This window comes from Trifolium pratense, linkage group LG4 (genome assembly GCF_020283565.1).
Source record: "Trifolium pratense cultivar HEN17-A07 linkage group LG4, ARS_RC_1.1, whole genome shotgun sequence".
NCBI classification, from domain to species: domain Eukaryota; kingdom Viridiplantae; phylum Streptophyta; class Magnoliopsida; order Fabales; family Fabaceae; genus Trifolium; species Trifolium pratense.
Window position 1 is genome coordinate 17855150 of NC_060062.1, and position 71072 is coordinate 17926221.

The following is a 71072-nucleotide window of genomic DNA, read 5'->3' on the forward strand; positions in this document are numbered from 1 at the left end:
TTTTTATTTGTAATTAATTTTGATTCAAATTCAAATTTAATATTAAGTTTACTATTTTAATGGAGTTGTATCGTTTGTGTAAATTAATTCTACACCGCTGTTCTATATACTTCCATCAATACTTAATATTGATGAATAAAAGCATCAAAACTAATAATTAGATTCAAGTGGTGAATTTATTCAATAAAAAAAAGTACAAGCGGTTAGTGAACTTCAGTTCAAGATCATACAAGTGAAGCTGAGTTCTAATCCTATCTTAAATAATTTTTCTTTAAATTTTATTTTAGCTTTAGGCTAAATTTTGGATTACTAAAATTATTTCTCCTTAAATCGGTGGTGGGCAAAGACAAAAAAAAAATACTCATATCCTTTAAGATTATGAGAAATGCATATCCATTGGTTCAAAATAATTGTCGTTTACTTTTTCAATGCATAATTAATTAATTTTTCTGTATTTACTCTCAAATATTTATAAAATTAAAATCATTAGATTTAGATTTAGTCTAGTGGTGAAAAATTTACATAATATATTAGAAATTCTGAATTCGATCATCAACTTCGTTATAAATAAAAAAATATGTATACAACTTCTAAGTCACGATGCTCTCCAAAAAATTCCAAGTCACTATAACCCCATAAAATTGTTACACTAATCAATATATTTTTTATTTTTCTTAATTTAGTGAAAGAAATTTGAAGAATTGATGTAATAAATTCAACATGTACTTATTTATTTATTTTTAAAAAAAAAATATAAATATGTTCATATGATTTATCGTCCATAAGTTTTAATTCAACTGGAAAAAAATGCCAAAATTATTAAACTGAACATTTTTTTTTGAAAAAACTAAATTAGCACATTCTTTAAACCAAACATTATGATTGAAGTTCGAACCCGACTCTTTAACTTGTGTCTATGATTTTATATTATTTTGTCATTTCATCTATTAAAAAAAAAATTCCATTCTCTGCCCAGGGACTAAAGTTTAAATTCATAATTCTTCACTTTTTTTTTTATAACCCTCTAGTTCCTATGGGAAAGGCCCTAGTAGTCCGGAGTTAGACCGCGAGGTAAGTAAAGTCTGACCAAGAAATTGTTCCACTCGGGAATCGAACCCGGGTTCTCCCAAAATCCATTCTTTTTGGGTGAAACTCATTAACCACTTAAGCCGAATCACTTGAATAATTCTTCACTTATTCATCTCATGTGTTACTAGGTTACTTAAAAAATGTATAAATTGTCTTTACCAAAAAAAAAATGTATAAATTGTGTGAGTGTGTGTAGGAGAGGAGATTAGTTGTGTTCTTTGTTCTTGTGTGTGTAGTAACAGTAATAGTAAAGTTGGTAGCAGTGAGTCTTGTGTTGAAGCAATCTGTGTTCTTTCCGTGTGGTGAAGTGAATGAATGAATGAGTAAGAAAAAGCCACAACCAATTTGAACCCCAAACGACACACACATACACCGTTTTCAACGGTCATTTTTTTACCATCAAAGAGTGTGGTCAAAGCAAGGAACACCAAACATGGCCGAAACATCCTCATCAGACAACAACAACAATATTCCAATCGAAATTGTTAGCGACGAAGAAATGGCTTTCATAGAAGCAGCTTATGCTTCTATTTCTTCTTCTTCTTCTGTTTTGTCTCGTTCTCTTTCTTCTTGTTGTTCTTCTTCAACACCTTCTTCTTCTCCTCGTCTTTTTCATCAAAACAATGTTCTCTCCATTAATTCAATCACCCTTTTATCAAAACGAAAGCTTTCATCATCATGTGGTGCTGGTGATATTGAAGATACTCTTAAATTTGTTAATTCACAGAAAAAACCCAATCTTTCTGATTCCTTTCTCCGTCGTTTTAGAAAGAAACGTGCTTTGTCCGTCACTGATCTTACTTCCACGGTACCATTCTTTTTTTCATTCTTTTATTTCTTATATGATGATTGATTGATAGATCTAATGAGTTATTTCATTGAAAAAGATTAAATTGAGTTGAATGGAATATGTAAAATCACATTTTGTTATTTGCTGGTTTGATTCAATTTGGATGAAATTACTTTTTTTTTTTGGATTCAATGCCACTTTTTCTTTCTACCAATTTATTGTTTATTTTACTTACCATGTCATTCATTTGTAAACAATTGGGTGGATAATTTACTCTAATCATTTGTATATTATCCAAAAAAATTGTTACATTGTATTCTATTCCATTTGATTGAACCATGTTCTTGAGCTATGCTAGTCTATGAACATTCAATCTTCTTTTTTACATATAAAGCCCATTTGGATTTGACTTATTTTTTAGCTTATGCAAATAAATAAAATTTTGTGTTAATTCAGAAGTTTTCACCTACAAAATTGTATCTTTATAAGCTATTTTCTCATAAACTACCTTGAAAAACTTATAATAATACATAAAAGCTTATTTATTGCATAATCTCAAAAATAAGTCAATCCAAACGGGCTCATTTGCTCAAGGATTTTTTATTAACCCCTGATAAGTAGAATGAATTATTTGAAGATACAACGTTCTACTAGTGCTATTTTTTCTATTTGGTTGGGGAAAAAACTTCTCTTTCCTCCATTTTTCATTTCCGCATTTCCTTCGGAAATAGAGGAAAGAGAAGGAGCTAAGCCACTATTCACTGCTAGTCAATTTTAGTTCCCCTTATAAGAATGGGGGAATTTTGGGAAACCGGTCGTTTTCTGCCGTCTCCTTCATGTTCCTCATTTTGTAATGATCTCAGCCATTTATTCACCAATTAATATCATTGACTGCATGTGGTAGATCGAGATGAGTGGCTGTGATTGCACAAAACCATTCTGCACTGGAGAGGATTCTGAGAAGAGAAGATTTGCAATATGAAATCTTAGGGCAATACATAGTGTATAATGTTATGTTGAGTATTTTTTTTAATTTATTTTTTTGATAGATAAGTGAAGTCTTACTTGGTGTTAACCTATGTCACAGCCTGTGACATTCATGTAAAATAATTGGATTGTTATTATGCTTCCATTTTGTCGAAATAAGAGATCACAGCCAACTTAACTCTACTGATCAAATGTTATGATAGGAATGGTGCCCTAAACAAATGGAATTTACACTCACTCTTGGAGGGCGAAAGGTCAATCAATTTATGAAAGCTGGCATTGCTCGACATGCAAAACTTGAAGCAGAGGTACTACTCAATTCCCGATCACTTCAATTTCTTACTTTAGGTGTCTAACATGGTCACATGTGTAGCTGCAGTAAATAGTCTGATGAAGTGAAAGTTCTTAAGTGAAAGTTATTGCTTAGATAGTTTCAGTTCATTTTTTTCCGTTGTTCCCTTGATATGAGATTGTAAACTTATAATGATTATTTGAAGGCTTGTCTGTCCTATTTGGTCATGTTTTGTTTCATTTTAAGTTGTTGGACATATGAGTGGTAATAGTGCTGATATGCAGGTTATAAAACGGGTGGAAGTAAAGATCCAATCACAAGAAGATCGCTGGGCCCTGAAGTTTCTTAATTTTATAAGTGGCGTGAATCAATTATTGTTTGAAGGATTAACTCGGGAACTGCCGATGTAAGTTAATGATGTCTCATTAGTCAATCCTTAACTTCTCACAAGTTAAATACATTTGGATAACATAACACTAGAAATCAGGTTGTGGCATGTGTAGTTCTAATGTTGCATGAAAATAGAAAAATCTGTATAAGTTCTTATAGAAAATTTGTAGGTTCTTATTGATTTATCGTAAAAGTCTAATATTGTGTAGCGATTACGTTTTTGATGTTACTGAAGAGAATCGTAGAATTGACTGGCAACTTGCTGGTGGGTTGTGGGGCAGTTTTAGATCATGATGAACTATTCTTCTGATATCAGAATAGGCTTTGCAGAAGATATATGGATGGTGGGGGTGATTGACGAGGTTCGGATGCCATTAACCGAAAATGATCATAATCCAATACTAATTGACACAAAGACTCGTGCTCGAGATACACTTCCGGCTGAACCACAACGAAGAAACGGAAGGTATGCTTATTGTTTTTCCATCTATTCAATTCTGTCGATGTGGAATTGCATGCCAATGTGTTTGATTGAATCCTTACAGTGCTCTTCCTTTTGGCAGGCTTCAATTGATGTGTTACAAGTACATGTGGGACAATTTAGTTTCTGATAACTTTCCTTCTAAAAACTTTTTTACTTATTTTGGCTTAAACCCTCGAAGTATTCTATGTGAAGATCTCAAAGTGTTAAGTGCTGACTCTGGATTTTCTGCTTCGGTAAGTAAACGACTGTGTTTCTTCCTTCCTCTTTGCAGAAGATCTCAACGTTTATGTTTCCAGGAATTACGATAATTTAGTTGGTTGAGTGATGTTACATTACACAAAAATGGCGAACATTCATTGATAAATTAAGTATTTAACAAACTATCGAATTATCCGATTGAAGAAATGTAGAGTGCTGTTTGATTTTGATGTCTTTGGTTTAATATGGTGTTTCCACTTAAATGCATTCACCAAGGATTTAATTTTATCTATGATCAGGGTGGAAATTTTAGACTATCAAAATATTCTTCTGAAAATGTGTCAGTCGATTAATTAATTACTTTAGCATACCTTCTTAATATTTTTCTTTTTCATCATTTGAAAATGCAGACCCTTGATGATGTGGTGAGATATTACAGAAATACTTATATGATGTTGTCCCCGGCTAATGATCAGCTTTTGTTGAGGTAAGCTTGAATTTTCAGTGCAAAATTGAAAATTTTAGGTTTAAATTTGTTTTTTTGCTGCAAATATACCATTTTTTGCTTTTAGTCCCAGTAAAAAAAATGTTATTAGTCCTTGCAAATATATCATTTTTAACAAGTAACAGTTTGATTGCACTACATAGAGTCTTCTTTACAAACACTATTTTTGCATTAACATAAAGTTTGAATTTGTAAGGAAGACATTGTTTTGTTTGCTTCATGACAGATACGAGTATCAGAAAGATCATTCGCTGCTTTGCGAAGATAAATTTACGTATGATTCTGAGTGGCTAAAGAATCAAATTAGTTCTTGTCTTGAGTTTTGGCTTGGAGAGCGAGAAGCCGCCTATGTTCATGAGGAGGAGCGTTGGAAATGTCGATTCTGTCAATATGCCACCGTCTGTCCTGCATATACCGATAGTAAGGGAATGAATGCCGATACAAGCAATGATTCAAAAGCCAAAGAAGTCTAGATATCTAATGCTGAATCTGACGATGCTGTTAGCTTCCTCAATAACGGTTGAAAACAAGAAAAAGAATGATACTTCAACCGGGTTGTCAATAATAAAGGTTTTCCCCTGATGACACCTCGTGAAATTTCTCATTTCTTGTCCCGCCTTTATTCGGATCGGTGCAACCGCAGGCGATCTTGCTGATTATAACTTATAGGCCTATTAGGTTTACTGTAACCATTGTCTCATTCATTTATCCAATGAATTGTTGTTGTAGTAGCATGTCAATTATTTTTGTAACTACAAATAATACATTGTCATCATGTATAAAGTAAGTTTGTTTTGGATGATTAGTGTAAAATTTGTATTGATATTAATATATTATCAAAGGCACCAGCAAAGATGGATGTGGTATTTGAAGTGTGGCACTTTGAAGGAGAATATAATTCAAATACTTGGGTAAGTGTGGAGAAAATATATCACTTGAAAAAGTGCGACATCATAATCATAATTAGAACAATGCCTGCATAAAGACTTGAAGCATAAAGCACAACGCTCAGAGTGTGCGCCGCACAAGAAAGGAAAAAACAAGTAGAAAATCTTATGTTTGTACTCCGACCCTTACATATTACAATGTTCTGATCTCGATTACAATCAACTTTTAACTATTTTTATTATAAAAAAATTTTTGCCCAATTGTTAGTTCACAGACACAATTTTATTAAATTTATGGAGGTTGTTTTCATTCATATTTTTAGGCAAGATAATTCTCATTTATTTTTTTGTCAAATAGCCTAGTTGAACCTTTTTTAAGGTGAAGAACTGAATGTACTAGTATTCGAGCATCAGTTCATATGTATTACATGTTAATGTTCCTATGACCTGAGTTATACTTATATAACAAATATTATTTTTTTTGTTTTAAATAAACTTATAGAACATGATTAGCGTATAAATACTATCTACGAAAAAGCATTCTAAGATTTTCTTTATTAGTCATTTATTATAAAACATCCACTGAATGAGTAATGTAGCAACTTGAAAATAATAATCACATGAAGAAATAATAAAAAAAAAACCGCATCGTATCCATTATATACGGATAATTGAAATATCCATTTATTTTATCCGTGGATATCCATTAAACTATCTGTCTTATGCCCGTGGCGGATTTTATCCGCCGGTATGAATTTTTTTGCCATCCCTAATCCTAATTGAGATATCCCACATTTTTCTAAATTTCATTAAATATATTTCACCTATTCAATAGGTTGAATATATATTTTGTGTAAATTAGTTTTGTTCAACTTTAAACTGAAATAAATTGATGATTTCCAAAACAATCCTAACCAATTTAATTTATTTAATTACATGGTTAGTCTTTCTGCTACAAAATTAAAAGTGAAAGTGCTGTAGAGAAAGTATAGAAGGATTGCTTAAATTTTCTTAAATTATTTCGTATCACCTGTTAGCCAATAACAGTAAAGAATTTGAATATTGAATTGAAAACTATATCTAATGATTTTATTTAATCGTTTGCTAACATATAGACCTCATGCTTGTTCAAAAACATATAGACCTCATGATAAATACCAGGTTATGATACACCATAAATCATACTTGGCTTTCTAAACAGCTTAACATTATATACAATGTTTCCTCAGAAGAAAATGCTGGCTCCTACAAAAACTTTCGCCATTATCTTCTCTTGTTACTCCACTAACCTTTATGAATAAAACATGTGATCTTGTAGATATTTTAGAATGATGAGCAGCAAAATTAACTCAATAAAACTCAACTGTGCCAGACACATTGATGGGAGGATTTAAGTCTATCCGATTTGCTTTCCCCTCTGCAAACAACTGTGGTAACATGTTGGCATCCTTGGCTGAAACCCCTTGACTAGTCCACAAGGTAATATGGGGCCACGTATTTTTCGGAACTATCTTCTCTCCTTCCACTGAGCCAGGAAAAGCTTCGAACGCAGCCATTTTATCTGAGTAGAGCAGTGCCGTCAACTCCACTGGTGCCTTTTTATGTAGCCACAGACCATAATCAGCGACAGCTTTGATGCCATGACTTCTTTTATGGGCAAGAGTCAAGTGAGCTCGATTAAGATTCTCTAGATGCTTATCTTTAAGGAATTCGTCAATCTTCGGATTATTCTTGGCTAACTGAAAACATATTATTGCATTAGATACTGTTTCATAAATCCTAGGTATACATGGATACGAAAACCCATTTTGATAAACAAGTAGGGAAAAAAGGATGATTGAGGGAGCTGCAGACATGGAAAATCAAGGGTGAATGGACATGAACTGCCTATAGAGTTCTCTGTGTGGGTCAGTGGGTGTGCGTCATGTATAATTTCATGGCATCTTTCAAACAGAAGTACTGAACAGAGTAACAAAGCCCTATTGCCAAAAAATAGTAAAAAACAATACATATATGCTGAAAGGTAAGGCTAATTAATAACATCTTCCTAAACATAGAAGTGAAATAAATGTCTAATTAATATCTTCCTAAACAATACACTGCAGAACTCAACCAACTTTTACATAGCAAAACTGCTCACAGATGGTCAAGTCTCTCAAATAAAACGCTATTCTATGTCTTTTAGCGGCTTCACAAGCCTACAGACACAGAATAACGTTTTATTTGAGAACTTCTCTAGAACATATTACAAAAAAAATATTCTATATCCTTGTCTATGGGTAAAACGCGACCACTTCAACGGGTCATTAATAAAAGTGCATGTTTTGTAAAAAAAAAAAACGGAAAACGCAGGGAGAGGGATTCGAGCTTGTGACCAAGCGCTGAAAAAGACACATCTACTGTTGTTGAATAATAGTTGTAAACCTTTAAATATATACAGTACAAACATAATATTTCATTAATGTCCTTTCATTTATGTATGTATAATGTTTACCAAAGGAAATTTGCAATATGTTATCAATATTAACTTTCAAATTTAAGGAAAATCAAATGTAATATCTTATTCTCTAAATTTAAGGAAAATCAAATGTAATAGTCATGCGGCCCAACCAGTGGATCGGTGCCTTAACCGGGTCAATCACCGATCCGGGTTTTAAAACACCGCTTTTAACAACTTCTCAAATGTCTCCGTCACAAAAAACTAATCAATTTTAGCTAGGCAATAATAAGTTTTGCAACAACTATAATGAGTAAAGAGAACATAATGCAACTACAAGAGTAGAATTTTCCCTTACATTATTTAGGACACCTTGAATTTCTATTACTGGCAGACTGAGAGCAGCAAAAACAATGGTACCAAACGTCCTCTTTTCAGTATCTGGAGGCTTGTAATCTCCCTTAGCAATGTTTCTCAATTGTTCCGACACTTCCTTGACAGCTAACTCGAATGGAACCTGAAGATGTTTTGAGAGCAAAGAAAAGAAGTCAACAAAATTATTGAGGATTTTAAAAATAATCATTAGCATTACCCAGTCAAAACCAAACCTATGTCATCAAATTGTTAAATGAACATAATAATTGATAAAAGATGGAAAATAAAAACTATGGTGAAAACACAATGCTAGCTATATTAACCTGGACTGTATTAAGATAATCAGCATTTCCAAAAAGAATATCCCGTAATTGTTTCTCCCATTTCATCCATTCCTTTGCGTACGTACCCTTGGTAGATTCTAACCTATAACAATAATGGTCAATTTAAGATTGTCAACTTCTTAGTTTTCACCAAGACAAAGAGGCTAAATTAGACAAGCCAGTTTACATGTGATTGTCATCCATACAGCAGATATTATATGTCACTCATACAACAATTATGGATATTGTGACCACCACCGGATGGAAATATTCGACTGGATTGTAGCACAGTGCTTTGGGGGAATTGTGGGTAAGCTATACTTTAGAGCCTTGGAGATTTGGAGTTTGGATGTTCTCATAATCGACAGAGGAAATCTCAACACTTCACAATTCAAAACAAGACTTGACCAATAATCGACAGAGGATATAACTAACTGAAATTTGAAACAGTTGTCAGAACTCGTTTGAAATTTCTTAAGTACTGGTGGGTGATCTGCAGCTAGGTTCCAGCAAATTGACTATCAGTTTTATTTGGTGACATTTTGCTGTCTTCAAGTTCTAACTGTATGTTCAAGACTCTCTTTCGTTATCAGTAAAGCGTGGAGTAAATGGTGTGACATCATATGCCTTATATGTACATATTACTATTAGAGATAGGGATAGAGATGAAAAATTCACAAATCCTATTGCTGCAGTTGTAGTTATATTATAACAGTCAAAAGTTCACTGCACACTGAACAGTATATAAAATACGAAAGCAAAAATTATAGCTAAACAATGTTCACCTTACGCAAATGAAATTTCATAAACTGACCTTCCATGTCTTTTAGTGTGAAGCTTATATAGATTGATTCCTTCCTCCAAAATGCACTGCACTGCCTCGGGAAGGGGATTCCTGCATAGTGGAAAAAGTGCAATGGAATAAGTAATCTTATCCCAGAAGTTAACTCAAGAGATGAGGATTGTCCAAACTTTATAAGGATTGTCCAAATTTTATAAGGATAAAATTTGGAAATTTTGGAGCTGGGAGTGATAAATTCCATTGGATACTTTTGGTCAATGTAAACAATACTACTAAATACTAAATATACATAGATACAATGTGAATACTACCAAGATGCTTCATTAAATATTAAACGATATTAGAAAGAAAAAAAGAAAAGAAATCACTGACGCTGGCGATGACATGAAATGATGAAAGTACCTATCGGATTTCAATAATGGGATCTTCACAAGTGACCCAAAACGGTCAATTAATTCACCCTCAAAATCTTTGCGGCTCTGAAAATCATCGGAAAAGCTAGTTTAGAAAATAATAAAATATAAACAAAAACGAAGCAGCAAAAAACGAAGCATAATACCTTGCCATCATAAAGGTGATAGAACATTAGCAGCACATAGCCTGCATTTGGAGATGCCTTGTCAAGATTTCCCTTCAAAATTTTGAAGTTCAAATGAATTTAGTGAAATGCAATAAGTGTGTAAATATTGGGGATCATAATTCACGAAAACAAAGCATATATACTGGATGATTGACTCGTTGAAGCACACGAAACATGAAGACAGCTAAAGCATCAAGGGAAAATGGATTTGAATCAGTTCCTGCACAGTAAAACACAGAGGAATACTCTTAGATGATAATAAATGAAGCTATAATTAAGATATGTTCTCGTTGAAAAAAATTAGCATGCCACAGCTGTCACTTCTTATTGTAAACCAAGCCAATTCTTTCTTCACGTTTCTATGCAAAATAAATAGAGTAAATTACAATCCCCTCCCTTGAAAGAAACTTGAATTACACCATCCTCCCCTCATATGTTAAAATATACACTTTAGCATAATAAATATTTTTGTGATAACAATTAACTTTAGCTCACTATTTTATGTCAATTATGTCAATATAAAATTCAATTTAAAATATTATTTTTAATCGGCTTTGGTAATTTATCCAAGATTTTTATTTTGTATAGCTTCATAATTTATGACAAATTGACAGCGTTTAAAACTATATGTTAACAACACGAATGAAAAATAATGAAGAGATATGAATTACAAGTTTGATTATATTAAAATGGAGTATTTAATAAAGGAAAAATATAGGTTTTAATATAAGACGGGAGGGGGATGAAATTCAAGCTTCTCTCAAAGAAGGCAAGTGTAATTTTCTCTAATAAGTTTTGCATAAGAGGGGAGGTGAGTGTATATTTTAACATAAGAGGGGAGAGTAGTGTGATTTAAGCATCTCTAAAAGCAGGAGAGTGTAATTTCTAAAGCATATCAAGCAAAAAGTGAAAAGAATCTCAGATTCTTGAAAATTGGTTTTTATGTTGTGAAGAGAAAAAATCCTTAGACTGTAAGACAATAACATCAACCGTAGATATAACACAAACAATCTCAGGATTGGTAACAAGGATATAACCTTCAGATTCAGGCACAACTGGGACAGCAGATGCCCTGGTTCTGTGACACATGTCTTCTATCTGCATATGTAACAAGTGTTTTTTAATGTATAACAATTTTATTAAGTAGAAGAAACAAAGATAACAAAGACAAGAGTGATTCTACAGTAGATTAATAAACCAAATAGAAAAAAGCAAGTGATTCCTCCTTAAATTAAAGTATAATTTAAGTTTCATAAATACTAGCTGTTAGTCAGGCAGAGCCACATGCTGGATATAGAATATTTTGAGGGAATATTGTAGAAAAAAGAGGAATGCAGAATGCTGCTGGGGTTGAAAACAGGCCCTAGTGAGTTTTTCTGTTAATAGTTAGTTTGCAGCTTATAAATAGAGAGCCTCTTTCATACAGTGAGTGGAGAAATCCTTGTATTGACTAGAGATTTAACTAGTATAGAAACTAGAAAGGAGTGTTTCTTTGGCATATCCCTTGCTTACTGGGTTACCATTGTTCTATCCTACTGTTTTTTCCTTTGACAATAAAATAAATATTTCGAAATAACTCTTCTTTTCTCTCTCTCTTTTTCCTGTTTTATCAGTCAGTATCTTTGTTAGCATCTAATTATTTCTAAACAAACATTCCTAATAACACCATAAGCCCTAACAGTATCTTTGGATGGTACAATACAATCTCCCTTTCACCAATTATATTTTTTCCACTCTACTATGCACCAGGTGCGCACTCACAGTAAAACTAATCTATTCATACTTGACACTTAAAATGAATTGGCAATTCCTTCTACAGCCAGTGCATCACATACTTAGTTGCTGATGAGGTTACGCGGCTTGAAACCACAGTTGTACTCTTATGTATAGTACAAAACCCAACTTTTCCCCAGTGGTGTGTTCTACCACCTTTTTTGGGGGATAATCTTGTGATTCCCTATTATTTTGGCCTCAAAAGCCCATTACGGTTTAGTAACCATCTCAGTTGGCAAATTTCAGTGGAAGGCCCTTTTGTTTTGAGCTTCACAGAAAATGCTCCAGATTTTACCGTGTTCAGGACAAAACCTGATGTTTTTGGGCAAGGGTATTCCAGCAAACCCCATTAGTTAACCTTCTGTTGTTTGATCAGCTGTGTACTACTCTGTGAGCATATCATAGGTTTGTGTCATGTTCTCCTGCTGTTGTTGACATCTTATTTGATTTTTAATTACATAACTGTAATTTCTTTCCTTTTTTCTGCTGCAGTACATCATTCTCCCCCCCCTCATCTGTGAGTTTTGACTACAAAATATGATTATTAAGGACAGACGTGTATAATTTTAAAATTCTTTAGTGTAAAGTTTTATCTTTGGCATAGCGGTTTCTTCCTTTTTTGGGAGAGACCCTCCACACTACAATATCAGGTTGACTACTATACTTCCTATTGTTTTTGTTCCTAGTTTTACAGAAAAGCTTTCCATCTCAATCTACTATCCTAGATATGAGAGGAATGCATAATATTATCTAGTATAAGATTTTGATTATTTGAAAGAAAACAAATCCAAATCAGTGAAATACTTTTTAGGACAAAAATTACCTACTGTGTGCTATATAAACTGTTCGATCATTTCAACTCATAAAAAAACAGTTACTTTTCTCAATAGATTTAATAAAGCAATTAAATAATACTCCCTCTAGCTCTAGCCTTGTATGTAAGCAAAAAAAAAAAAAAAAAAAAAAAAGCACACCCTTTAAGAAAGTGTATTGAATGATGAGAAAAAACTACTTCATTTCCACTTTTACCCTTATCTTTTGTTTTTAATTAAAAATTGGGTAATTAATTTACTGCACACACTTCAGCTTATTATTTGAGACTTGGAATATTGATAATAAATGTGGTAGACTTTTGCTTATATTTGAGACTTTCAATTTTTCTATTTTGTTGCTTATATTTAAGACTTGAGGGAGTATATCTTTTTCTATTTTTTGTTGTTTTTCTATTAACCCTAATTCAAGTTTTACAGTGTTCTACTATTTTTATCAACAAGGGAACGGATGAAAATAGTAAACCAGACGCTAGAAATAAATTACCCCCCCTCCTTTATTGATCTTTTTTTTTTGTGTTAAAACAGTTTTATTCATCTAAAATATAATAACTTCTAATAAAAGTTATTATAGATTATATTATTTTATTTTTTTGATAGTATTTAATATATAATCTTATTTAACAGTGAAAAATTTATAATTTAAAATGAATAAGGAAATATATATATATATATATATATATATATATATATATATATATATATATATATATATATATATATATATATATATATATAATTGAAAACTAAGAGGGGAAAATAAAGACGAAAACGGATAGGGATCGAAGAAATAAGTTCCACAGGCCATAAAAAAATTATATAGAGCACTGACCTGTCTCCAAACTTCTTCATTTGGGGCATTCTTGTCAGCAAGCATTATAGACTTCGGTTTCTTTTTGCGCTCTTCAGCGACTTTCTGCCAATATTTTCCTTTCGATATTCCACATAACGCATTAGTTATTCATAAACATATATATATATTCATTCAAGAATATCGGAATTATGAAACCCAATTTAAGGTTTCCCTGCTTAATAAACACCACCATATAATTCCAGCAATCTATACAACTTCCATAAATAAGAATGGAGAATGGGATGCATAATATTTGTGTTCCTCATTTTAGGGAACCTTTTCAATTGAAGATATTCCGTTTTTCATTATGTTGGGAGAAATTTTACCTTTAATTAGATCACCCATGAGACTATGACCGGGTCGATCATCTCCTAGTAGTCCTCCCTGTGCATTTAGCAATTCTTTGCAAATGGCAGACTTTGCACAACCTGGTATTCCTGGAAGCAGGAAAAAACCCTTGAACGTGAGTTTTAGATACAAAAAAAAAAAGCTAAACAAAATATCAAAAGAGGAAAATGCTCAGTCTCATAACAACAACACCAGATGGTGACCAATTGAAGTATAATTACACAATTGAAGTCTCTTGGTTATCAAGAAAATTTGAAGATGGTGACCAAGCAACTATAAATGTTGAGAATGTCAACAAGAATAGTAAAAGAATTACCGGGAAAGAATACAATCATCCCTTCATCTTTTGGAACTGTGTCTCTGACTGAGATATTAGGCCCTGATGGTGTTATATCCCGCTCTGATACAAGATCACCTTCTTCATCCTGGCCGCCCTCAACAATGGCCAAGAAATCTTCGGTCCTAACTAAATTACCAGCAGAACCTACTAGAGATTGGTTCTGTGGACTACGTTTTGCAAACTGTTCAAGGAAAGGTTCAGCTTCACCAAGATATATTGATGATGAAAGTTGCCTTTTTCCACACTTTCTTGTTATATACAGAGCCCTGAAAGCAGAGTAAAGAACTTAACCAGCTGCATCAACCACAGTAGGAAAAAGATAAAAAGGACGGTGCTAGAGAGAAAGAACAACGACTCTAAGCAGAACCAAATTATAGTTGGTGGCATCCAGAACAATGATTCAATAACTATACCATTCATCAAGCATTTTGGTAAGTTCTCTTTGCTTTCCAGGAGAGGTTCCCCATTTTTTCATTTGTCTGTGATATTGAAATAAAAACAAGAAAAAAGAAAATTAGTTTGCATACAACCTTGGCTGACGCCATGTGTGCGTGCGCAAGAAATGCAGCTTACCTCAAGTAATATGCCTTGTAAGCACCTGTACCTTCTTTAAACAGAATTGGCAATCCATTTCGAATGAGAAAGGTTCGCAGCTGCGAAAACCAACCAAAATAAGATGACATAGTTAATAAATGGCCTATATCAAATATTTGACATAGTTAATAAATGAAGAGTCATTCTTAGTAACAACAGAGAAATAAGATGACATATTAAAACTTAATTTAAAGCAATATAAAACTTCACATTTGGTCCTCGAAACTGTAAAGATCAGGAAATTTAGTTCTCTAAATTTTTTAAATGTCAAAATCATCCCTTAAATTGAAAATCATTATTCAATCTAGTCTCTCCGTCATGAAAACCATCACTCTCTGAACTATCATCTGTGTTGGAATCTATACCAAAGGATGATGACGTCTCTTTAACTCTTGTTTGCAATCTAACCCCACTGCAAATCCTACTGACGAAGTTCAAGCTTTGTGACTAAACTTGACCAACTGAATGACGATATAAGGGGTTATTTGCCATTTCGTATATTTAGGAAACTAAATTGTCAGATCAAAATTGTGATTTACTAGAAACAAAAGGCTTGGAAAAAGTGATTCAAAATCAGGGCAGGCAGATACGTGTTAAAAAACAAGGAAGATGCCTCTAGAAAGATCAGAGACACTTGATATTAATGCAGTTGAAACCATAGTGCAAAATCCTACTTTATTATAACATAATACATAATATAAAGTGTAATAAATATTTTTGAATGGGTAGTATGAAAACTTTTCTTATGCGGATGGATAATCTCATTATCAAAAAAAGTCACCTCGTGTGAAGTTGTCAACCCTAAAAACTTCGCCAATACATAAACTTACGAGAAACATATTATAAAATAGACATAGAGCAACTCTCAAGATATGACTCTGATCCAGCCCACTGAACAATTTTCTTTATTAGGGACTACAGCCAAATCGTAAAGTATCCTGAAAATGCCAACTCCCAGTGCCAAGTATAATACCTAGATATGTCTTTATGCTACAAATGTTTTATAGCAAATCTATCATCACTTGTAACTCAACAAATTCTTTAAGACCCTTCTTGTGAAACATTTTTCAGGCAGATAATTTGAGCATTAACACATGGTTTCACCAACAGTTCCTACATAACACTACACACGTATTAGCACTGCTTTAGTTTCTCTCTGAGTCGCCCACCGAAGTCATCATATTTTAACAACGCATTTTCTTAGGGTGTTGAGAGTCTCACATTGGATGAGAGATGGCCTGAAGATATGTCTATAAGTGGCAGCAATCCTCACATTAAAGCTAAATTTGTAGGGTTGAGTGAGTCTCAACCCAAATTCTAAGATGGTATCAAAGCCTCCTCCAAGATTTGTCTGGTCACTTGCTATCAGGTTTCTGCTATCGGGCCACACAACATTATATTCACACACCAAGCCCAATAGTCTTGGGCGTGAAGGAGCGTGTTAAGAGTCTCGCATTGGATGAGAAATGGCCTGAAGATGTGTTTATGAGTGAGGGAAATCCTCACCTTACAAGTCAGTTTTGTAGGGTTGAGTTAGGCCCAACCCAATTTCTGATATGGGACTCTTAACATAGAGATTTCAAACATGGATGTATACCTTATACGTAAGAAACTTCAATTTGACCATTAAATTTGCATCTTCGTCAGCAAAATCATCTTTTTCAGTACCGGTGCTACCACTTTCATTTATACTGTTCTTAGAAATTCCAGCGACTTTCTCTTTGTCTGCCTTGAATAAATTGATATCAACAAAAAATCCTGGAAACACATTAATGTACCAGAAATTGTATAAATCAATAAAATTAATGAGCAGCATTTATATGTTTTCATACATATATAAACATTTACATTGTATTTTATTTCACAAGATTCCACTACAGTAATAGTTGAGTGACATAAAATACTCCATGTCCCCAAAATTCCTCAGAATTTAAGTTTGAACCAAAAATGTTAAGTGTTCTTGCAAATCAAGCATTCAAAGATACTGAATGCTATTAATTTATGAAAATTATCGATAGGATTAATAACTCAAATTCCCACTTTTCTATTGGAGCTTCGAAGAGCAAATTATTTGGGCTTTGTTTGTGAGTTTGCAGGGGAAGGGAGGGTTTTGGATAAAAGGAAGGAACAAGTGGAAAAAAATGGAGGACTGTGGGAGGGGAGAGCTTTGGGGGATTTGTTTTTTTCATAATACAAAATCCTCCTAATTTGGAGGAATTCAAAAATTGCATTGGAGGAGGTTTTTGGAGGGTTATATGAATTCTTCAAATGGTTTTTAGAGGGTTTATATGAATTCTTCAAATTTAATCTAAGTTATAACATTTTCAAAATTAAAAAAATATTAATATATTAATCAAAAGCATTTGTTTATCATCTATTACTAATATATTAAAATCGATTACCACAAAAGTTACTAATTTATCCTTATTACTTTTAACCACGTTGCAAGTTTTATATCCTTCATTGTAATTTCACCAAAAAAACATATAAAAATAAATAAATATAGAAAGATGGTATGCTTAAAAATAGGAAAGAGAAAAAACAATAAAAAAATTATAGAAAGTTTAATCAATAGAAAAAATTATAGAAAAAATAATAAGAAACCGCATTAAAATAGGAATATAGAAATAAAATAAAAACAATACTCTATATAAAAAAAGAAACATAAACAATATTTTTCATGCAAAAAAGAAAAGAAACAAACATTTTTTATTTTATTTTTTATAAATGAAACATAAACAATATTACTACAAAGTTTACTTATAACCAATAATAATAATATAATAGAGTTAATTAGTATCAAACTTACTAAATTACCCTAAATATTTCTAATAAAATTTCTAATTTTTGATTAAAAATATGCACGGGACCATTATTTGTCACCGAAACATAAAAAATTGAATAAATAAGTTTAGAAGAAATATGAACTTGTCCCCTCCCCTCCCCTCCAATCACTCCAGTATCAAGCTATATGGACTCGTCCCACTAAATTTTACACATGTTCAAAGTCATCCTTCCTTTATCCCTTCTCCACAAAAGGGGGAAATTACAAAAGATAAAACAATGCCGCCAGCTTAGCATCAATTAACAAAACAAGTGTCTATCAAGAAAATGAACTACTACATACTCATGAAAGACTACATGTAGATAACAATATATCTAAGCATCTAGAAAAAAACCAGCAACACTAGCTCACAGTTTTCAGACAAAGGAACTGGATATTATATAAAAGCAAGCAAAATATAATATTTACCTCGATAAAGTGGCCATAATCCTGGTTGTTTCCTGAAAGAGACAAACACTTGGTAACTTAGAATGGTATCAAAGAAATGTATGATGCAAAATAATGAAAAGGTTCTAAAATATTTATTTAGAAAATTAACCGAGAAAATGAGATTGAAAGTAAACCTCATCTCATTTTGGTATCTCCGAAAAGCAGAATCACTGTGCACATGAATGACCATTTTATAGAAAAGGTTGTTTTTTGATATGGCATCAACTTTGTGGAAGTTATGATAACATTTGAATGCAGCAGGGAGGCGTTTTTCCCTCATCAACCGAATTATTTCCTGATTCAAAACCAAATCAAAGCTATGACTATGAACTGGACAGAAGACAGTAAAGCATTTAGTCGAAAGAAATGCAATCTAAATTGCAAGGAAAATTTAATTTAAATGTTAGTGTTTCTTGAGAATTGGGAGACCTTTTGAATCATTTGTTGAGGAAAACAATAATAACTGGAAGCTATCAATTAAAATCAAGAAAAGACTATCAGTATAATATTTCATATTATAGAGAAATAATTCATCAGAAAGGAAGACATGAAATGTGTAATTTGGCAATATAATAAAATTCAGGACATATTACAAACTTATACATGAACAGAATTTAGTACAGAAAATATGGTCAAATTAAAAAATTTCCATTTGTAAGGTTAACAATATGATAGTCTAGACTGACCTGCAACTTTTTAGTTGAATGGTCTGTCGGATGAGCTTGTAAAAACTTTGGAAGAACAGATTTGTCCGCATTTCTTGAATGAACATCAGAAGCATCGGTACCAGACCAATCTGAGTAATCAGGACAAAATGAGCTACCAACACTCTCAAGAAGCGCTTTCACTTGCTGCAGAAAGCATACCAAATCACAATATTAAATTACTTTAAATTCATCTGGATTCAGATCCACCCAATTTTGTTCCCTAAATGATCAATCCATTGTTGTGGAGAAACAGAACAGACACAACACCCTGGAACAAAGAAGCGGGCAACCCAAACTTCCTGCTAGATAGGATTCTACTGTTGTCTCTGTCACAGTCTCTCCTAGATTGGCATGATGGCAATATAAGCTTAAATTGAGAGGGTCCATATCCACATCAAGAATTGCAATATCACAACTCTGAATCATAGTAATACAGTTTACCCAGTACCTGTTTTTCATCAGATCTATTGGCAGCACAAATTTCCCTAAGACTTGGACCGAAATCGAGGGTAGCTGAAATAGAAAAGAAAAATTGAAATTATTTAAAATCGCAATATGTACAGTGGGGGGGACTATTTTGGCGTGTCAGGAGGAGGCTATTTTGTTTGCAATTATAATTATAATCTGATTTTCAGGAACCTTGGACTAAACAATGGTTTAAAGATCCCAAGGATGGGCATACGTAAGAAAACACATAAACTAAGAAAATGAATAAGTTGATAAATAAATAATCAAAAATAAATAGTAACAAACATCATGGCATCAACTAAGAAAATCAGAGTAGCTAGCAGCCTACTACCACATAATATTTTGAGAATCAATAAGCATACCTCCATCAGCAGGTGGAGGGGGAAATTCCTTCAAAATTTTCTCCATATGGTTTGAACTCTCATGGCTCACAAGACGAGCTACAAGACCCTCTAAAATTTCACCTTGGGCTTTCACATGGTCTTTTGAAGCTGCAGTTATAAAAATTTATGTAAAAATGCAGTGAATTTCACAAAAAGCACATGCAAAGATAATTGAGTGGATAAATGAAACGAGCGATAGACGAAAATGAAACGTTGAAATATGAAACTAACATTAAGTGTGGGATAAAACTGAAACTAGAAGAAATCAACAACTACAAACTACTTAATTTTGAAACATCCATTTGGACCGGCTTAGGCTTAGGTTGGAAGTTTTTTATTTTAGGGGAGGGGGCTTGGCTTGATCATGTTTGAGTTCGTTCTAATCATATATCGGGTTAAAATTTAAAATTCTCTATTCTACAATTGTCTACCTGATGACCGATTCAACCTGTTCAGAAACTTTTAACACTAATTTTTAATTATTGGAATATCAAACTTTGTCTTACTATTTTTCCTTTTTCTTTTCCTGTTGGAGAACAAGTGTCTTCTTTTTTTCCCAAACTCAGTCCAGGAAATTCACAAACTCCATTGTCCCAACATACAGAACCTTTCCAATAGCTACAGTATCAAGAGGCTCAAATTAATTACACAACATAGATCGATTGATGGTGATAGTAAGCCATTGTTTGTTCATGTTTTGAATTTTTCCTCAAATGAAAGGACACAATAAATTTGTAACAAATACTTCATAAGTTTCTTGTTTATTATGCAGCAACAGGAAACCCATAAACCAATGCATCGAGTGGAATTGATATAGTCCATAAAGATTCTTCTTTATAACATAGTATAAACTACCAAATATTAAATAGAATACCTGAGCTTGTAATCTATGAATTCATACTCTTAAACAGTCACAAGACACAAATCAGGACATTAGTACCGATGTTGATGGGGAAGCATTGAAGATGAAGTTGGTGAATATCTCGTCAAAGTTGGTGAGAAAAGCTTCGATTTTTTTTTTAAAGAGGCATTGAGAACTGAGAAATTACTTCGTGAGTAGAGGAGAGAAAGGCTTCGCCGGCTACCAGTTCGCGGGTTTAAAGCAGAGTGACGTGGACCAATGAATGGACAAGTGTATAAAAGAGTGTGTTTGAGAGGTTGTCCATAGCATTCCTCTTAAAGAGATATATAAATAAAATATAAAACAAAATATTTGATAGAAAATAAAGCTACATTGGGTCAAGTTGATCACATTTCAATTTTCCCAAGCTAATACCAGACCCAACCTAGATCCATTTCTTTTCCTATCCATCAGAATCAACTACTCAAACCAAGTCCATTTCACTTCGGTTAAAGTTATGTTGATCAGGTTCATGAGAAGGCTTACTAAACGATTTGAAGGTAGGCGTAAAATTACAAACAATAACATAAACTCATCATATCCCTTCATTTATTTTAAAGGTTTTCATAACATATTCTTATATTCATCATTTTTTATCATCCTATGGGTGCTCAAGCAGATTTTTATCAATACTCACTGAAGACATACATGGTCAAGTGCATGTGCCGCCTAATAGAGACTTAAATCATGGATTGGGCCTTGACTTTGGCCCAAGCCTAAAATGTGGAAAGGAATGAAAGAATGATGAGGTGGCAAAGAATGCATGAGGAGTGCATGTGCTGCATCAGGAATTGGTTATATATATAGTGCTTAATAGAAAGAGAATATTCATTCACGTATTTGGTTAGTTTTTTGTGGATCGCTTTCATAGTGATTTGGGGAGCACTATGTGCTTTTGGGATTGGTAGTTCCACTACCAATTTGTTACTTGTTTTCATTACTCATTCTACTGTAATTTGAACCCTTTTCAATACAATTGCAAGTTTGCTTTATAATCCTGTTATCATTATCACTGTTTCATTCTTAAATTCATACACATACCTATCACCTCCTCACTCCCCCTAGATAAATAAATAAATAATAATAATAATAACAATAATAATAATAATAAAATTTTTCCTCCTCTATTTTCACTTAAAAAAAAACATTTTCTATCAAATACCACTTCTTCATATATGTGGAGCATGAGACACAATGTCAAGTTAAATAAATAGTGCTAACTTAACATTCATACCTGGTACAGATACGTCCGCAATTTCATCAAGAGCCCTGCATACAGAAGTTGCAGTACCTTCCTCACATAAGGCATCATACGCAGCAAAGAAGGAAGAGGCTGATTTCCTACATTTACATAAAGGTTCTCAATGAAAAAGTTTTACTATTATATTATATATATTACTATATACAAAGAAAAGCTGATCTCGCAGACCAGAAATCTCTAAGAACTCAATAAATAGAATACCACCCATCAGATTTCAATCACATAATTACACATTTCATAAACAAAAGGTATTCAGTGCTTCTAAATCTAATACAACACTAATTAATTTCAGTATATCAAATTCTTTGAATAAAGCTGATTTAAAAGAAATAATATCATACTTGAGTCATTTATAAAAGTTGAATATTAAAGAACGTCTATTTAAATACTAAATGTTCACCTTGTTGAGAACAACCACACGTGATTTGTTGGTAATCGCCATTTTCTGCAAAAAGAGATTATCTCAGGGGTTGAATAGAACTTTGGCTTTCCATTGCCCAATTCAGTAACTGCTGTAACCACCACTGCATCACACAATTCCAAAAACATATTTAAGTCTATTTTATACATAAAATTTGGGCTAATTTTGTTGACACAGTAAAATTCATCCTTTTGTAGATAACAATATGAATTCCACTTTCCAATTTGTGAATTTGGAATGTGTTTTTCAAATGAATCTAAAAACACTACTATTCAAAATAACATGAATTTACCATAGTCTTCATGAGGACGCTGTCCATGGTCTCCAAGAACAGCAGTTACTAATTCCATTGATATGCACATATGGTTTCTCTGAAAGAGAAGATAATAGTAAAGTTCATTTCTTCAGCTTGAACACAACTAATAATAAATTAAATGAAGGTAGTAATAGAATACTACAATATATCAATTTATAGTTATACAGTGAATTCAATTTAACAGCCACATGAACTGGAAAGTGTGTTGGGAACTGGGAAGGGGAGAAAGACTTCTGTCAAAATGATCATAAACCATGTATTGAAAAGCTATCATATTATTCATAAGCTAATCATTTACACACTTTAATCATCAACCCTGCAGGTGGTCGGAGAACACAACCCAAAGAAATAAATGTCGGAGAAATTTCAGCAGATAGACATTAGTAATTAATAGCAAAAATTCAAAACAAATAATTCATATTGTAATTTTAAATGATTCTCCTCAATCCAACCTCTACAACTGAACCAGGAAATGTATCCTGAATTCTTCCGATAGGTGTCTTATTAGTATTTTTGGTTTACAATGGAGCTGAGGATCGAACCGACGACCTCTAGCATACTACCCAAATCCCTCACCACTGGACCAAACCTAGTGGCTTAGGTGTCTTATTAGTAATAGTAATAGTAATAGTAATAGTATAGTTGAAATTGCCAGACATTTATACGCCTGCATTTAATTTCTAATTTCCAACATTTATTTCATGCTCTCAGTAATAGTATAGTTGAAATTGCCAAACATGTTTGCAGCTAAAACGGATCCTATATTTTGAGATGCATTTGCTAACACTACTACAGAATCCTATGGTGCTATTAAATTTCATCCATTCTTGATTCCTTCTTTATAAATTCACCTCAAGAAAATTATTAAATTCAGCCTGCTTTTTTAAAGCTTCAGTTCCCCAAGCCTCGCAAAACATTCGCCCAAGAACAAATACACCAACAGCAGTATATCTGCATAGAGAGAAAAACAAGCATAATCAACAAAAAAAGAAGTTACATAAAGTGGAATAATGAAGTAAATGCATTCAGAAATGGATCACTACAACAATCATATTCCTAGGAAAAAAAAAATCATTCTGATAATTTCATCCTATTTGCCATTTGCTCATGACCATCAATCACAACAAAGGAGAGAAAACATTAAGTGCAAGGTAAATAGAAAGAGTGGACGTAAAAAAAGACGTAATGTCTAGTGAGCATACATATTTCCAAAACTGTTTTTTGCATAAGCTCCACCCTCATGACCGGCATACATAAAAAGAGAGCCAGAGTGTTTAAGTGAAACCTGCACACACAAGTCAATAAAATCAAGTCCACCACTGAAACAATCCAATCAAAGTTCGTCCAACTAGTATGCAGTTAACCGCAACAACAACAAAAAAAACTAAAGTTACAAAATTGTATGCAAGTACAACACTACAACTACCATACCTCTAATGTAGCCAAACCTTTTGATACCAACTCAATCATCCTTGACCTTGTCTGCAGCAACATAAAATACTGATAAGTAAAAGCTTCAAAACTAAAAACACATAGGTAAATGCAGGAAGTAGAAAATGATCTTATTATCAAGAAGAATGCAATCCTCAGTGAAAAATCTTACAAAGCAAATTCAGACACAAACAAGTAAAAACATTTTACTCCAATATGGTTTCTAAGAAGTTAGGATCCTGAATAACAATAGACCATGCGGTTGTTGGGATCGTTCTCTTAGAGTCTACACTTGAAAACTCTGATTCCTTCATTCATGAGAGAACTTCCGGTGCTAGCAAATGTGCAAAGGATTTGGAGGGATAATTTAGCTAACATCCTTGATAACAAAAAGAAATCCTTTCAACATGTAGCAACAACAATTCGGATTAAAGGTGTGTCCAGTGTCTGACACATATAGTTGTATTCGATTACTTTCATTTTCAAAAATTATCAATGTTTATGTGTGAGTGTCAGTGTCATGTCTAGTGTTTGTGCTTCATAGCTTTCATGAGATAATAATGCTCCACTCTATAATTGTTAATTCCGTCCTACTATCACTGTGCCGTAGTTAGTTAGTCATAACTGTTATGGTAGATAGTTAAACTTCAGTTAGTTGACTGTACCTGAAACTGGGTTAATTAACCGATGTCGAACTCTATAAATACTTGTAGTACTATGTTAAATATGGACCCTTAATTAGGATAACAATAATAATGGGCCTCGTTAGTTAGTATTAGTAGGCAGTTGTTATAGAAAATAATTGTCATATGAAGCTACAGTTAGATTAGAATAGGCAGTTTATATAGAAAATAATTGTAATATAGATGTGTTTTGCCTATAAATAGGAGTGATTGAGAAAAAAGGGTATTTGGGATTTGACTGGAAAGGGACCATTTTGGCATTGGGAGGTACAGACCCTCGAAGCTCTGTGATATCAAAGTGATTTTCCTTATTTTGTTCTATATCAGTTGGTTTCTATCATAATAGAAACTTTGAATGCCAGAGCAAATCATAATCGTTTGTCTCCATTTTCCCTCAAACTCTCTCCAATATCAACTTCATACACCTCCCATTATCCTAAACTCCTACAGTACATAAGCTTCCATAAAAATTGTCTCTGATTGTCTAATCTAATATAATATAATTGTCAAAAGTGTTGTCAATCGCTGATTGTTAAAATGCGCTACCATAGCCTCTATTTAACAACATTTAGTACTAAATAGCATATCGCATAACCATAAAAGTTTGTCTAAATTAACAACCATGGTTCACATATTTACATGACGAATTTCAACAATATAACATCCAATCACAAAATCAAAACATAAAAAACTAAGACATGAATCATATACCTCTTGATCAGACTTTTCATTTTCAAATTTGGGGTAAAAAGACGCCCTGATTCGCGCATGAGCATAAGTGGAATTATCCACAGTAAAATTCTCCAACAGATTACTGCGAAATGAGTTACTCAAACTAGCACTACCATTACCCTTCTGAGTTGAACTTGAAGCCACCTCAACACCACCAACACCTGGCGTGCTTTCAAGTTCAGTTACAGTTGCTCCTCCACTAACAGTTCCATAAGATTTCGGTTTCCAAATTGCCGTTGAAGTAACCTTATTACCATGGTGAACCACGGTAGATTCACCAATATGAATTCCAGAAAGTTTGTTAGTAACGGTTTCCGCATCTCCAATAGCCGATACTTGCGGTTCAGTTTTAGGTTTCTCTTTCCATCTCTGTTCTCCGCGGTAACCTCCACTTCGCTGCAAAACAAAGAAACAAATTCCAAATTCACAAAATTGAACATTATCACCGATCATCGGAAAAACGGTTATCGTAAACGGAATATCAAATTTCAACTCCAACAATAATCATTCAAAATCGAATAATGAACGATAATAGAATTGACGAATAAAAAACGGAATAGAAATTGAAAGGAAGGGGGAAGAGTGTACCTGATTGCGAGGCATTGATAGTGAGAGTGAGGAAGATTGAGAGAATGGAAGGAAAAAGAAGGTTCTAGATTTGAAGGAAGAAGAAGAAGAAGAAGAAGAAGAAGGTGGGAGAATGTGGGAGAGATTGGAGAGTAGTAGAAGTCTTTGCGGTGCCGACATTCAAGGGGTGACTGACGATTATTATAAATAGAACAGAACACGGCGCTTTTGCACTCGACTGATATCAGGGACGAGGTAGGATCCATTTCCATTTCCTATTCCAACTCATCAGGGACTACTAAGGTGTGTTCATTTATGAGATTAAAATTATAATTTTAACAATATTATTTTAAGGAATATTAAAATAAATTCTATTAGATATATTAAATTAAAAAGATGAGTTAAAAATAATGTGAGAGTGATGTGCCAAAAAATAAATAAATAAATAATGTGAGAGTGAAGAGTGATGAATGGTTACTTCTTGTTTTACGGGTAAGATTTTCATCCTTTAATATGGAATAAAAAATGAAAAAATTACGCGTAAATTGTATTTTCAAAAATAAAAAGTTTCTAGCCATAAGTTATGAAAATTTGTAACAAACAGGCAATGAAAGATTCTCAAAGTCACGCATTCCTTGAAATAAATTATACAACAAACACCCTCTTTGGGTCACAATACCAAATATAATTATTTTTATTCCATATTTGCCTTAATTATGTGTTAAAAATTATCAAAAGATTATTGAAAGGACAAAATTCTAGATTTCTCATTTCTTTCACACTTTTATTGTGTAAATCTATTAGGCTACTATATATAACCAAAAATAAAATGTACTTTTTTGTTAGGTAGCCTAGTAGTTATAAATTTCACCCTTTAACATGAATTAGTGGAATGTGTCTAAAAATTGAGTTTATAGTATTGTAATTATGGAAGGCTTGTTCGAATATGAGAATGTTGTATATGGGTGGGATGTTTTCACCAAAATCATAAATCGAAAGTAGAGAATTTTGATTTGGACATTGGGTCACCCAGATACGGATCCAGAAAGTTATAAGATGGGGGCCGGATTTTTTTAATAATAAATTATTGTATTTAAACAAATGACAAATCGTAACATTAAACTGTCAAAACGACAGTTAAATAGGAACACTTTTTTCTTCTAAAATGACACTTAAAATGTAATAGATAAAGTTTTTTAAATTATAATGATAAGAGTTTAAAATAGGTAATTTCCTTATCTACAATATTTGAACTACATACACATACATAAAAGAGCAAAATACACTAATTAAACATAAATTATTAATATAAAGTAATACATGCCCGTTGTGATCCCATTAAGTGACTTTTACAAGTCCACAAATCATATATAATTATGTATATATAATAGGACTTATGAGAGGAGGGAGGGGTTGGAGCCACCCCTTGCCCCCCTAATATCCATCCCTGGGGTCACCCACATTCTTTTTTCTAGTATTTTTTTCAAAAATCTAATTGTAATTTTATAAATGATAACATATTATATTCTTTAAATAAAATGATTCAATCTTCCTTTTTTATCTCCAATGCGCCATTTGTTTTAGTAGAAAAAAGACAGGAAAGAATGCGAGGAAAGAGAAAGTGGATGGAAAGAATGACTTTCCATCATTTGGAACCGTTAAAAAAGAGAAAGGAAAAAAGTATTTGTTAGGACCCACCTCAAAATATTTTCACAGCAATATATTTTGACATAAAGAAGTTTAGAGCTCATATATTTGAAAAGAAAAATAAACTCATTGCTCTATATTTTAATTATCTTCGTTGAAAGGACAATCCTCTTTATTTGTTGTAGTTTTTTATTCTTTATTTTATTTTCTATAATGGCTCATTATTATGTTGTAAATGTAATCCTCTAATGGTATTTTTAACCTTCCTCAAATTAGGACTACCGGATCCGCACTGGACAACATGTAGAGGTGATTCAAAGACAAGGGAAGTCGGAACGACACACATTTGTTATCTTTTGAGATGATTGAGTTTTTTTTTAAAATTCTTTTTTTTATATATTAGCCTTGGTTTATGTAAATATAAATATGAATGTGATATCTAAATATTTGATATCATTTATCGTCATGTGTATCATTGTATGTATGAATTTTGTGATTTGAGAAATTTTATTCAAATGGAAAATTTTATAGTTCATTATCTTTTCAGATACTGACATGATATGTTTGTCAACAAGTTTTTCAAAGAGGCTTTTGATAGTTCAAGTCGTAAAAATGCCTTTTAGCTTATGTAAAAAACTACTATTATTTAGAAAATTGGTAGTTATTATAATATCATAGTAAGATTTTATTTTAAAGTTATTAGGTTTGGTCTAGTGATGAAGGATTTGGGTAATACTACTATAGGGAGGAATGCTAAGGACACACACTCTAACACACTTCATTAGACACACTCCAATCAATTAATGACACATCACTTATTTTTTAAACTTTTACCTTTTAACCGGTTCTCCAAGTTGGAGAGAGATTTTTGCTTTTTTTATTTATTTTATTTTATATTATTATTTGGAATCAACTGTTCATCTTCCATCTTCCACATTATGACTCTGCTTTTCAAAGACCAAAACGCATCAAGTCATCATCTTCCACACTTATAATATCATGAATGAATCCACATCAGAATCGATTAATTAGTAGATTTGGGGTTGTTCACATTGAGAACTTCTGCTTTGTTGCAGTAGGAAACAAAATAGATGTTGACGGTGGGAATAGAGTTATTAGAGTATCCAGAATGGAGATACTCATTTTTTGAGTACTTAACTGGGTCATACACATCACTTATTTATAATTTTTTAATAATAGTATCTAATAAGTACCAAATTCATCCAACCCAACATCTCTAAAAAAGTTCTAAATAAGCTCTACCAATAAAACATCTCACCAATAACTATATATCATTATAAATGAAACCCACAAAAACAAAAATAGGTACTAATACTTATTGTAAAACTAGTACCTATTAGATACTCAAATAAGTATTGTTCCAATGGTAGTACCTAATAAGTACCGTGAGTACCCAGTTACTACACATTTGGAGATGTTCTTATTTAGAAGAAGCAAAGACATGGTGTGCTTCAAAAGGAAACATACATACCTCTGGAAAAGAATTTAATGTTGAAACGGTTTCCGTTGAATTATTAACTATGAAGGCAACAAAGATACCTACAGATATGGACGAAATCATGATCTGAAACAGTTTTCCATTGTATTATTGTCATTAATTGATCGGAGTGTGTCTAATGAAGTGTGTTAGAGGGTGTGTCCTTAGCACTCCTCCTACTATAGGTTTTGGGTTCGATTCCCAACTCATTATAAAAAAGAAGACTTTCTTTAAAGAAGAGTTCTTGTTGAAATCGAATTAAAATTACTTAAATGAGCCATATATTGCACAATTTATTTCTTCTTTTTTCTATGTTTCTTTTACTTTTTTTCGTGTGATAAAAACTGAATTTCAAATAAAGTATTCATAAGAACTCGAAAAAGTATCCAATCACTTTGTTAAAAAATTTATGCCTAGAAAAATTATACTTGAAAATTTTTTTTCTAGAGATTAATTTTTTTTATTTTAATATATAACTATACTTTTTAAGGTAAACGTGGGTAAATTGAAATTTTGTGTTTTGAGCGGAAAATATTTTAGTGAGAAAAATTACTCAGCGCTCAATATTTTGTTACAGATCTGAAAATCCAGCCATTTTCACTTTCCCTTTTAAAACCCAACAGTCTCATCATATCATATCATAACGACAGAGTGAGAAGAAGAAGAAGAAAAAGAATGGGAAATCAAAGAAATTGTCCTAGAATGAGAAGCAAAGAAGAAGATACTGAAGATGGCGGCGGCGCTGTCGTCGTGGTTTCAGCTTCACCGCAGCATTACGAACAGATTAGGGAACAAAACCCCTCGCCCTCAGATCAAGAAAATTCCAATACCATCAATTCAACCTGAAAGACGTTCTTCCAGGTATTACTATTCTTGCTTCCTCAATTTAATAACACTATTGATTATGGTTTCTATTAGTATCTCAATTGTGTTGATATCAAAATTCATGTATTAATTAGGTTACAACATTTTATAAATTTGCAAGAGAAATGTTAACATAGTGTGTTTGGGAAACCCTAAAATTACGATGGAAACTCGCTCTGGCGATTGCCCACCGACTATTACAAAACACACATTTTATTATTTCGAATTCAAATTGAGTCTAACCAAATCACATTGGTGGCTCATAAATATGGTGAGACTGATATGAATATCGATATAAAGAATAATGTATGAAAATAGAAGGTATTGCTAAGCACCGACACTTTACATTGATATCTGGTAGACTTTACATTGAAAATAGAATAATGTATTTGGTTTCTGACTTGACACCGGTTACTTCATTTTGTCCAATTATCACTGGTGTCGATGTGTAGTACTGCTGATGTGTTTGGTGTTTGACATTGATATCTGCCACATGTAGTTACTCACTAATGTTTCCAAAGCCAAGGACTTCTCTTCTGCAGCTTCATACTTTCCACATTTACTCACTAATGTTTCCTGCGCCATTTTTCTATTCGGTAATGAACTTTCAGCTTCATACTTTCATTGTGGCTCGGTTGTAAATATCTTCCTAGCTTGACAAAATATGCTGCATTCTAGAGTCCAGAAACAATAACCAGCTAATAAATAATCTAAGCACACACCGATAAGTACTGCAGCAGAGAACCAAGCTTCTTAAGTATCGCGAGTAAAACTGAAATTTGTAACTGGAACATCATTGTTAACCCATGCTTCCCCCGACATATCACGCTTTCTATCAAAATTCAAGTTGTTGGTCTCGTCAGTATGGTCTTTTACCAGTGACAGGTAACCCTTCGAGATCAATGCATTGTCAGATTGCCATTCGTTATCTTGTACTTCTTCTCTATCAATATTATCATGGCCTAAATTACTGCTCCTATCACCTTCCTCGGTATCAGTGCTTAACACACTTGCTGTAGCACTTTGCTGTGGGGTGCTTCTATCCAATTCATCTGCATTCCATGGCAAGTACAACGTGGTAGATGCAGAAGGTCCTTCGTTGAGGAGGGATGGTGATCCACTATCCTTTCGCCTTAAACCATCTGAAAACCCCTTGAACTGTCGTACAATATCATCCATTGCATCATCTACATTTACTGTTGACATAATACATTCAAACATTGTGTTTGGAATTATTACACAAAAAAACAAAAAACAAAAACTCTAGATTTAGATAACCTTTTACGTATTAGGATTAAGTTAAAAAAATAAATACTTGATATCATTGATAAACAAAGAAAAGTGATATAGAATAAGGAAATGCCATGTTTTGTTTAACAACTTGATCCTCTTATATAGCAATCCAATTCATTTTTTAAAGAAAAATAAAGTAAAAGCTCTATGTGCAAAACAGGTTCTATCAACTAGGGATAAGTAAATTCATTGAAAGGGAGAACTTCATATTAATAGACATAGAGAGCCACACCTAATTTCAACAAAAAAAGTTATATAATACAATACATCATAGTAGCTGCATAGTCCCTATTATATCCTGCTAAACCTACGTCTATTGGGCTTGAATCCTCAAGACACAGAGAAAAGGCATACTAGAACGACATATCATGAAGCTTTTTCTTCCACTTCTATCTGATCTTTCCTTTTATCATATTTTAAAGGTAACTAGGCTTTTAAAGATTTCATAAGTTTACAAAATAGAATTATCAATCAAAGTCAAGACATAATACATAGAATAGTCACATCCTGAGTTCTTAATTTTCCTTACATAAAACAAAATGCTACAACTAAGATCTGGATACCTGCCAAGGTCTTCATCACCGAAGAAGATTTCCCAAAAGAGTAGTTCTTCAGGAATAAAATGAAACAATAGTCTGTAAGATTGTCATATTTCACGCCCAAAAATTACCAAGAGAGATTATACAAATGTAACTCATCAGAACTACTGATAAGAAACATCAAGCAGATACACACCTTTGACGAAACACTAAAAAAGTCCCATACTTCATGTTGTTTAGCAACATTAGCTATTGTCAGGAGATCCTGAAGTAAGACGACATATTGTTACTAAAGACATAGTTAAGAAGTACAAAAAGGAAACTATCTATTTAAAGGCTTTTTTTTTGCAACAGGCATAAAATACCTGGAGATATTTATCGAGCTGAATGCAACGTTGATGTACAAAGGCATCATCGGTGCTTGAGGAAAATATTCTTTTAGGAGGCAAATGTAATGTGTAATTTGGAATATCTTTAAGCTGTCGATGTAATCGCTCAAAGTTCCTGTATCTGTATCCACCAAAAGATAGGGGAAAGATAAATATTAGATAAGAAAATACAATTAAATTATCCTGCCATTTTTACAGATAGAAAAACTATAATTTGTGAACTCTCATTACTATACAAATGTAAGAAATAAGTAAACCTTCTTTTTACAAACCAAGTTCTATTTTGCACATCAGTCACTGCAATTGAATAGACAGCAAAAGACGTGGAACCAATTTTCTCAAAATATGCTCCCATAACCTGCAATGTTTAAGTAGACAAAAACAACAGTGAAGAGTGAAATATTTTATCAGAAATCGCATTCATTATGATCTAGAAAAGGGTATACGAATAAAGAAAATACTAAAATAGATTGTAAGATATGCTTTCTATAATTTTATATCTCAGAACTATTAAAGCCAAAGAGTGCATACCCGGCACGGAGCTTTGGAGCTAGCTAACTGCCCCTCTTTCCTAACTATCATGTTAGAAGAACTCTTTCCCCAAAATCCTTCACTGCTCCTCTCAAATTCTGGGTTAAAAAACTCTGAAATAATGGAGCTGCCTTCTTGATTAGGTTGGACTCCCAAGGCAGAAGCACTGCTAGACCTCTTAAGTGAACTTTTATACCCATCAGAAGCAACATCCTTTGTACCCTTCACTTTATCAACTCTAAGCTCTCCATCAAAAAATAACTTCTTGTCAGGTTTTTGAGGAGATTCAGAACTATTTGTCCCTGCAACACTTTGTACGAGATACAAAGCCATGGACTTCTCTTCTGCAGCTTCATACTTTCCACGTTTACTCGCTAATGCTTCCTGCACCATTTTTTCCAATTATCACTTGTGTCGATGTGTCAATGTGTAGCGCTGCTGATGTGTTTGGTGTCTGACATTGATATCTGACACTTGTAGTTACATTCAATTATTTCATTTTTTTTTCAAATTATTATCACTGGTGTTGATGTGTTAGTGATGGTTTGGTCTCCTTGTCTAATGTCTTTGTCATTATTTCGTAGATTGCTAGCATTTTTCAATTCTGCTTGTTGATTTTGCATTCTCAGTACCATTGTTGAGTTTTTGTATTGTTTGAGTTTTTGTATTGTTTGAGTTTTGGAAGACATGCGGTGTGTAGAACTAACTTTAGTTTATTATTTCTGTTTTATGTTTGATGGGTTTACAGAATAATGACCCTGCCTCCGGTTGACTATGGTTCAAAGTGACCTCGTGCACCGCATCAACAACATTCGTCATCAAGTAAGAAAAAGAAGGAATTGGAGATTTATATAGCAGAAGGTACAAACCCTGAAGTTTACACTGAAGAGCATGAGAAGCTTCTGGGAGATTGTGAGACTAATTGGGAATTGTATGTGGATGGATATGATGAGGATGGGGATCGCATATATTGATTAATTCACTGTGCTCTCTGATATATATATGATCTCTCCATTACATGGTTTGTTAGTTTCTATGTATGCACGACTATTTATTTTGAAACAAGGAATCTGATAAATGTATTCTTACAAACAAAGAAGTGAAAGGCATAAAGTTGGCACATAAATTCTTCTATGTTACTTGTTTCTCTCTGACCATAGAGAATTTTTACTAAAATCATTTGTTTTCTTGTAGGCGTATAACTATTAGTCGGCTGACGAATTGCAACAAATGCGAATTACCCCAAGGGCAGCTCTGTGGAGATTTCTTGTACACAAGGTAACATTGTTTCAGTTTGATATTTGGATTATGAAAAGGATTTATTGTTTCAGTTTGTCATTATATTTCCTCAGGGTGTTTGCTCCATCTGAAACTTAACAAGCATAGCCTTGTGTTAGCAACTGTCACTACCAATTTTAATAACAATAATTTTGTACTACTATATTATAGATATGGAGAAAATGTGAGAGAAGCCGATTTCAATCCCATGTGAACTTGCCCTTGTTGTCGAGAAATTTGCTTTGCAACTGGAATAGTTGCTGTAGGAAAAATGGTTGGATGCCTACTGGTAATATATACAATAAGGTTAGTTACACGGTTTGACGTCTGCATTTTCTTCCCCCGTCTTCAGTTCTATCTTCTTCAGTGTGCTTGCAAAAGTAATTGCAGGTCTTCATAAATGAGTACATTTTTTGCTTCACATTCTTTAAATGAATCTTTCCCCTAAATTTTTCTTTTTATCGCTGTGTTTTGGTATGGAGGGCTGATTGTTTCCTTTTCATTATGTTTGTAAGGTGGTGAAATTGGGTTTCAAATCTGTTACTCATTATCTGATTAAGACCCGTCGCTCTGAGGAAAGCATTGAAGGCTCGGGTGCTGAAAATGTTGTTCAAGAAATACCAGAGACCACTCTAGATACGACACAGAAGGGACAAATTCGGACGAGAAGGGCTCTGAGAAGTTAAAGGCTTAAAGGTGATCAAATGAATGCAAAGGATATCAATGAATAGAAACATAGTTTAATGACTTTTACATCTACATGAAAATGGTGATACTTTGTTTTGGATATTTAGACAAGTTCTTAGTTTTCTTATTTTTGTTAGATATGCATACAAGCTCAGGCCATTTAACGTAAACAGTTTGCAGCCATGCACTGAGTTTTGAGAACATTCTTGTGTCATGGCTCTCAACTCTTGAGCAGTTTTACCGAGCATTATGGGCTGTGTAAATAAAAATAAATATTATTGTATTAGATTTCTTGATCTTATTTCTTATTTTTGTTAAGAAATGTGATTTATGTTGGATTTATTTCAAGGGCTGCTTATATAAAGCAACTTGTTTAATCCAAACAAAGTGAAAAAGCGGAGAGAATCAGACAACAAGAAAGACCAAGCCCTGTTCGAAATTAAATTGAGAGGATTTTGAAGGACTCTTTAAGGGCTGCTTATATAAATCAATTTTTTTTTTTGGTAAAACAATAAATCAAATTTTTATGCAACCTAAAAGTAACGAATCTCCTAAATAGATACACACACCAGATAATATAGGAAATTATTATTAGCCTTTTATTAAAAAAAATAGACAGTTAAGATTTGGTGTCAAATTAAAGTTTGACACCTGGTGTCAACGGATCCTAACTCTTGTTTGTTCTTTATATATGGAGAAACTCTCACTTTTTTTATGACGCGGAGAAACTCTCACTTAGTAACAGAAAGTCCTAAATAAAATATGGAAATCTATCAAGATTCCAAATATCTAAGGGTGACCCATACCTCTTTCATATTTTATTTTATTTGCAAATGATGTTCTTCTATTTTGCGAAAGTAGTGTTGAACATGTCGAAGTTGTTATGAATAATACCTTGGAGGAATTTTGTAATGTTTCAAGTTTAAGGATGATGAATACCTTGAAGTCAAAAGCTATTTCAACTGATGGAGTGTGCTTCTCAATGTTTCAAGCTCAATTCTTTATAGTGCCAATTTCTGTGGACTAGTACATACAAAGCAAAAAAAAACCCGGCGTTAAATGAGCTCTGCAGGTAGACTGTGAGATTGATCTCCTCGAATTAGTTGGTTCTAAGATCGAATACGGAGTTTTTTTTTAAAAAAAAATTGTGGTGTAAAATAATAAGCTTATTTTTTTTATGTGTAGAAAAATGAATTTTAGGTATGTTCATAATATTTAATTTAACTTGTTAAAAAAGAAAATTTAATTTAAGTAAAAAAAAAAATGGGAAAGGGAGAGAGACAACACAGAATGGGTTGAGATTTGAGAAAAACAACACGACAACAATAGCAGAAGAAGAAGTGTTAGTGTTACTCTCTGAGCGAATGGGTGGAAGATGGATTAAAACCCTTTTACATAAAAATCACCACCACATACCAACAACAACAGTAACACGTTCTTCTCTTTTACTATCCAAACCCCCCCTTTTTCTTCAACCGTTTTCTCAGTGTTGCTGCAATGCAATCCCTTGTTATATTGATTCCGATCCGATTCATTTCGATCATACCCAAAGATTTGGTGCACCGGATGATGATCCATCTGTCAAAGCTTTCTTCCTTTCCACCAGGTTTTTATTTCCACTTCTTCAACTTCCTTCATTTTTGTTAATTCTGCGCGCAATAGGTTGTTCTTAGAATTTGTTTTTTGATATTTTTTTTTTAATCGTTAATTTTGTTACTGTTAGTAAGATAAAATAAAATAAAAAGAATAAATGCAGAAAAATAAATAATAAAATGAGCTGGCAAAACGTGTTGAGAAATTATTACCGTTATTACTAAACTAAACCCCTATATATATTACACAGTACTCTACTCACTGTTTCTGTTCTCACTAAATTCTTCACTCTCACTCATTCTTTCTAAATTCTTCATCGCTCTTACGATACAATTCTTGATTTCTTGCAAGTTCTGTTCGTGCCCTAATTCTCCTCAGAATTATCTCTTGTTTCTCTGTTCCCTTCCTCAGAATTTATCTCCTATTCTTCATCGCCAAGGTTGTCGCGCGCCGTTCCGCCGTCATCCTTTACAAACGGTTCTGTTTCGGATAATTCACTTACGGTACAATAATTCCTCCCTCCCTCATTCATTCTTGATTTCTTGCGAGTTCTCCACTAATTCCCCTCAGAATCAAGGTTGCAAAAAGGGTTACTCTGTTTGACGAACGAAGGGATACTCTCACTGTTTGTTCTCTCGCCTTAAATCAAGGTTGCCCAGAATTCTAATTCCCCTCAAAATTATCTCTTGTTTCTGTGTTCCCTCCCTCAGAATTTATCTCCTATTCTTCATCGCCAAGGTTGCCGCCGAGTTCCGCCGTCATCCTTCGCCAACGGCTCTGTTTTGGATAATTCACTTACGGTACAATAATTCCTCCCTCCCTCATTCATTCTTGATTTATTGCAAGTTCTCCACTAATTCCCCACAGAAAGAAGGGATTCTCTGTTTGCGATGGATCTTTCCACTGAGTTTGATGACCTAATTCCCTACCACTTACTAGAGAGTTTAAGAGTCTTTGTCATTGATCATGACACCACTCAACTTCATGCCATTGCAAATATGTGTATTCAATGCAACTATCAAGTTATCACATCCACTTTGGCTTCTTTTGCCCTAAATCTTTTGAGACAAACAAAGGGTCCTTTTTTTGATTTGATATTAATTGATGATCAAATGCCGGATATGGATTCCTACGACTTTTTGCAACATGTTACACAAGAAATCAAAATTCCGGTCATTATGATGGGTGTTGATGACACAGCAAGTGAAAGGATGAATGGGGCTTGTGATTATTGGCTAAAACCTTTGAATCCGAATTATATAAAAAACATGTGGCAACATGTTGCAACAATTCAACATGATCAAACTGAAACAGTCTCGGAGGTGGTCAAAACAGGACAAAAACGAAAGAAAAGAGATGAAGAAAGTGAAACAAAGAAGAATCGTGTATCATGGGTGTCATCATCGGAACTTGAAGAAAAATTTGTAAGAGCTGTGAATCAACTTGGCATTGAAAAGGCAACGCCAAAAAAAATTACCGAAATGATGGATGTTCGGGGTTTGGAAACGTCGCATGTTGCTAGCCACTTGCAAAAATTTCGACTTCGTCGTTTCAATTGTTCAAGTAAAAAGACAAAGCCAAAAAGTGGAAGGGAAAATTCAAATGTTCCTCATGAAAGCATTCAAGTTGTTGAGTCAATGCCAAAACAAGATAAAACATGTGATGGCAATTTTCTAAATGCACAGCAACAACATCCGATTCCGATGTTGTTTGATGATTTTGAAGTTTCCAATATTTTGACTAACAAAACCAACATGATGCTAGATGATTCATCATCATTATATGAACAAGCATGGTATCCATTCGAAGAATTTGGTACATTTGGTCACTATTTTGACTAGGATTCTAGTTTACTGTCAGCTGTAAGTACATTTGGTACATTGGTCACTTTAGTGATATTTTTCATTTATCCTCGTTGACTACTATTAGTCAACTCTTAACTCTTAGTTGATGTAATCTCTCTTTCAATGTTTTTAATAAAATCATTTCTTTTTATTATCTCTGGGTTTTATTTTTGTGTCTCCTTTTTTATTTTCTGCTATTAGTATATATATGTATGTATGTATATAAGGCATTTAAAACAAATGTTAATGCAAATTCCATGTTGCTTTGCCACCGCATCAAATTTTCTTATTGAAGCCAAATTGATTTGCATATGTCATCACATTACATTGTGAAAGAAAGAAACTACTATTACACTTCTTGAGTAACAGACCATACTGACGAGTCCAGCAACTTCCATTGCTCTATTTTCTTCCTTTATGAAAAATATAGCGCCGAATAATAAGAAGAAATGAATCTGTACTTGGCTAAATATATTCATTAGCAAGTTAAAAGCTTGATTCATTTTCTCGCATGGTCTGTTGACTGTTGTGTTGTCCATCGGATGTATCCACCAAATATTTGAAGAAGTTGAACTATTATCCTAATTTTCATAGACTGTTCTTGTGTGTCTTTAAAACTGTAACCCCAAAAATTAGTGATTTGAGAACTTGTAGAAAGCAGGAATGAAGTTAACTTAAGCTACACTTTGCAGTGTAGTATCCTCAAAGTTACTAATTTGCTTCTTGGTTGTTGATTTCAGTTGCTTAAATTCAAAATGCTTATTTGCAAGTCTTTCTTGTTTGGGTTAAAGATTACTTATGAAGGGACTGTTGCCATAAATTTCCAGTTACCTCTTCTTGAACTTGGATGAAATCGTCACCGGACAAAAATGTAAAAAATAAATAAAAATGTTATGATGTTGGCTTGTTCATATGTTCCATGTCTTGTGGCCATGTTTTCAGATCCTATGGCCTGGTGGTACATTTTTTTTTAGAGTAGGGATACCTCAGATGAGAAATAGTAGCAGTGATCAACATTTTTTGATATTTTGAACTCTTCTTTCAATCTGATCTTAGAAAATAATCTGATGCCATATTTTGTTACTTTTTAGGCTAAGTGGATTCTACTACACAAAATAAGTGTCATAACACTGTTGATTTGTTTAATTTCCTGGACTTATAAGTAGCGAGTATTGTCATTTCTGTTAATGCTGAAGACGGGTTTTTTGGATGTCAAAACAGATATTACAGTTGATGATGGAAGATGCTATTGATGATTGGCATTTGGCTCCTGAGGCAGATTCTTTGGCTCCTGAAAGAGGACACTGTTGCACAAGGGATTCGGTGGCTCCAAGATGCAAGCATTTTCAAACGCCTTTTACTGGAACATTATATGCCGACTCAGATGAATGAAGCTTTTTATGCAAATTAACAGAGTAAGACTTACTTGGATGTGGGCATTTGGTGAATTATTGGCCTTCTTCTTCCATCGACAACACTGAGAGCACTACATTCTTGACCTAACTGCTGTTTGCTAATAGATACTCTAATTGGACAACATATTGCATATATCTGTCTCACCATTACACCAAAAATATCCCATATACGTAATCTTGTATTGTAACAAGATTAGTTTAAAAGTTAACCGTTAAAAATACGATCATTCAACTCCTCCTAAAGACACCACAGAACTAAGTAGTAGGTTGTGCACAGGCACAACCAAAAAGGTGTACTCTCTTTGTCTTGCTAAAGCTCACAAAATAGTCAAAACAAACCGCTCCAAGTTATGAGAATGAACGAAGTGTTCATCAAAGGCCATAAGGCATTCTCACTCTGAATGATGTTTATTTCTGGTCAACAGTTTTCTACACATGCAAAATCTGGATTTATTTTTTGTTTGTTTTCTAGTAGACATTACATTGTGAAAGAAAGAAACTACTATTACACTTCTTTGGTAGAATATAACTACTTTTTTTGCAGGATTTATTCTTGCATTTCTGCAAATGATGTGATGGATTTATATAAAATAAAATGTCAAAAACTGAAGAGCATGAGACGCTTCTGGGAGATTGTGAGACTGTTTGGGAATTGTATGTGGTTGGATATGACGAGGATGGGAATCAATGCAGGTATTATGACTTTATATTTGATTGATCAATTCACTGTGCTCTCTGATTGATATGTGCCCTTACCTTTGAAGGGTTTGTTAGTTTCTGTGTGTAAATGATAATCTGCTGTGAAACATGTAATGTGTTATATTGTGTGCGTGAGAGATAGAACTCGGGACTAGGGACGGAAAGAGATTGAGATATTAGTATTTTTTTCTGGTTACTTTTATTCTTATAATGTTTCTCTTGTATAGCCTTTTATTAGCAACTGTCACTGCCAATTTAAATAACAGACATTGTGTACAACTGTATAATAGATATGGAGAAAATGTGAGAGAAGTCGATTACAATCCCAAGTGGACTTGCCCTTGTTGCCGAGAAATTTGCAGCTGCAATAGTTGCCCTTGTTATTATGCAGTATATAACTCCAGAAGAAAGCATTATCTTCTCTTGAATGTTCTTTCTGCTGCAGTTGATTTTCCTACTTGTGACTTTATTAGGATGTCACTTTCTGTTGGTAAAACTGGTTTGAGGACTTTAGCTGTTGTTACAAAGGCTGATAAATCTTCTGAAGGATTGTTGGAGAAGATTCTTCCCGATGATGTAAACATAGAAACTTTTTTGCACATAGAGCTTTTACTTTCTTTTTCTATGAAAAATGAATTGGATTGCTATATACTATTTATAAAAGGATTAAGTTGTTAAACAAAACATGTCATTTCCTTATTTTATATCACTTTTCTTTGTTTATCAATGATATCAAGTATTTATTTTTTGAATTTAATCCTAATTCGTAAAAGGTTAACAAAATCTAGAGGTTTTTTTTTGGTTTTTCTGTGTACTGATTCCAAACACAATGTTTGAATGTATTATATCAACAGTCAATGTTAATGATGTTGTGGATGATATTGTACGGCAGTTCAAGGGGGTGGCGGATCACTATCCCTCCTCAACGATGGACCTTCTGCATCTACCACGTTGTACTTGCCATGGAATGCAGATGAATTTGATAGAAGTAACCCACCGCAAAGGGCTACAGCAAGTGTGTTAAGATCTGATACCAAGGAATGTGATAAGAAGGCCCAAATCCTGCACATCTTTTCACACATTTTCCTTAAGTTACTTTGTGGATTCTAATGAAGTTAACTTAAGCCACATTTTGCAGTTTCAGTAGCTTAAATTGCACTTGATTTAGTATTTTGTTAACCTTTTTCTTATTAATCTTTTTATTAACATGAAACAGTTTCTTCTAATCTCCTCCTTTTTAACCTGCCCTTATTTGCACTTGATAATATGTTCCAAAACTTTAATGAAATGTTATGATGTTGGCTTGTGCATATGTTTCATGTCTTGTGGCCATGTTTTCAGATCCTTTGGCCTGGTGGTACATTTTTTTATGAGAGTAACGATACCTCAGATGAGAAATAGTAGCAGTGATCAAAAGCCTTCTCAAACACTGCACATATAATGCGATGTTATTAGGAAGGTTGACAAAGAACTCATCTCTATTTTACCAATGGTTTTGCTTTGTGATTCATGACCTATGGAAGGATAAAGGGGAGCACATTCAAAGTTATATTGGAAGCTAGAAAAGACAAGTAATTAAGAACTAACCATAGTGGAGAAATCATACCCGGTACCTCCATTATAGTTAAAGAATTTCAATATTCCATAGTGAAACATTGGAAAAAAGAGCACATGAAATAACTTATATTATCAAGACCAAACATCATTTTCTGTGTTGGACATACATAAAGTTGTCAAATCTGCAATCCTATAAGCTTTTTAATTAGCCTCATACCTTCATTATGACACTGTACATGTTGTCACTTAACTATATATATAGTACTTACAATAGAAATTCACAACAGTTGTTGTTTTACAGTAATTTCATCAAAAGCATGGGATTAAAAATGGTACTTGAAACTGTTGTGGCAAGTGTGAGTGGTTAAGTCTCACATTGCTTAGAAAAGTGGAGGTTGAACACTTTATAAGTGAGAGACCCATGAACCTAACACCTTAAGGTTTTGGGTAAGAGTGTGGTGTCCAACTCACTTGTAGAGTTGTTCTTAAGCCCAATGTGGATGATCCCCCGGCTGCCCCCTCGTGATGACCCAACAGTGGTATCAGAGCCGATGGTTTGACGAAGGGTTGAATTGGCTCCTTGTATCGAAAGTCTTCCTAACAAAGGTGGTCAGGCGGCGAGTCCCGTGGAGCAGTGTGGCTTACGGCGGTACAAGTGTAGGATGAAGAAAGATTCCGCTTGAGGGGGAGTGGATGAACTCACACTTGAGAGGGAGATTGTTGTGGCAAGTGTGAGTGGTTAAGTCCCACATTGCTTAGAAAATTGGAGGTTGAATACTTTATAAGTGAGAGGACCCATAAACCTAACACCTTAAGATTTTGGGTAAGAGTGTGGTGTCCAACTCACTTGTATAATTGTTCAAGGCCCGATGTGATGATCCCCCGGACCCCCTCAAGACCCAACAGTGGTATCAGACTGTTTGGTTGGGCTTAAGAACAACTCTACAAGTGAGTTGGACACCACACTTTAACCCAAAACCTTAAGGTGTTAGGTTTATGGGTCCTCTCACTTATAAGTCATTCAACATTCATTGTTTCATCCGACGTGGGACTCAACTCACACTTGAAATACTAACATCTCCCCCTTTATTCTTTCTTTTCTCTTTTTTTTTCTTTCTATTTTCTTTTAATTGGCGTGGGTCCCACTTGGGGAGTGAACCCACCCAACAGAAACATATTATAGTTATTTTTTTATATCGAAACATACTATAGTTATTATTTATAAGAATTTCTTACCTAGCCAAAACTGCATAAGCAACTTGAATCTGAATTTATTGGTACATTTACACATGTAACAAATATCCCTGCAAACATCAATCGAACGTTTATGCAAAAATTTCATGTCCATTCACTTATTCAAAGTCAAAATAGCATTTAAAAAATCCTTGAAAAGAATTAACTCTAATCAATCATAAGATGTCAAAAATAGTATAGTTAGCAGAGCCTAAATTGTTAGTTCTTTAAAATCTAGTGTATTACTTGCATTGCATCTCTAATAGAAATGTCATGTTAAACCAAAAATAGAGGTATCATTTGCAATAAAATAAACAGATAGAATCGTTTCATAGATGAAAGTCTCATTGATATGTTTTGACAGTCTACTATTTTATGCACTCAATTTGAGTTAATTGCTAATAGTTGATAGAATTAAGTTAAGTATTGCAGTTTGGTTTGGTTCGGTTTTCTGAAATAAAAATCGCAAACCAACCAAACCATGCGGTTTAGAAGAAAAATGATCAGTTAAAATTAAATGTGGATTTTTGCGGTTTTGATTTGGATTGATTCGATTTACATTTTTACTTTTATATTAGTTCGAATACGATCACCCCTAAATAAATGTAATGATGGAAATTTGAACCTCAAACCTACCTATGAACGTAAAATTTAGACTTTAAAATGTTGACGGTACAAATTCCAAAATAATTTTATAGGAAAATGGGGTAACCAAAGATAGCCACACTCCTCTCTCATCGATTTGTACGGAAACGTTACAGCCAATGGACTCAACCGAAGACTTACACTTCTTGTTAACGGCGCAACGCCACGAACTCACGGCGGCGGAATCCATGGAATCCGATCTCGACTTTGCTTACCGTCTCCAATTACAGGAAGCCTTAGCCGCTTCTCTCACCAACCATCCTTCTTCCTCCTCCACAGACGTTATTTTCGAAGAACCGATCATCGACGACGACGACGCCGTTTTCAACGCAACGTCTCTCCAATTGGAAGAGCTTGAAAAGATGGAAACGGAAATGCACGACAGGGAGCAGAGCGAGAGAGTAATGCGTGAGGCGAAGGATGATCTCCGCCGTCGAATTCATGATCAGAAAATGGCGTCGGAGATTCTCAATTTTCCTGAGGAGGATTGGGAGGAATGGGGGGATAAATTCGAGAAACCTTTCGGGGAAGGTTGTTCGGGGGAAGGTTGTTCGAAAAGTTCGAAAAGTGGTAGAAGTGATGAAGGTGCGGTTGTTAGGGTTTATTTTAAGGGTTTAGTGAGTGAAGAAAGTGTGAGAGATGAGAATTTTTCTGTGGCTGGGATTGGTGTTGCTGTTTGTGATTTGAATGATAATTTGATATTTGAAGTTTCTAAAGCTGTTGTTGGGAATGGAACAAATAAAGTTGCTGTGGAACTTAAGGCTTTGATTGAAGCTTTCAATGCTGTTCTTGCTTTGGATTTGAAAAATGTTATTTGTTTTGGTGATCATTATCCACTTTTTCAATTTGTGAGTTTTTCTTACTCTCTTTGTTTTTAACTTTTTGTTGATAATGATTGTATTCACTATGCATGCACCCTAGTTTAAATGTAGAATAGTTTAATGCAATGGTATGTGCTATTGTGTTTTGAAGAAGAGTGGTATGTGAGTATGTTGATAATTCGAAATGCATGTTTAATGGTTAGTTGAGATTCAAATTGTGAAGCAGAAGACATCTTTTTTAATTAGTGAATTGAATCTTATTATGAATAATAATATGCATGGTGGATAGGGTGGATGGGGTAGATGGAGTGATAAGGAGGTCAGTTCGATTCCCACCCTCCGCAAAACTAACAAAGACAAACAATATTGATTACTTACATTGGCCGTTTCAAAAAAGTATTAATATGCATGCATTGTCAATAAAACATTGATATTTTTAAGTAAAAGCGAGTGGCATACTGTACGCAAATGCATAAGGTATATGGGTATATGTGTTATATGAGAATAAGAACTCAAATAATGACAAGAAAAGTGGCTGGTTGTACAAACTTGACAAAAAGAAAGTGGATGGCTAGACAAGTTTAGGTTTAAGTTGCGATTCATCAGAATGGATCAAGCTTCATTCTTGGATTCATGTACAACATAGATATCATAGTGACTTGTGTGTATTGTAAGATAATGATAGCCATGTGCATAATTCAGACAGGTAATTGTTATAAAATAGAAGATTCGACTTTTAACGTTTGTTTATGCTAGGTTATCGAATTGAGATTCAAATTGTGAATCGGAAAACATAATTTTCTGAACGGTGAATTGAATCTTATTAGGAATCGTATGATACCTTACCAAAAAAAATGTGACATTTAAGTACAAACTAGCGACACAGTAAAACTATGAGCTGATACATCATATTCAAACCTCAAAATAATTCAAGATTCAAGTCATAAATCAAATGAAAAAGAAAAGTGGCGGTTACACATAGTTGACAAAATAAACTTAGATGGCTACATTAAGTTTAGATAGTGGTTTATTCTTTATTCATTAGAAGGAATTGATATTCATTATAGTGATTCGGGATTCATGATAGTGAGTCGAGATTCATCATGAGATTCATGTCCAAAATAGATACGCACTAGGGATTTGTATTGATTGGGTTCACTTTTGCATCGAATTGTGATTTGACTCGCATGTATTATAAGAGACTAATTAATAATAATGGTATTATGTGCAATTTATTGCTTTAGTGCCGTTTTTATTTTAATGTGGCTTGCTTGATTTCCATTTGAAATTTTAGCATGCTTGGAGAATATGTTGTAATAGAAACTGTCGTTTATGGTGGGAGAACGGGCTGGGGTTTTTAATAAGTCAGTCAGGGAGGTTGTGTCCTTGGACTGCTGTGTGGCTTGAATTGTACTTTGTTTGACGCGTGAGTTTAAGATGATGGGAATGAGTGACTATGTGATAATGTTTTCTTTTTTGTGGAGGTTTTAAATATCTTGTTTTTCTTGTCAGTTAAGTGGAAAATGGCCTGCAAAACAGAGGAAGATTGCTATGTTACTTAATCAGGTGAATCTGCTTCAAAGAAAATTTGCATACTGCAGTCCAAGGCTAGTGGCGAGACAGGATCTGAAATTTGCATTGAAGCTTGCAAAAGATGCAATTGTTTCTCAGTCCACGAGGCCTGCTGAGTCTAGCAGCGCAAAGAGTCTGAAAGAAACTTGTGTCATTTGTTTGGAGGATACCGATCATAGTCAATTTTTTTCAGTTGATGGTTGTCAACACAGGTATTGCTTTTCTTGCATGAAGCAACATGTGGAGGTGAAGTTGCTCCATGGAATGGTGCCAATATGCCCTCATGAGGGATGCAAGAATGAGCTTCTAGTTGACAGTTGCCGGAAATTCTTGACTTCTAAATTAGTTGAAACTATGCAGCAACGAAAAGTGGAAGCTTCAATTCCGCATACTGAGAAAATTTACTGTCCTTATCCAAGATGCTCTGCATTAATGTCAAAAAGTGAAGTTTTAAACTACTCCAAAAGTCTTATGGGCTCCGAACATTCGTTACCCAAGAAATGCGTAAAATGTCATGGTCTTTTCTGTTTCGGCTGCAAGGTTCCTTGGCACAGTGGTATGACATGTTATACTTACAAAAGGTTGAATCCTAACCCTCCAGCAGATGATGTGAAGTTGAAATTTCTGGCATCAAGGAGTCTTTGGAAGCAGTGCGTGAAGTGTAACCATATGATTGAACTTGCTGAAGGTTGCTACCACATGACTTGCAGGTACTCTAATATTTGCTTCTTTTATTTTCTACAAATATTTGCTTTGTTTTAACCTGTGTTATAATCATTCTTCTTCTAGAATCTCCTCTCTTTTTTCCTAACGAATAAAACAAAGTCATGGAACATGCATAATTCTCTCTAGACTTATTTTTATCAAGTTATCTGGCACCGAGTCATATAATGTGATGAGCAAGTACTGTTTGGGATTAATTCGCTTACTGGAGTTGGGAAAAATGTATACCAGTTTGTGCAGCCTTACATTTTCTATTAATGGTTATCATATATACATATTATTATAGGATCCTATTATCATATTTCATTTTATTTTTGTTTTTTTAATGGCAATTGTATTTCATATTAATTGTTTCATATATATTGCCAAGAACTCCTGGCGACACTTTTATGCAAGTGCCAGATCAAACAGTCGGACCCTGAATGATCTTTCTTTTCTTTTTTTATCATTTCCATTGCACGCATAAGGCATTACTATATGTAAAATTGCTCCCAAAATAATAAAATATCTTTTTTCGGAATGGAATACTACTGGATGCCCTGTTTTCGATAAGATTTTTACCACTGTGCCCAGTATTCAATGTTAACAATATGATGCATACTTTATGTATTTATATACATTAGCTACTGCAATTGGCGGATTCTACAGTTGATAGACACTTAAAAATACTTGACATTCTAATGACAACCAATGTCACTGTCACTTGTTAGAATGTCACCCTTGTTTTATGAGTGAGGCAGTCATTTGATCGGTATCAGTTCTACAAAAACAAAGAAAACAAATGAGTTGAGTTTTGAGGCACTTGGTTCACTTTCCCATATTATTTCGAATTGTTACCAAACAGGTAATTATCTCACTTATTAGGATGAGGACTAGGAGTATCTCGTGAGCTTTTACTTTCAGCTGGATGCCGTGAATTGTCGTTGGAGTTTCAAGTGATTTTAAAGTGCTGGTCCACCTTTCAAAGTGGTCCATAGTAGAATTTGCCACTGAAATTATGTATAATTTTAAACTTGGAATATTATTTAATTATACTGTATATAGCTAACATTTATGACAATGTTTAGAAGAATGTTGTTTTGAAATTTTATGTGCATTGTGAGACGAAGAGGTTGGCTATAGTTCCGTTGGCTATAGTTCCATGATTGGAGTTAAGGTAAGACTATTTAACAAGGAAAATATGTCTAGTTCTAGTCTTAGTTCATAAACAGATTTCCATGAATGGAAATACAAGTCATTGTTAATGGGAAGCATTATATTTTGGCTTGTTGCTAATTTGATTTGTGGTCCTTATTATCATTATATAGTATGTTTTACCTTGTTCTTCTATTGATTACAGATGTGGTTACGAATTTTGCTATAAATGTGGAGCTGAGTGGAAGGACAAAAAAGCAACATGTTCTTGTCCACTTTGGGAAGAGAACAATATTTGGTTAGAAGATCGCCATGCTGAGTCAGAGGAAGATGAGGAAGAAGATGATGATGATTTTTATTATTAAGTGCTCACAACTTCACTGTCTTGACTTAGTTTTGGACTGTTGCTGGTAAATATGATATATAGTCATATTTTAAGGCAACCCAAATTTGAAAGTTAGTTGTAAATAATGAAGACTTTCTTTCCAGTAATCTCTAATTCTATCAAAGAATTGTGAAACGACTTTAGGGTTCAAAGAACACTTGTGACACTTTCTCTCAAATTCACATGTCTTTTTTTACCCAACCAAACTTTTGGAGTTTAAAATCTTCTTATTCAGTTTGGCCATTTTCTTGGCAAATGTTATAGAACTAGAATATGATAAACAAAAATTTATTTTATTTTTTATTATTCTCTCACACAAGAACCCGGATTTGGCCTGTCATTTTGGTTAGTTTTTAGGGTCGAAGTGGCGGAGTTAATTATCGATGTCATTATTGCCCACCGTAATCCTAAAATACGAGTGGAGTATTCCTCATTTTGCATGGCACGCGAGAAGAAATTAGAGGTGTGAAAAGAAATTCTCTTCCTTTAATTCATTCAGGTTTGGATTAGCTTATTTTTGAGCTTATGCAAACAGTTTATGCAATTTTTATGTATTATTATAAGTTTGGCAAGGTAGTTTATGATATAATAGCTTATAAAAATACAATTTTCACTAGTGTGAACTTATAAAATAACATAAAACCTAATTTATATTGCATAAAAATAAGCTAATTCAAACGGGCCCAAGGATGCTTTGATGATAAAGCTTATGAGTCCTAATCAAGGTGTAATATACCTTGAAAGCAATAAATGATCATTATATACATATCATGTTTGTGTACTATGGGACTTGTGTTAGACAATTATATACATACCAGTTTATTTTTTTATTAAATTTTTTAAAATGTTATGTGTTATTCCAAAACTAACATTGGGAATGTGTCTATGTAATTAATGCATAACATTTGAATAGATTACATTTTATACAATTTAATAAAGGTATAAAAGAGATTATCTATTTAATAAAGAATAAATTTAAAGAGTGTTTCTTATAAAAGGATCAATTTTTTTTCCAAAATATTCCTTATATATGGGACTGGAGGGAGTACATGAAAATGCTAACTAGTGTACTTGGGTACTATTTAAAGAGCCTAATATAGTAAAATGTTTTTGAAACTTGTGTGTTCAATCTTTTTAAAAATATAGAAAATGTATTTTTGAGCCCTAATTAGCATTTTCCAATATATAATTGATTTATGTCTCCGTAACTCGTTCTCAATTAGGTCTCTCACTCGTTTAATATTTCAAATTAGTTTCTATGTCAAATATTTTTCAACTCGGTCCTTCCATGAACATTTGTTTTTATTATTGTCAAATAAGTTTATGTCTTCATCTACTTTCTATGAAAATAGTCATTGATATTTTCAACTTACCGTCAAATTAATCTTTGTCTTTACCAATTTTTTAATCAAATAGTCACCGTTTTAAAATTGACCATTGATTAGATGTTCTTCAAATTGTGTGATGTTATTGTCAGGTGATAATTAGCACTTCTCAACAACGTATTTAATGGTGTTAGAAAACAAATGTCAACACAAAAATTAATTGATAAACATTTAATCGTGACTAATTCAAGATAGAATTTAATTGTGGTACACTATCAATGTAAAATTATTTTATACATGTATCCAATTGTGTGTTGTCATATCATTTAATAAATGTGACATGTCATGTGTATTAAAACATAGGAAAATGCTAAACAGTGTCCCCGGGGGGTGTGGTTATGGTGCATAAGCCCAAACTTATGCACCATGCATAAACTTGCTTCCTACACCTACCATATTTGCTTCCTACACCAAAAGTCAACCAAAGGTCAGCCCAAGCCCAAAATTAGGCAATCCATTACTCGCGCGCCCCCCATATACTACCCCATTACTTGCGCCCCCCCCCCTTTTGCTTAGCGCACCCCTCATTTTTTTTCTTCTTTTTCTCCTAGATTTCTTGTGAGCCCCCCAATTTTTTTTCCTCTCCTAGATTTCTAGCGCGTCCCCAATTTTTTTCCCTCCTCCAAACTTCTAGCGCACCCCTCCCCAAATTTCTAGCGCGCCCCCCGTTTCCAATTAAATAATAACTTTTGTTCCTTTGAAGTATATATTATAAAAATCCATTTTTAATTAATTTTCGTCATACACACCCTCGAAGCCCAACATAATAACGAATGGTTCATGTATATATAAAGCATACTTGTCAAACATACAATTTAATTTTAAGTTTTATCAATCATAATCACAATATAAATAAAATTTCATACATTAATTATATATATATATATATATATATATATATATATATATATATATATATATATCGATTTTTCTTTACAATAAAGAAATGATCGAATCCAATATCTCATGCATACTATCCAATTTTTTTTCAACTAAACTAACCCTAATTGCTTTATATGATTTTTTGCTTTATGTAGCATGGTTTTGTAAAATGGTTATGTGATGTTTTATTTAATAACAATGGTTTCAATGTATAACATCTTGGCACTAATGCCCATATGAAACCATTTAACTAAAATAATGGTTTCAGTGTATAACGCTATGAAACCATTTAACTAGACTAATGGTTTCAGTGTATAACATCTTGAAACCAAATAACAAAACTAATAGTTTCAGTGTATAACAGTATGAAACCATTTAACTAGACAAATGGTTTCAGTGAATAACATCTTGAAACCAATTAAAAGGACTAATGGTTTCAATGTATAATATATTGGCACTAATGCTCATATAAAACCATTTAACTATAATAATGGTTTCAGTGTATAACAGTATCAAACCATTTAACTAGACAAATGGTTTCAATGAATAACATCTTGAAACCAATTAACAAGATTAATGGTTTCAGTGTATAACATTTTGACACTAATGCTCATATAAAACCATTTAACTATAATAATGGTTTCGGTGTATAACGCCATGAAACCATTTAACTAGACTAATGATTTCAGTATATAACAGTATGAAACCATTTTTGCTGTGGAATGGTTTCAAAGAGTTGTTCTCCAAAAACATATTTAACCCTTAATAAAAATTGTGAAATAAATTTAAATTTTTAAGACGATATAAAACCGAAGAGAGTGAGGTATCCCCAACCGTTCCAAATAATTCAAAATACCCTAAATAAAATTTTGGGAAAATTTTATTAATATCTTATATTTATAAAAGCATATTTAGCTCATTTAATTAACTAAAAATAGTTTCAGGTCTCAGAAAAATATCAAACTGGTCCCAAAATTCTCAGAAAATTATTTACTATTTTTATGTAAAAATAATAAAAAAATTTGGAGTCTCCTTGGCACCGCACGCGCCGCAGTGAGAGTGGGCGTGGACGCGCGTCACTGTTCATCATCTTCCTCACCCATTTTCTGCAGAAACGGGTCACGACGACCCGGTTCGTCGACCCGGTTCGTTCTCTCTCAATAATTAACGAAACTCGACGTTCTTTATACCGTTTTGATCGTCGTTCGATTTTATGAATGTTTCCGGTATTAATTTTTGAAATCGGTGATCGAATCGCATGTAAAATGTGGCCGAAATTGAGCAAACAAAAATATAAAGTTCTTTAGTTATGATTATTACATGTGTAAAATCATCTGATGGCTGTGAATGACTTATGCACCATACATAAGAAAAGGCTTATGCATATTAACTATTGCCCCCCCGGGGCACTAGTTAAGGATACAAATATAGAAGTTTTATCTCGTAAATTGTGCATTCAATGTTTTAATGATGTGAAAAGTTATTCTCTCTCATCATTAACTTTATCATTTGTTTCCTTTTTTAGTATGTTTAACTAGTGCCCTAGGGGCACTGTTTAGCATGACCCTAAAACATATTACATACATGTAAAATAATTTCATACCAATCCCAAAAAAAATTAATTTCATACCATATTGCAAAAAAAAAAAAAAAAATTCATACCAACAATGTACTCCTATATAAATTAAATTTCTTCAAAATATTAAATTTAAGAAAGTCAAAAATCTTTTTCTTAAGCATTAAATTCGAGTTATATTATATATCGAGAATCAATTTGGTGGTTAGATATAGATGATAAATTTAAAAAAAAGGTTAAGAAAAAAGGTAGACCATTGCTGAGTGTGAGTGGTCCATCATCTCCATTAAATCCCAAAACTCATTCTTAGGCTAAAATAACGGATAAGTTGCTTTATAACGGATAAGTTTATACCGAATAAACTAATTGATTGAGTTTATAGAATTTGATAAAATTAGTAGTTGAACTATCTCATAAGTATAAAGTGATATAAAAAATATATATTTAATTAATATTATTTTTTTCAAATAAGATGACATATTTATAAAAGTGGAAGAAAAAATGATAAACCCTAAATTATAAACTCAAAAACTACTTGAAATAGTGTTTAAAAAATCAACTATAAACTAGTAAAATAATCTATAAGTTTTTTTTTTTTTTACCAAATAGATATTTTTGGATCATCTGAGCTTATAAACTAGTATAAGCTATAAGCTCAAAAATATGATATTACCAAACTGATTCTTCACTCACTCACTCTCACTCACCAGTCACCACCATCTTTGTCATTTCTTTTGGGTCCATTTCTTTGTCAATATATTCACAATAAATTCTCCTTAATTTCCACCACATCACACACCACCACTCAAATTTCAAATAAAACAATAAATATTCTACCAGTATTTACATTTCCATATTTTTCTCTTTCATTAAAAAATGTGGGTATCTCTGTGATCCCAACTTCCAAAATCATCATCATGAATCAAAGAGAGTGGGTAAGATTCAAAATCTGTGTAAGGGAATTCATGATTGGGGTTTCAGAGTTATCAGTTGAGTTTGCCAAAGGTTGCAGAGACATAGTGAAACAAAGCTTAGTCAATGAAGATTCCTTAATTGTAAGAAAATTTGGAAAAAGTTCTTACATTGGGAAGAGAGTAAGAGATTCATGTAACAAGATTTTCGAAAAATTGAGTTTTTTTAATCAGTATTTGCCTGAAGATAAAGACCCACTTCATGCTTGGTCTGTTATATTGTTGGTTTCTTTACTTGCTTTCTCAGGTTAATTTCAATGCCCCATTTGTTTCCTTTTTTGAGGGTTTGTAATTAAATATCATAAAGTTTGAATCTTTTTGTTAATTATGAAGTTGTGGATTCTTAATTAAAGCTATAATTGAATTCAATTTACATATTTTGATGTTGGTGGATTGTATTAGGAATAGGTCAATGTAGGCATGGTTCTAAATTGGGATCGTAGTTGCGGTTATGCTGTGAATCGTGATATTGTGATGAAATGTGGGTGTTTGTGACCGTAATTTGGTTGCGATGTTGTTGTGAAGACTTCTAAAACTTTTATATTGTGGTCGCAATTGTAGTTGTAGACTGCAATTTAGAACTATGAATGTAGGTTTTAAATCGAGGTTGTGTTGTTCCCGTGTTTGATTTTAATGGTTGGTCTAGCTTCGTGTTGTGGAGACATTAAAATTAGGGTCAGTTTGGGTTATTGCCGTCCAATTTCTGAAACCCTGACTCTCAATGTTTTATGCTGGAATCCTAGAAGGATTTATTGTGTTGTAGTTTTTAGGTTGTTTGATTTTTCGTAGAAGTTAATATTATATGTGTGATGTTTGGTCTCCTCGAGACGAGATTATCTGATTGACATTATTTGGTTGATTTATTTGCAGCTTTGTATGTAAATTTTGAGCATGATCCATCTGCCCCACTTGTGAAACAAGTATTTTTGCATCCTGCTAATGCTACCCGCATTGTACTTCCCGATGGAAGATACATCGCATATAAGGAGCAAGGTGTTTCGGCTGACAGAGCTAGATTTTCAATTATTGCTCCTCATACTTTTCTTTCCTCAAGGCTTGCAGGTTGTTTGAACTTTAAAGCTTTGGTTGTTTCTTTTGAGGTTTTTGTGTTGACCCTTAGTTTGAAGCTTTGTTGAAGGTTTCTATTTTTAAAATTGTGTTCGAAATTAGGAATTCCTGGAGTTAAAGATTCACTGCTGGAAGAGTTCGGCATTCACTTGCTCACTTATGATCTGCCTGGTTTTGGTGAGAGTGATCCTCATCCCAAGCGAAATCTGGAATCCTCAGCAATAGATATATCGGTTTTAGCCGATGCTCTTGGTGTTGACAAGTTTTGGGTTATTGGTTACTCTAGTGGAAGCAAGCATGCTTGGGCTGCACTTAGATACATACCTGATAGACTTGCAGGTATTAATGTCATTTTTGTCTTATACTATTTATTTACATACAACTTTTACCTCGACGAAATTTGGAGCTTTCATAGTCACTCTCTAGTTCATTCACCTTCTGACTAACAACTACCATGTTCTTATGATTTAGTAGTGTTCTTCATTTCATTTTGTTGAAGACTTCAGTTTTTCCCCCTTACATTTGGATGCAAATACTACCATTCTAAAAAATATTATTGAACAGTATATGTGTGTCGCATCAACAAAACAGGGTTTTCAGAGAGAATAAACATGTGCCAGCTATGTAGCACCACACTGTAAATGGCATGTCTGGTGTCTGACACTGTCACAACACCGGCACATATGGTTACATTTAATCATTTCCATTTTCTCAAATTATTACCAGTCTCTATGTGTCCGTGTCATGTTCAATGTCCGTGTTTGTTTCGGTGCTTCATACTAGTGTTCCAAGCATTATGAAATTGATCAGTCAGATGCCGTGTATTAACTCTCAGGTGCTGCCATGTTTGCCCCCATGGTGAATCCATATGATCCTTTGATGACAAACGAAGAGAGACGAAGAACATGGAACAAATGGACGCGAAAAAGAAAATTGATGTACTTCTTAGCTCGAAGGTTTCCTAGACTTCTTTCTTTCTTCTACCAGCGAAGTTTCTTGTCAGGGAAGCATGGTCAGATTGATCGGTGGCTGTCTTTATCTCTTGGAAGTAGGGTAAGGGAAGCTTTGCTTATCTCTTTTTTGTCTTACTCAACGTGTACATATATGGCTTTTAGTGTTCTGCATTTCTATTGATGTACACTTTGGCCTATTCGGATAAATTGCTTAATTAAGTGCTTATAGCTTAAATGCTATAAGCAAATATTATATAAGTACTTGTGTATAAGCTATTTTTGTAACAAAAAGATAAAGTTAAGTCAAGTTGTTTTCATAAACTATCCTGGAGAGCTTATAAATATAAGTTGAGTACAACTCACGGACATGTCATAAGCTGTTTCTAAGCTGTCCAAAACAGTCTCACAAGTGCTTTTGCTTGTAGATAAGCTCAAATAATTCAACCCAAACAGACCCTTAATATTTGTCATCTATAGTTAGATGGATTGAGTATTAGAGGTACAATTGATTCTGATAAGAATATATGGTAGAGGGCTTATGCTCAAAAAAGTTGTTGGCACTTGGCATGATTCATTTCTGTTCTGCCTTTGCTTAAATGTCAAAGTAAGCATAAGTTATTATTACTATTGGACTTTTGTTGAAATCGATAGCAGTAAAACACTTTAAACATGCATTGAAATTACAGAGCCCAAGCTCGTTAATCTAGTTAATTACGTGTAATGTAAAATCTGTGTTTCCAAAAGTTGGTTCCGATGGCTCAGGCTATCCCAAGAGTTTTAAATATATAACTTGTACATTTTCTCATGGAAGATCTAATGCCCTTTTCAGGATAAAGCACTACTGGAAGATCCAATCTATGAGGAATTCTGGCAAAGGGATGTGGAAGAATCGATCAGGCAAGGAAATGTGAAACCCTTTGTGGAGGAAGCTGCTTTGCAGGTATCAAATTGGGGTTTCAGCCTTTTAGACCTCAAGTTGCAGAAACGAAAGCTCAATAGGAGTGTGCTTAATTGGCTTAAGGCAATGTTCACTGAAACTCAGGAGTATACGGGCTTTCTCGGTCCAATACATATATGGCATGTGAGTGCATCTATGTTTTGATCCTTTGACTCCCCTATATGAAGGTTCATTTACAATTTTACATAAATCGTTCGGTAATGCTTAATCAGAATTTTCTGCATGCATTTTTCTAATCTAACAGTTTTTAACATAACCTTTACATAAATCATTCGGTAATACTTAATCTGTATTTCCTGCATGCATTTTTCTAATCTAACAGTTTATAATGCAACCTTGCAACCTTTATCAGCAATGATAATGTGCAAATATGAACATATTAGCTTCTATAGGATATACGATCAAGTATGCTGCATAAAAACATTATCGATACCTTTTTTTTTTTTTTGCAACTCCAATTTTTAAACTCCTTTTACACCTTTCACTATTTCTTTCCTCTTTTTCCTTAAGATCACTTGTGACATCTTCTATCCATTGCCTCTCAAGGTTTATCCACTACCGGGGGTGTGTTATATTTTAGATTCCAATAATTAAGCATACTACATTGAGGATCCGAATCTCTTCTGTCAGGGAATCTATGTGGTCACACCGATAGCAAGTCTAGATAGTCCTATCAAGATTGAACGGTTCAAATTTTGACCTTAATCCTTATTAAATCTCTTTAAATCCTATTTACCAAGCTTAAATTAGTCAGTCCAGATTTGCTGTATATGTGACTATAGATTTCTTTTTTTTTTTTTTTTTTTTTTGAAAACTTGGTATCCGGCTCTAGAACCGACTAATCCAAGGGGACCAATCCCACCGCCCACTTGCGGGGGCCCCATTTAAAGCCAGAGTTTTTTTTTGCTCTGTATGGACTTAGCCCACCGAAATTGGCACCAGTGGGAATCGAACTTGAGACCATGAGAGGAGCATACTCCAAGGGCCCAAGCCAACACCACTCGACCAACCCCAAGTGGGTTGACTCCGGTTTAACTATATCCGGATCCCTCTATCACACACATGGAAAGGAAACATTTAATGGTTGAATATAGTTAAACCAATAAACATGACGGTCTAGATTTGCTGTCTAAGTGACTATACAGATTTCTTAACCTTAAAGAACCTGGATCCCGATATGTTTGTTTGCTTGCTCTAATTCAATTTTCACATATCTGACTTCTTTTTGGTAATGTGAAAATATAACTTATTCCAGTGCAATTGTTAACAGGGAATGGATGATAAAGTGGTTCCACCATCAATGACTGATTTTGTGCATCGCATACTACCTGGAGCAGCAGTACACAAACTCCCATATGAAGGCCATTTCACCTATATCTACTTTTGTCATGAATGCCATAGACAGATATTTACTACACTTTTCGGAACCCCGCAAGGCCCTCTCATCCTTGAGGTTTCTTTAGTAGTAGATCCAAATACCCTAGAAGCCAATGTTGAACAGAAAGTAGTAGCAAGTAGTGGTGATAGTGCCACAAATTAAAAATACACAAAAGGATACATTGCTATTTGTTTTTTTCTGTTTTTTCGGCCAACATCATCGCAATTGTATGATGTGTATATACATATAGTTGAGCTTCATCTCCAACGGAGCAGCATAGGAAAGAAAATAAATCAGTGTTTTTGCCCGTTTTTGGGCTGTTGAACCGGTCTGTCTTTCAAAAATGTATTTTGAGTGATGTGTTGCGCAATAACTGCAACAACTCCATTACCTCCACCTTCCTCCTAAACAAAAATCAAAATTTGCTTTTGATAGTAGTCTGATACTTTTCTTTGATTAAATGATAGTAGTATGATTTTGTTTCTTTTTATCAAGTAATAGTAATCTGATATGCCACAACAATTGGAGTTCATGAGATTCCGAATCATCATTTAAAAAATGATTTAGTGCATATATTTTTGTTTTCTAAGTTATGATGAGAATTGAGAACAATTGTGTAGTTAATGTAGGATTTTTGTTCTTGGAGCTATGACCGTAGCAATTGTTACAGCATGATTATCATTAGGACTGCCAAAACATCATTACAATTGTTGGATATTCCGCCTTCATTGCGGTCCGCCCCTGTCCGCCTAATTGTGGCATTTGAGTTGCCTTCATTGCAGCCTCCAACACCTTCATTGTGTTGGGTGTGAAGGGGTGGATTTAGTCCCACATTGCTAAGAGATATGGCCTGTGTAACGTTTATATAGCTTTGGCAATCCTCACCTTACAAGCCGGTTTTGTAGGGATGAGTTAGGCCCAATATAAAATCTGACATGGTATCAGAGCCTATCCTAGATCTATTGTTGGGCTTCCCGCATCGTCCACGCTTCAGGCCCAATGGGCCTGAGCGTGAGGGGGTGTGTTGGATATTCCGCCTTCATTGCGGTCCGCCCCCATATGCCTAATTGCGGCATTTGAGTTGCCTTCATTGCAGCCTCCAACACCTTCATTGTGTTGGGTGTGAAGGGGTGGATTTAGTCCCACATTGCTAAGAGATATGGCCTGTGTAACGTTTATATAGCTTTGGCAATCCTCACCTTACAAGCCGGTTTTGTAGGGATGAGTTAGGCCCAATATAAAATATGACATGGTATCAGAGCCTATCCTAGATCTATTGTTGGGCTTCCCGCATCGTCCACGCTTCAGGCCCAATGGGCTTGAGCGTGAGGGGGTGTGTTGGATATTCCGCCTTCATTGCGGTCCGCCCCCATATGCCTAATTGCGGCATTTGAGTTGCCTTCATTGCAGCCTCCAACACCTTCATTGTGTTGGGTGTGAAGGGGTGGATTTAGTCTCACATTGCTAAGAGATATGGCCTGTGTAGTGTTTATAAGCAAGTGGCAGCCCTCACCTTACAAGCTGGTTTTGTGAGGATGAGTTAGGCCCAATATAAAATCTGACATGGTATCAGAGCCTATCCTAGATCTATTGTTGGGCTTCCCGCATCGTCCACGCTTCAGGCCCATTGGGCCTGAGCGTGAGGGGGTGTGTTGGATATTCCGCCTTCATTGCGGTCCGCCCCCGTCCGCCTAATTGTGGCATTTGAGTTGCCTTCATTGCAGCCTCCAACACCTTCATTGTGTTGGGTGTGAAGGGGTGGATTTAGTCCCACATTGCTAAGAGATATGGCCTGTGTAACGTTTATATAGCTTTGGCAATCCTCACCTTACAAGCCGGTTTTGTAGGGATGAGTTAGGCCCAATATAAAATATGACAACAATGGTTCGAAAAAACCGAACTGAACTGTATATGCGCTGCTCGATACACCATCACCTCCACCTTTGTTATCTTCTTTAATGTTCTTCTTTTTCTCTCTGAAAGTTTCTAAAATCCCGATTTGAAATCACATTGAAAAGTTTTGAGGTGTACGAGATTTTTATTTGGGGGAAAAAGATTGAACTTAGTTACTATTGTATTTGCATCCAGTTCAGTTCTTAATGGTTCGGTTCAATCATAAAAATCTATTTTTTTTAAAATGGTGAGGGGTGATGAGTGATAAAAAAATGGATTTTGATAAAAGCTATTTAAATTTTTTTTGAAAGCTAGTGAAAATAGATTCTCATTTTGATGAAAAAAATGATTTTTTTACTAAAATCATTTTTGAAAAAATCTGAAACAAACAAAGAAATAGATTTTTTTGGAGAAAAATCTGAAACAAATAGGCTCATATTGCCCTTAGCTTTAAGCATATATTTATTTATTTATTTTTGGTTTATAACCCTCTGGTTCCTAGGGAAAATGGGCTCTAGTAGTCCAGAGTTCGGCCGCGAGGTAAATAAAGTCTGACTAAAAAATTGTTCCACCCAGGAATTGAATCCGGGTTCTCCCAAAATCCATCATCTTTGGTGAAACTCATTAACCACTTGAGCCCAATGACTTTGTTAAGTATATATTTATTTTGTTTTTTACTATTGTATCGGCAAGAAGCTGTTACTCTGTTCAGTCCTTCTGTTTGAAAGATGGCATGAAATAATCTGTGCACATGCGGCACACCCACACAGAGGACTCTATAGGCAGTTCATGTCCATCACCCTTGATTTTCCATGTTTGAAACTCCCTCATTCATCCTTTCTTCCCAACTTGTTTATCAAAATTGGTTTCCATATCCATAACCTAGGATTTTTTACAGTATCTAATGCAATATGTTTGCAGTTAGCCAAGAATAATCCGAAGATTTACGAATTCCTTAAAGATAAGCATCTAGAGAATCTTAATCGAGCTCACTTGACTCTTGCCCACACAAGAAGTCATGGCTTCAATGCTGTCATTGATTACGGTCTGTGGCGGCATATAAATGCACCAGTGGAATTGAAGGCACTGCTCTACTCAGATAAAATGGCTGCATTCTAAGCTTTTCCTGGCTCAGTGGAAGGAGATAAGATAGTTCCGAAAAATGTGTGGCTGCATATTACATTGTGGACTAGTCAAGGGGTTTCAGCCAAGGAGGCCAACATGTTACCAGATTTGTTTGCAGAGGGGAAAGCAAATCGGATTGACTTCAGTCCTCCCATACTATGTACTGAGCAGAAGAAGTTTCCTACAATAACACCCAATAATACCACCACATCAACATTACATTGCAATACTCTTACAAATGTAGAAAAAAGAGAAACATTATAAGAATAAAAGTAACCAGAAAAAAAAAAACTAATATCTCAATATCTTTCCGTCCCTAGTCCCGAGTTCTATCTCTCACGCACACAATATAACACATTACATGTTTCACAGCAAATTATCATTTACACACAGAAACTAACAAACCCTTCAGTTTTTGACATTTTATTTTATATAAATCCATCACATCATTTGCAGAAATGCAAGAATAAATCCTGCAAAAAAAAAGTAGCTATATTCTACCAAAGAAGTGTAATAGTAGTTTCTTTCTTTCACAATGTAATGTCTACTAGAAAACAAACAAAAAATAAATCCAGATTTTGCATGTGTAGAAAACTATTGACCAGAAATAAACATCATTCAGAGTGAGAATGCCTTATGGCCTTTGATGAACACTTCGTTCATTCTCATAACTTGGAGCGGTTTGTTTTGACTATTTTGTGAGCTTTAGCAAGACAAAGAGAGTACACCTTTTTGGTTGTGCCTGTGCACAACCTACTACTTAGTTCTGTGGTGTCTTTAGGAGGAGTTGAATGATCGTATTTTTAACGGTTAACTTTTAAACTAATCTTGTTACAATACAAGATTACGTATATGGGATATTTTTGGTGTAATGGTGAGACAGATATATGCAATATGTTGTCCAATTAGAGTATCTATTAGCAAACAGCAGTTAGGTCAAGAATGTAGTGCTCTCAGTGTTGTCGATGGAAGAAGAAGGCCAATAATTCACCAAATGCCCACATCCAAGTAAGTCTTACTCTGTTAATTTGTATAAAAAGCTTCATTCATCTGAGTCGGCATATAATGTTCCAGTAAAAGGCGTTTGAAAATGCTAGCATCTTGGAGCCACCGAATCCCTTGTGCAACAGTGTCCTCTTTCAGGAGCCAATGAATCTGCCTCAGGAGCCAAATGCCAATCATCAATAGCATCTTCCATCATCAACTGTATTATCTGTTTTGACATCCAAAAAACCCGTCTTCTGCATTAACAGAAATGACAATACTCGCTACTTCTAAGTCCAGGAAATTAAACAAATCAACAGTGTTTTGACACTTATTTTGTGTAGTAGAATCCACTTAGCCTAAAAAGTAACAAAATATGGCATCTGATTATTTTCTAAGATCAGATTGAAAGAAGAGTTCAAAATATCAAAAAATGTTGATCACTGCTACTATTTCTCATCACTAGGTCTGTTACTCAAGCAATTGAATTTTTTTTTTTTTTTTTAAATTTTCAAAAGATTCCGAACCGGCCGGTTTTTTCAAACCGCCCCCGGTTCACCGGTTCGAACGGTTCCGGACGGTTCGTACCGGTTTCAAGCGGTTTTTTTCCGGTTCTGCAGACTACCGGTTCTCAACACTAGCCCGGACCGCTGCTGTGTCCGGTTCCCGGTTGAACCGGCCGGTCCGGTCCGGTTCTTAAAACATTGCTGAAAACATGGCCACAAGACATGGAACGTATGAACAAGCCAACATCATAACATTTTTATTTATTTTTTACATTTTTGTCCGGTGACAATTTCATCCAAGTTCAAGAAGAGGTAACTGGAAATTTATGGCAACAGTCCCTTCATAAGTAATCTTTAACCCAAACAAGAAAGACTAGCAAATAAGCATTTTGAATTTAAGCAACTGAAATCAACAACCAAGAAGCAAATTAGTAACTTTGAGGATACTACACTGCAAAGTGTAGGTTAAGTTAACTTCATTCCTGCTTTCTACAAGTTCTCAAATCACTAATTTTTGGGGTTACAGTTTTAAAGACACACAAGAACAGTCTATGAAAATTAGGATAATAGTTCAACTTCTTCATATATTTGGTGGATACATCCGATGGACAACACAACAGTCAACAGACCATGCGAGAAAATGAATCAAGCTTTTAACTTGCTAATGAATATATTTAGCCAAGTACAGATTCATTTCTTCTTATTATTCGGCGCTATATTTTTCATAAAGGAAGAAAATAGAGCAATGGAAGTTGCTGGACTCGTCAGTATGGTCTGTTACTCAAGAAGTGTAATAGTAGTTTCTTTCTTTCACAATGTAATGTGATGACATTTGCAAATCAATTTGGCTTCAATAAGAAAATTTGATGCGGTGGCAAAGCAACATGGAATTTGCATTAACATTTGTTTTAAATGCCTTATATACATACATATATATATACTAATAGAAGAAAATAAAAAGGAGACACAAAAATAAAACCCAGAGATAATAAAAAGAAATGATTTTATTAAAAACATTGAAAGAGAGATTACATCAACTAAGAGTTAAGAGTTGACTAATAGTAGTCAACAAGGATAAATGAAAAATATCACTAAAGTGACCAATGTACCAAATGTACTTACAGCTGACAGTAAACTAGAATCCTAGTCAAAATAGTGACCAAATGTACCAAATTCTTCGAATGGATACCATGCTTGTTCATATAATGATGATGAATCATCTAGCATCATGTTGGTTTTGTTAGTCAAAATATTGGAAACTTCAAAATCATCAAACACCATCGGAATCGGATGTTGTTGCTGTGCATTTAGAAAATTGCCATCACATGTTTTATCTTGTTTTGGCATTGACTCAACAACTTGAATGCTTTCATGAGGAACATTTGAATTTTCCCTTCCACTTTTTGGCTTTGTCTTTTTACTTGAACAATTGAAACGACGAAGTCGAAATTTTTGCAAGTGGCTAGCAACATGCGACGTTTCCAAACCCCGAACATCCATCATTTCGGTAATTTTTTTTGGCGTTGCCTTTTCAATGCCAAGTTGATTCACAGCTCTTACAAATTTTTCTTGAAGTTCCGATGATGACACCCATGATACACGATTCTTCTTTGTTTCACTTTCTTCATCTCTTTTCTTTCGTTTTTGTCCTATTTTGACCACCTCCGAGACTGTTTCAGTTTGATCATGTTGAATTGTTGCAACATGTTGCCACATGTTTTTGATATAATTCGGATTCAAAGGTTTTAGCCAATAATCACAAGCCCCATTCATCCTTTCACTTGCCGTGTCATCAATGTAACACCCCGAACTGACTACCCTTAAAAACGTGATCTTAAAAACTTTTTAAAGATAAGTAGCCGGAGCGCTACGGAAAAACATTTTATAAAACGATCGTGCACATGACACGAAACGTCGCAGCGGAAAACATAACATAAAGGAAGGATTTTCAAAGCAATGAACAACATAGTTCAAAAGATAATTCATTTATACAAAACATAAGTTAAGATGTTCACATCGATATACGACGGAATACAAACGATCCCCGACTCGATGTTACAACTACCAGAGCACTAATATACATCACAACCAAACTAACTTTTTTTTTTTTTTTTTTTTGGTAAGCACAACCAAACTAACTTAACAAAACTATACAAAGGTAGCCTACACTAGCTCCTCACCAAAAGTGCTCCACACCAAAACGATCTACAGCTAAAGCTCGATCGAAACCTCGACCTGAATACCTGAACCCCCAAAGGTCCAGCACATAACAATTAGGTAGAGAGTTAGTAAACATAATCACATACATACGAATATAGAAACGCACCTATATTCAACCTATCACGTATTACTAACTCACACGCATGCTTCCATAAGCAATAACCAGATAACACATACTCACAAATACACAACCAGATAGTTTCACGTCGTCTCGGACAACACAAAGAACCCACATAACACATAACACATAATTGCACATTTACTCAAATGCGACTAATGCCAAACATTCAATGTCATGCCAACCTAGACACGACTAATGCATGTGGTACCATCTTCTTTATCAAGGAACTTACCATTGATATTCTTCTTTATTGGACAAGTCCAATATCCTTCTTTATCAGACAAGTCTGATATCCCTAAGTAATGCATGAATTTATGAATGCCATGCATTTACCAAACATATGATAATCACTTAGCACGAAGCTACTGCTCACTACATGGATAACATAATCCATTAAACTTCTTTATCAGACAAACTGATATTCTTCTTTATCGGACAATCCGATATACAAAATACATATACTTCTTTGACATTTTATATAAATGCCATCACACAACACAATTATTAAACATATAATAATTCCAAACCAAAACGAAACCAAATACATGGATACACACACTTCACAAACATCAGCAAAAATTGCTGTCACAGAGGCCTTCGCTAAGCGAGGGCTTAGCGAGACATAGCGAACCTTACCCGGAAGTCACCTGCTCATGGCGAGCTTTGGCGAGCTTCAGCGAACCTGTTCGCTACAGCGAACTCCTGGTCGCTTAGCGAACTACACCAGAAAAATATCTGTTCTTGAGTTTCAATAAGGCGGTTTAACCTTGAATCCACTCAAAAATCCATCTAGACATGTTATAAATGCATAACAAGTGATCAATCATGTATATACCATACATATATACATGTATTAACATTCAAAAACACCAAAACACATCACACATACAAAATCATGTCAATTTCTTGCAAAATAAGCAAAGTTGCATAAACATGCAAAACCATCATCAAACATATACATATTCCCTCCTAGATGTTCATTAAGCATACTAAGATGAAAAGACATGTTTATGATAAAGAAACTTCACCCAAACCCCAAAGAAATTGGATGAGAGAGTTCAGGAATGGAGGCTAGACACCTCCCCTCTCTTGGATCACCCAAGCTTATGCTTAACCACTCTCACCTTAGATTGAATGATGATTCTTGGCCTCTAAACTCTTCTCCTTGCTCGAGTTCTTCTTCTTGCTCTCCTAGGGTTCTTGCTTTGCTTCTAAGCTTACAAACCTCAAACTTCTCATGAAAAACAAGTTATGATACTATTCCTTAGTTTGACTTGCTACTTATACTACTCTCCAATTCTCTTGGTTCAAGCCCAACTTGCCTAAGCCCACTAAGCTTCTATCACACGCCCAAGCCCACTAACACGACAAAGGTTTCGCTCACAAACTTATGTTCGCGATAAATAATTATAGGTCGCGTAAATAAATATTTAACACTAACCCAAAATATATGCAAATATATAAAATATCGATTTACTAAAAATCGGGTCGTTACAATCAACACCCATCATAATGACCGGAATTTTGATTTCTTGTGTAACATGTTGCAAAAAGTCGTAGGAATCCATATCCGGCATTTGATCATCAATTAATATCAAATCAAAAAAAGGACCCTTTGTTTGTCTCAAAAGATTTAGGGCAAAAGAACCCAAAGTGGATGTGATAACTTGATAGTTGCATTGAATACACATATTTGCAATGGCATGAAGTTGAGTGGTGTCATGATCAATGACAAAGACTCTTAAACTCTCTAGTAAGTGGTAGGGAATTAGGTCATCAAACCCAGTGGAAAGATCCATCGCAAACAGAGAATCCCTTCTTTCTGTGGGGAATTAGTGGAGAACTCGCAAGAAATCAAGAATGAATGAGGGAGGGAGGAATTATTGTACCGTAAGTGAATTATCCAAAACAGAGGCGTTGGCGAAGGATGACGGCAGAACTCGGCGGCAACCTTGGCGATGAAGAATAGGAGATAAATTCTGAGGGAGGGAACACAGAAACAAGAGATAATTTTGAGGGGAATTAGAATTCTGGGCAACCTTGATTTAAGGCGAGAGAACAAACAGTGAGAGTATCCCTTCTTCGTTCGTCAAACAGAGTAACCCTTCTTGCAACCTTGATTCTGAGGGGAATTAGTGGAGAACTCGCAAGAAATCAAGAATGAATGAGGGAGGGAGGGAGGAATTATTGTACCGTAAGTGAATTATCCGAAACAGAGCCGTTTGTGAGGAAGGGAACAGAGAAACAAGAGATAATTCTGAGGAGAATTAGGGCAAGAACAGAACTTGCAAGAAATCAAGAATTGTATCGTAAGAGCAGCGATGAAGAATTTAGAAAGAAAGAATGAGTGAGAGTGAAGAATTTAGTGAGAACAGAAACAGTGAGTAGAGTACTGTGTAATATATATATAGGGGTTTAGTTTAGTAATAACGGTAATACTTTCTCAACACGTCTTGCCAGCTCATTTTATTATTTATTTTTCTGCATTTATTCTTTTTATTTTATTTTATTTTATTTTATCTTACTAACAGTAACAAAATTAACGATTAAAAAAAAAAATCAAAAAACAAATTATAAGAACAACCTATTGCGCGCAGAATCAACAAAAATGAAGGAAGTTGAAGAAGTGGAAATAAAAACCTGGTGGAAAGGAAGAAAGCTTTGACAGATGGATCATCATCCGGTGCACCAAATCTTTGGGTATGATCGAAATGAATCGGATTGGAATCAATATGACAAGGGATTGCATTGCAGCAACACTGAGAAAACGGTTGAAGAAAAAGGGGGGTTTGGATAGTAAAAGAGAAGAACGTGTTACTGTTGTTGTTGGTATGTGGCGGTGATTTTTATGTAAAAGGGTTTTAATCCATCTTCCACCCATTCGCTCAGAGAGTAACACTAACACTTCTTCTTCTGCTAGCTATTGTTGTTGTGTTGTTTTTCTCAAGTCTCAACCCATTCTGTGTTGTTTCTGTGTCTCTCTCCCTCTCCCATTTTTTTTTTACTTAAATTAAATTTTCTTTTTTAACAAGTTAAATTAAATATTATTAACATACCTAAAATTCATTTTTCTACCCATAAAAAAATAAGCTTATTATTTTACACCACAATTTTTTTTTTAAAAAAAACTCCGTATTCGATCTTAGAACCAACTAATTCGAGGAGATCAATCTCACAGTCTACCTGCAGAGCTCATTTAACGCCGGGTTTTTTTTTGCTTTGTATGTACTAGTCCACAGAAATTGGCACTATAAAGAATAATCAAAGGCTAATAATAATTTCCTATATTATCTGGTGTGTGTATCTATTTAGGAGATTCCTTACTTTTAGGTTGCATAAAAATTTGATTTATTGTTTTACCAAAAAAAAATTGATTTTTTTTCTAAACATGAGAGCCTAAGCCGGTTTTTTTTTTTTTTTTTATTTGTTGTTATTCTCCTCCAACATTACCTTTGCGTTTTCATTCCCATGATGTCTGAATTGAGTTTAGGATTCACATATAGGTTATAAATCATCGAAAACAAGTGCATATATGAATCATCAATCAAGGTATATATGAGTATAAAAATTCAATTTATGGTTTTAGTATAGAAAAGACTTTTAATTAAATTGAGTTGGTAGTCGGTTATTTATATGCATAGTTTGCAATTGACATTGATTTTGGCAGTTAACCAAAGGAGAATAAAAACGCGAGGAGCATAGTAATGATGGGGATAACAACAATTTTTTTTTTAGAACAACAAATCAATTTTTTTTTGCAACCTAAAAATAAGGAATCTCCTAAATAGATACACACACCAGATAATATAGGAAATTATTGTTAGCATTTGATTAAAAAAATAGACGGTTAAGATTTGGTGTCAAATTAAAGTTTGACACCTGATGTCAACGGATCCTAACTATTATTATTATTATTATTATTATTATTATTATTATTATTATTATTATTATTATAGAAATTGAGGGAAAAAGATGGGTATCCAAATCTTATATTCTTTTATTACTTTATTAGTCACTATAAATATTTTAAATTTTATTCTTAGTCCTTATAAAAAATTGGGTAAATAGGGTTTTACCCCCTGCAAAATAAGCCAATTTTGCATTACCCCTGCAAAAAAAACTTGGGATTACCCTCCTGCAATATGAAGATTCTCTCTTTTTACCCCCTGCTTGACAACTTGGCATAGAGTCTTTATTTTTTTATGAGGTGGCATGCATATGTGGCATTTATTTCATTTTTATTTTTTTAATTTGCACATGTCATTTTTATTATTAAATAAATTGGTGACAAATATTTAAAAAATTTCACTTAATTAGTTTTTAAAAAAATAAAAAATATTGTGTCAAAAAAAAATTATTAAAAATAAAATATGTTAATTCAAAAAGATATGTTAATCCATTGTTTCTAACGAAAAAAAAAAAAAAAAACTCACAATCTTTTCCTGTAACATAACACAAATCTTTCTCCTTCTCATTCTTCTTCTCAAAACCCAAAATTATTTTTTCTCCAACACAAACTCAGAATCCCAGAATCCTTTTTCTCTAAAATAAAACCTAGAAATCCGCCGAATCACTCCGCCGAATTCGTCGAAACAAATGATTGATGAAGAACAAATGCAGGAACTAGGAACCGGATTTCCTATAAAGGCAGAAACTGGGTTTTTGAATTTATGGGTTAGGGATTGAATTGATGGATGAAGAATTGGGAAGAAGAATTATGTTTTTGAGTTAGGAAGAAATTGGGTTGTTGCAAAGGGATGAAGAATAGAAGAACAAAAGAAATTTATGATTATATTTCTGGGTTTACCGAGATTGATTTTTGGAAGAAAAAAAATTGGGTTCTTTTTGGATTGTTGTTCTTGGTGGTGTTGATGATTTTGTTGATGTTGTTGTTGTTGTTCTTGGTGGTGTTGATGTTGTTGTTCTTGTTGAATGATGAAAGTTATCGTGGTAGGGATGAAGGGGAAATTAAAAAAGAATTTATTATTATTTTTTTAATTTTTAGTTTATTTAATAATAAAAATGACATGTGCAAATTAAAAAAAATTAAAAAAAAAATTAAATGCCACATATGCATGCCACCTCATAAAAAATAAAGATTCTATGTCAAGTTGTCAAGTAGGGGGTAAAAAGAGAGAATCTTAATATTGCAGGGGGTAATCCCAAGTTTTTTTTTTGCAGGGGGTAATGCAAAATTGGCTTATTTTGCAGGGGGGTAAAACCCTATTTACCCTAAAAAAATTTCTTGGTATCGTATATCCATTATCGTAATGTCTCTTGCAAAATATTATTTGTTTTTAACAATGGATTAATTAGATGTGAATTTTTAAGTTTTTTTGGCTAAAAAATTCATAAAATATTTCATCTTATTTTAAAAAGTTCTAAATTTTTATGGAAGATGTTCTTATAATATTAAAAGCATGAATACAAAAAGTCATTAAAAAATTTGAAAGTACTCAAGAGTTGATCGAAAAGTAGGACCAAAAATTGTGACAAAATATTTGAGGGACCAAAACTTGCTAAAATAATTTATACGGACAAAAACCGAAATTTTAGATTTTTATAAGGACCAAAAACTCATTTAACTCTTTTTTATATAGTTTTCTCTTCTTTTATTTTTATTTTTATTTTTATTTTTATAGAGTACATAAATTTACCGTATATATTGTGGGTGTTGGTTTGGTAACTTCTTTTTTTTTTCAGAGAGTAATTATATTTAAATTTTGAAGGACTGTTTTATTCAGAAGAACTTAAGAATTTGAAAGACTGTTTTAAAAACACCACATTGAAGCAATCACCCACCTTCTATGAAAGGTTGCAGAGGACCCGTCCAATCATGTGCTCGAAAGTTGGATAGATAGCAAATAACACAAAAATCTGCATAAAGTAGATACATATGCTAAAGAACCTACCGTACACACTCAAAAATGAAACACCATAGTGAAGCTCTTGGTATGAGCACCACTTAGCTAGCTACCATACACATCATAGGCTCCCTCACCCAATCCAAAACAGAGTTTGGCATTTAAAATAAATTGCATTCTGATAAGCAATCTAACCTTCAACCACACACAAGGTTATCAAAACCGGACCAGACCGGCCGGTCGGACCGGTTCGACCGTGAGCCGGTCATGAAAACGATTCGGTTTTGAGCAAAAAATAGATAGGAAACCGACCGGCAAAAAAACGCGTGAACCGGGGTCGAACCGGCCGGCGGTTCAAGCGGTTTTGCATATTTTATTTTTTAAAAAAAGGGCAAGACGACGTCGTTTTAACCTTTTTTAAAAAAAAAATCTGAAATAAAACAACGACGTCGTAGGAATAAGAAATGTTTCTGTTTTTCATTTGGTTTGAATTATAAATTTTATTTTATTTTGACTTGTGATATTTTATCTTTTTAATGTGTGAAATTATGAAATATTGAGCAATTATTCATATATTTTTATTTATATATTAATTAAAATATATATTTAATTAAAAACGGTTCGACCCCGATTGAACCCGGTCCGACCAATTGAACCTTGAACCGGTGAGCTCGCCGGTTCGATGACCGGTCTGGTTCTGAAAACCTTGACCACACATTTGTTACTATCTATTCATAAGGACCAAATTACAGATAATCACACAAGGTGCATAAAATGATCAACCACCATTGCAGCGAATGCGCCTTCAAAGCCCAGCCAC

The 71072-nt window shown here is 33.9% G+C and overlaps 7 protein-coding genes across 9 annotated transcripts; 6 read left to right on the forward strand and 1 right to left on the reverse strand.

Moving 5' to 3' along the window:
* The first annotated feature begins 1262 nt into the window (after positions 1–1262).
* Positions 1263–5598, forward strand: LOC123919997 (exonuclease V, chloroplastic-like). Its single transcript, XM_045972065.1, has 7 exons — positions 1263–1897; positions 3070–3174; positions 3443–3564; positions 3865–4014; positions 4112–4265; positions 4641–4717; positions 4962–5598. Exons 1-7 carry the CDS (start codon positions 1523–1525, stop codon positions 5206–5208), a joined length of 1230 nt encoding a protein of 409 aa, XP_045828021.1. The 5' UTR covers positions 1263–1522; the 3' UTR covers positions 5209–5598.
* Positions 5599–6684: 1086 nt separating this feature from the next.
* LOC123919998 (tRNA ligase 1) lies at positions 6685–26345 on the reverse strand. The gene is made up of 27 exons (XM_045972066.1): positions 26043–26345; positions 25434–25850; positions 24040–24090; positions 23811–23893; positions 23460–23559; positions 22585–22663; positions 22272–22395; positions 21845–21951; positions 19689–19817; positions 19307–19371; positions 18838–19002; positions 18286–18446; positions 18131–18162; positions 16475–16635; positions 14857–14936; positions 14697–14762; positions 14260–14549; positions 13922–14032; positions 13575–13672; positions 11177–11237; positions 10283–10359; positions 10119–10190; positions 9962–10038; positions 9572–9652; positions 8758–8860; positions 8418–8576; positions 6685–7361 (listed from the first exon to the last, which is right to left on the reverse strand). The coding sequence occupies exons 1-27, from the start codon at positions 26199–26201 to the stop codon at positions 6972–6974; spliced, it is 3498 nt and encodes a 1165-aa protein (XP_045828022.1). The 5' UTR covers positions 26202–26345; the 3' UTR covers positions 6685–6971.
* Positions 26346–29664: 3319 nt separating this feature from the next.
* LOC123919999 lies at positions 29665–35069 on the forward strand. 2 transcript variants are annotated; one of them, XR_006813378.1, is made up of 5 exons: positions 29665–30027; positions 33531–33803; positions 33977–34060; positions 34232–34366; positions 34576–35069. XR_006813378.1 is itself a non-coding variant. In XM_045972067.1 (4 exons), exons 2-4 carry the CDS (start codon positions 34013–34015, stop codon positions 34744–34746), a joined length of 354 nt encoding a protein of 117 aa, XP_045828023.1. In that variant the 5' UTR covers positions 29737–30027; positions 33531–34012; the 3' UTR covers positions 34747–35069. The 2 variants fall into 2 exon arrangements, 1 of the variants encoding a protein (XP_045828023.1); XM_045972067.1 differs by having other exon boundaries at positions 29737–30027; positions 33531–34060.
* A 964-nt stretch (positions 35070–36033) lies between these two features.
* LOC123920001 lies at positions 36034–41331 on the forward strand. 2 transcript variants are annotated; one of them, XM_045972069.1, is made up of 4 exons: positions 36034–36353; positions 39406–40292; positions 40589–40874; positions 41191–41331. In XM_045972069.1, the coding sequence occupies exons 2-4, from the start codon at positions 40195–40197 to the stop codon at positions 41320–41322; spliced, it is 516 nt and encodes a 171-aa protein (XP_045828025.1). In that variant the 5' UTR covers positions 36034–36353; positions 39406–40194; the 3' UTR covers positions 41323–41331. The 2 variants fall into 2 exon arrangements, with proteins under 2 accessions (XP_045828025.1, XP_045828026.1); XM_045972070.1 differs by lacking the exon at positions 36034–36353 and having other exon boundaries at positions 39316–40292.
* On the forward strand, positions 36579–38330 carry LOC123920000 (two-component response regulator ARR14-like). Its single transcript, XM_045972068.1, has one exon. The coding sequence runs from the start codon at positions 37231–37233 to the stop codon at positions 38179–38181; it is 951 nt and encodes a 316-aa protein (XP_045828024.1). The 5' UTR covers positions 36579–37230; the 3' UTR covers positions 38182–38330.
* A 2385-nt stretch (positions 41332–43716) lies between the features above and the next one.
* On the forward strand, positions 43717–48664 carry LOC123920002 (E3 ubiquitin-protein ligase RSL1). Its single transcript, XM_045972071.1, has 3 exons — positions 43717–44581; positions 46067–46836; positions 48189–48664. The coding sequence occupies exons 1-3, from the start codon at positions 43853–43855 to the stop codon at positions 48346–48348; spliced, it is 1659 nt and encodes a 552-aa protein (XP_045828027.1). The 5' UTR covers positions 43717–43852; the 3' UTR covers positions 48349–48664.
* Positions 48665–52888: 4224 nt separating this feature from the next.
* On the forward strand, positions 52889–58029 carry LOC123920003. Its single transcript, XM_045972072.1, has 6 exons — positions 52889–53429; positions 54053–54244; positions 54353–54589; positions 55086–55303; positions 56033–56284; positions 57432–58029. The coding sequence occupies exons 1-6, from the start codon at positions 53129–53131 to the stop codon at positions 57699–57701; spliced, it is 1470 nt and encodes a 489-aa protein (XP_045828028.1). The 5' UTR covers positions 52889–53128; the 3' UTR covers positions 57702–58029.
* Positions 58030–71072: the final 13043 nt, after the last annotated feature.

What these genes read in the sequence shown, in the direction of transcription:
- LOC123920003 (XM_045972072.1), top strand. Translation starts at nt 53,129, where the DNA reads ATGAATCAAAGAGAGTGGGTAAGATTCAAAATCTGTGTAAGGGAATTC. An exon ending in TCTTTCCTCAAGGCTTGCAG is followed by an intron (nt 54,245 to 54,352) that starts GTTGTTTGAACT and finishes GTTCGAAATTAG; the next exon opens with GAATTCCTGGAGTTAAAGAT. An exon ending in CATACCTGATAGACTTGCAG is followed by an intron (nt 54,590 to 55,085) that starts GTATTAATGTCA and finishes ATTAACTCTCAG; the next exon opens with GTGCTGCCATGTTTGCCCCC.
- LOC123920002 (XM_045972071.1), top strand. Translation starts at nt 43,853, where the DNA reads ATGGACTCAACCGAAGACTTACACTTCTTGTTAACGGCGCAACGCCAC. An exon ending in ATTATCCACTTTTTCAATTT is followed by an intron (nt 44,582 to 46,066) that starts GTGAGTTTTTCT and finishes TTTTCTTGTCAG; the next exon opens with TTAAGTGGAAAATGGCCTGC. An exon ending in TGCTACCACATGACTTGCAG is followed by an intron (nt 46,837 to 48,188) that starts GTACTCTAATAT and finishes TATTGATTACAG; the next exon opens with ATGTGGTTACGAATTTTGCT.
- LOC123920001 (XM_045972069.1), top strand. Translation starts at nt 40,195, where the DNA reads ATGTCAAAAACTGAAGAGCATGAGACGCTTCTGGGAGATTGTGAGACT. An exon ending in GAGGATGGGAATCAATGCAG is followed by an intron (nt 40,293 to 40,588) that starts GTATTATGACTT and finishes ACTGTATAATAG; the next exon opens with ATATGGAGAAAATGTGAGAG. An exon ending in AGAAGATTCTTCCCGATGAT is followed by an intron (nt 40,875 to 41,190) that starts GTAAACATAGAA and finishes ATTGTACGGCAG; the next exon opens with TTCAAGGGGGTGGCGGATCA.
- LOC123919998 (XM_045972066.1), bottom strand. Translation starts at nt 26,201, where the DNA reads ATGTCGGCACCGCAAAGACTTCTACTACTCTCCAATCTCTCCCACATT. An exon ending in TATCAATGCCTCGCAATCAG is followed by an intron (nt 25,851 to 26,042) that starts GTACACTCTTCC and finishes TTTGTTTTGCAG; the next exon opens with CGAAGTGGAGGTTACCGCGG. An exon ending in AAGGTTTGGCTACATTAGAG is followed by an intron (nt 23,894 to 24,039) that starts GTATGGTAGTTG and finishes TTGTGTGTGCAG; the next exon opens with GTTTCACTTAAACACTCTGG.
- LOC123919999 (XM_045972067.1), top strand. Translation starts at nt 34,013, where the DNA reads ATGCGAATTACCCCAAGGGCAGCTCTGTGGAGATTTCTTGTACACAAG. An exon ending in GGAGATTTCTTGTACACAAG is followed by an intron (nt 34,061 to 34,231) that starts GTAACATTGTTT and finishes ACTATATTATAG; the next exon opens with ATATGGAGAAAATGTGAGAG. An exon ending in CTGGTAATATATACAATAAG is followed by an intron (nt 34,367 to 34,575) that starts GTTAGTTACACG and finishes TATGTTTGTAAG; the next exon opens with GTGGTGAAATTGGGTTTCAA.
- LOC123919997 (XM_045972065.1), top strand. Translation starts at nt 1,523, where the DNA reads ATGGCCGAAACATCCTCATCAGACAACAACAACAATATTCCAATCGAA. An exon ending in TTAACTCGGGAACTGCCGAT is followed by an intron (nt 3,565 to 3,864) that starts GTAAGTTAATGA and finishes TTCTGATATCAG; the next exon opens with AATAGGCTTTGCAGAAGATA. An exon ending in ACTCTGGATTTTCTGCTTCG is followed by an intron (nt 4,266 to 4,640) that starts GTAAGTAAACGA and finishes TTGAAAATGCAG; the next exon opens with ACCCTTGATGATGTGGTGAG.
- LOC123920000 (XM_045972068.1), top strand. Translation starts at nt 37,231, where the DNA reads ATGGATCTTTCCACTGAGTTTGATGACCTAATTCCCTACCACTTACTA.